This window comes from Rattus norvegicus, chromosome 16 (assembly GCF_036323735.1).
Source record: "Rattus norvegicus strain BN/NHsdMcwi chromosome 16, GRCr8, whole genome shotgun sequence".
In the NCBI taxonomy this organism is placed as follows: Eukaryota; Metazoa; Chordata; class Mammalia; order Rodentia; family Muridae; genus Rattus; species Rattus norvegicus.
Window position 1 is genome coordinate 12825090 of NC_086034.1, and position 61642 is coordinate 12886731.

The window sequence follows — 61642 nt, forward strand, 5'->3', positions numbered from 1 at the left end:
CTACTACAGAGACCCATACTCATCCATGTTCAGAGCTGTACTAGTCACAATCACTAGGAAGTGGAAAAGGTCTTGAAGTCTGTCCACAGATGAACGGATAATGAGAACGGATAGTAATAGACAATGGAATTTTATTTATCTGCGAAGCAAGATGAAATCATGAAATTTATAGGTCAGAGGGTAGAACTGGCAAGTACACTGAGTAAGATCCAGAGCCAGAAAGACAAGATCACATAGGCTCACTCATGCAAATCTTACCCTCAAATCTTTCTATTTGTGTGAAGAATTTGGAAGACCTATCGACTCTAGGGTACTCTGCTAAAAAATTTCTCTCTAAAAAGAAGTTATTGCGAGATGAAGGCAAGGACTCTAGAGTCTAAGAAAGGGACATTAGTGGGAAAACAGCGAGATTTAAGGAAGAGGGCTAGAACAGAATAGCAATGAGGTAAATGGAAAGGGGAGAAAACAGGGAGGGAGGCAAGCGGGGAGAGGTTTGTCGGTACAGTGGAGGAGGGGTTAGTAACAAAAAGATGTGTGAACAAACCAAATGGAAATCCACCATTTTTATAAACTTCACTCAGATAAGAGACTTTACCTGCAGTTAACCAACATTGGGGATTATGCTCCTCCCCAGATGCCGTAGGTTGAGAAATGAAAGGCCCAGTTCCAGGTGTGAATATCCCAGGGGTAAGCACTGCCCATGAGTATTTGGTCATAGGTGTCCTGGAGACTCTCCCAAACAACACAGGCCATTGCTATTGCTCTTGGTCGCTCACAAGAACTTGACAGAAAGACCCAATTTCTGAAGACACCACACATGTTCATCACAGCACGTAAGGATATGAAGTTAGTATTGACTAAGACACTGTCCCACGCTGGCAAACTCAAAAGTGCTATGTAGGCAGCTACGACAAATGTTATTAACAGTCTTACTTAGCTGCGAACCCTGTGATTACAATCATTTCAGGCATGGCAAGATATACCCAGGGGTGTGAGAGCAGCACAAAAGTTATAGGGGTAACCATTCGAGTTCTGATTGGATTTCAGGCCAAGTTGCATAGGAGGAAATACATGCCTGGTACTGTAACCCATGACTGTGGAACACCTAGGCCCCACAGGCTAACCCGCAAGTATTATTCTGCTAAACATACATAGTATCAAACTGCTCCCTAAATTTCTCTCTCTCTTCTCTCTCTCTCTCTCTCTCTCTCTCTCTCTCTCTCTCTCTTTCTCTCTCTCTCTGTGTGTGTGTGTGTGTGTGTGTGTGTGTGCGTGCGTGCTCTGCAATGCATGACAGTTAACACAGAAATTTGTAATTGGTTGAAGTGCAGAGAATACATGTTAATGGAGTATCCAGCCACAGATGGGACATTTATATCCTATATCACCCACAGACAGACAGACAGACAGACAGACAGACAGATACACACACACACACACACACACACACACAGAGAGAGAGAGAGAGAGAGAGAGAGAGAGAGAGCGCTCCAGAAACAGAAAGATGGAGCACAGACTGTCACAACCAGGGGTCAAAAAGTGTCATGTCTTCCCCACATGACACTGCTGCACTCAGGAGGTCACAGCAGCTGAGGCTGTCTGCACAAGATTAGGCCAGGCAGCACCTAGCATGTGAAGAGGTTCCTGAGCTCCACCCCTAACCGGGAAGCTTTACTTGGTTGATAGCTTGCACAGGTGCGGCCTCCCCTTTGCTAACCATGCCCCAGGGAATGGTCCCACGTGTATGACTATGTGGGCAGCGCACAGTAGGGCTGGTGGGTTAATTCTTTAAAAAAAAAAAGAGGGGGGTATGAAGCTGTGGATTAAGGAAGTGGGGGTGGACCTGAGAGGAGTTAAAGGGAGGAGAGGGGATTGCATAAAAATACACTGTATGAAATTCTCAAATAATTTTTAATAAAAATACTTTTAATGTGGAAATGAGCAATGAGGAAGAGAAGGGGGAGGTGATACTCCAGCCTCCAAGATAGGATCCAGGATTCTTGTACCTCCGCGCCCTCAGCCTCTTAGCTAGATCCACAGATGACATTAGTTTATAATGGTATCTTCTAATAACTTGAAGTGGCAGATTGTCTTAATAATGAGGATATTTTTATGCACTAAATTTGAGCACTTTGTTGAAGAGCCCTAAATCTGGGTTTGTATCGATCTCTGCTATTACTAAGTGTGTGGCATTTGGTGACTCTTTTAGCTCCTTTCCCTGTGTTGCAACCCGGTCCAAGATATGGGAGTCATAAAGCTTTTATATGTCAGAAAAGATTCACAAAGATTAAGTGAAAATACACACAACACCTATAATATCAATATTTGCTTTCACACACACACACACACACACACACACACACACAAAAACCCTTTTGTGGCTTGTTACGACTCATTTGTTAATTTTTTAGGTAGCAAAATTAAATGAAAACCTCTGGCAAGGGAATTTTAATATAGAAATTCTGAAATGGCCAGCAGGTCTTATTTTAAAGCATGATTTTTTTTCTTGAACAAATGTGCTTGCAGGTGTGGTTTTTCATTGTGGGTAATAGCCTGTGACTGTGATTAAATTAAACATCTTAAAGCAATTTAAAAAGCACCATTTGAAGAGTCCTGCAGTTTAGCCCTGAATCTAGGAAGAGTGGAATGGAACAGCGTGTATGACGTATGGGAAACGCCTGGATCTCGGGATTGCAGGGTTTGTGTAAATCTGTCCTCTTATGGCCTTGCTCCCTGAGCTTTGGGAATGCAAGCAACAGGAAAGTATTTTCTAGCCCTAAATGCAAGCTGATTTTTTTCTATGATTGTTACAAACACCGAAAACACCGACTTCTGCCACGTTATGCATGTTTCCAGAGTCTCGGAGAGGACCAAGAGGTTCCCTCTGCTGTAGGAGCTGACTTCTTACCTGGAGATGACCACTCCTGGAGAGTTTCTGCTCCATGAACCGGTATGAAGTGTGTGTGATGAACAGGGGTACAAGGAAGTTGAAAAAGGCCATGGTGAAGAGAAAACTGATGAAGTTTCTACAGGGACAGGATAGAAAAATGGAGGTCAGCTCTAGAGTGCCAACAACCCAGGCGCACCAGCATCTGTGCTAGACTGTTAGAGGTAGCATCCCGTCTGAGACAAGCACTCAAAATGTAGATGCTCCAGTACCCAAATGAACTCTCCCCAGCAGTCAGGGGCCATGGATCTTCCAAAGTTTGTGTTTGGGAGCCAGGAGCTGAGATGAGGAGGCATTTTGTCAAGCTCCAATGCTCAGCCTTGCTGTCTCGTTTTGTTAGCCAAGCATGGACGATGGGATTCTTCAATTTGGAAAATGTTGGGATAATCTTTCTATGCTCTGTGTAAAGGTTATCTTTGTATTATTCAAATATTGATTTCTGTACTGGCAGAGAGTGGAGCACAGGTAGACTTTGGTACTGTTGTTTTTATTGGATCATCACATGCCTGAGTATTTTGTAAACATTCTTCTCCATCACCTTCTGATTGGTTTAATAAAGAGCTGACAGCCTATAGCTGAGGCAGAAGAGAAAAGGTAAGACTTCCAGGCAGAGATAGGTACGACGGAAAAAAAATGAGAAGTGCAGGATTCACCAGCCAGACATGGAGGAAGTTGGACATATCGGGAGTGAGTAAGAGATAATGGGCCATGTGTCAATCATGAACTAGAATAAATAGGTTAAAAGTCACCATGCCGTCATTGGAAGCTGGTGCGTCTAAATAGTCAGAGAGAGAGAGACAGAGAGAGACAGAGAGAGAGAGAGACAGAGAGAGAGAGAGAGACAGAGAGAGAGAGAGACAGAGAGAGAGAGACAGACACGGAGACAGACACAGAGAGAGAGGGAGGGAGAGACAGAGACAGAGAGACAGAGAGAGCAAGTGAGAGAGAGACAGAGAGAGACAGAGACAGAGAGAGAGACAGAGAAAGAGAGAGACAGAGAAAGAGAGAAACACAGAGAGAGAGACAGAGAGAGAGAGACAGAAAGAGAGAGAGAGACAGAGACAGAGACAGAGAGACAGAGAGAGATTCGCCAAACCTGTAGGAAACAGTGGACCAAGAAAGAGAAAAGATTATCGAAGGGAATCTCTTCCTTGACATAAGGATTTGAAAACAATATTTGGATGACAAAGAGACTGAATACTGTGTCACTAAGAAATTGATGACTCACACCTGGGAGGCCAAAGCAGGAGGATTGCCACAGAACACTGCCAGGTGGGGCTTTATAGTGAATTCCAGGCCAGCCTGAGCTGCTGTGTGAGATCATGTCTCAAACTATCAACAATGGAAAACCCATTAAAAAGGCCACAAAAGAACCTGGGATCTCAGTTTAGGCCTCGAGGAGACAGAAGGATGACCAGAAATAAGTAGGAATCAGCAAAAAGCAAATCCTGATTTCATGAAGGGGAGCCTATTCACTAAGATTCTGTTCTTCATTGAGGAGGAATGGGAGAAAGGGCGGTCAGAGGAGCCTTGTTGGGTGGTGCTCTTCAGCTTTTACCTGAGAAGTCTATATCATGGGCAAATGCTCCATGAGTCATTATCGTCTGTAAAACATGAATGTGATGTGACTGTGAAGGAAACAAGAAGAGGGAGAGGTGGGAGGCATGGCACTAGAAGCCATGTGACCCATCCTCAAAAGATCCCTGATGAAGTCTCTAAGCTCTTTTCTCCCAGAGCTGTGGGAGATGATGCTGTGGTAATAGAAGAAAACTCCATGGATGTGGAGACTGCAGAATTCAGTTCTACCTTGTCATGGATGCTCAGAGATTGATCACCATGCTGAGAGGTCCCCACCAATGCAAAGCCCTTCCATGCTTTGGATCTGTTAATCTAAGGGCATGGATGCCTCTCAAAATCAATGAATTCCAAGCCAAGACAACTCTTTATGCTGAAGAAGGCCAAAGAGTAGTGGGGCTCCATGATAGTTTTGAGTGGTACAGGCAAATGACTCACTCCTTTGGATGCTTGAATTGGAGTTGTCGTTTATGTAACATTCACGGTGTTTGCCCAGTCTCAGTGACAGTCTGTGAGTGAATCTCATGACTACAGAGCTCAGATGTCCCCAAATGTTAACATTGTCCCAGTGGAGTTGTCAGCTTTGAGGAAGAAGCCTCAAGCTTCCATCTCACCTGTCACCCCTAGAGTAGTCCAGTGTACAGCATGTCCCCACGGGCTCGTAGTCATAATGGCCCCAGCCCATCAGGGGCAGGGATGCCCAGAAGGCAGATGATAGCCACACAAACAGCACCAGAGGGATGGCAGTGTCCCATGCCAACTGTCTACCTGCATAAGATAGAGGAAGGGTAGGTTGTAAAGAGTTAGGTTGACCACGTGGAAAAGGAAAGACTCTGTAGCTGCAGAGTGTCCCCAAATCCCTAGTCCAATAGTAACGACATGGTGCCTCAGGCAAGTCAGGGGTGTCTTTGAGCCTTAGTTTTCTCCATAATGAACATGGCACTCTATGCCTTTGAGGACTATGATGAGATTGCGGGTAGTGGTGGTCTCCTCATCTCTCCTAAATCATCCTCAGAAGACAGAGGTGAGGAGGGAGGGAGGAAAAACAAAAGACAGATGTGTCTCGCAAAGCCAAGGGCAAGGATGAGACACGTGCGGTAGTTCAGGTAGAGGTGAGGTGTTTGCTGAGAGGCAGGTGTCTGCTTTGAGGATACTCTATAAGAATTCAGGGACTTGGGTTCTATTCAGTGCTGATGGCAAAAGCTACTGTATTGACAGTCTTTCAGGGTGTGACTCGGCCTGACTGAGCTGTTATCCTCTTCCCTCTGTCCTCTACAGCCTCCTTGAGTGACCCAGCCTCAGCACATCCGTCTCAATCCCAGTGTCCTTATCCGTGAATTATGTGTTTATCTTCCTTGACCCTAAGGCAGAGGACAGGACTCAGACAGGTTTGAACCAGCAAAGAGCAGGTTTACAATTTCTCTCACACCATACTTAGCCTATCTTGACATCACCTCAGATGGGATTTTCTATAATGTGCTTCCCTACTAAAGCTAGGTCTGGGTCCTCAAATCCAAGTGGGGATGCTATAATTTCCAGTGTGATGGCATTTGAAAGGGATCATTAGTCATGAAGGGGGTCCCTGGGTGTGATTAGTGCTCCTGTAGTATGAATCTTTCTGGCCTTCAGCGTGGTCCTCAACTCTCATATTCTTAGAGGAAAAGACATGAGAACCACGAGTTTGCTCCCTTCCGTGTGAAGTTAGAGCTTGGTGAACATCTGCAAAGAGGAACTGCCCCAAGACCAGACCATTCTGGCACACTGATGTCAGGCTTGAGAGAAATAAATTTCTGTTGTTTAAACCATCACTCTTTAATGGTTTGCTAAAGTAGCCCAGGACCACTAAGGCACCCTCTACTCCAACAGAGAGATTTGTGGCTATTAGAGAAGATACTCTTCTCTCTCTCTCTCTCTCTCTCTCTCTCTCTCTCTCTCTCTCTCTCTCTGTGTGTGTGTATGTGAGTATGAGTGTGTGTGTGTATGTGAGTATGAGTGTGTGTGTATGTGAGTGTGTGTGTATGTATGAGTGTGTGTGTGAGTGTGTGTGTGTGTGAGTGTGTGTGTATGTGAGTGTGAGTGTGAGTGTGTGTGTATGTGAGTGTGAGTGTGAGTGTGTGTGTGTGTGTGTGTGTGTGTGTGTGTGCTGTGATGATCATGGGGATATTTGGAACAGGTGCCAGGATGAAAGTAGTGATAGAGGTGTCCCCAAGGCATATTGACAGGAGAAGCTAACATCATCGCTCAGAATAAGAACAAGGGAGTTTCTCAATGGAGAGAGGCTCCTGATGTCTGATGGTTAGACTATGGGTGTCACAGACCCAATGGGACCCTTCAAGCTGATCAAAATCCACTGTGGAAGACTTGGAAGTCAATTGGGAAGGGGAACAACAACCTCTGGAAACATCCTGGCCGTCCTCAGTGCCAGTCATAGCCTTACCTACTGTGTGACATGGGTCAAGTTGTTTGCCTTCTCGATGACTGTACCTTAGGCTGCACACTGGAGGTTTCCTGTGTAGGTCAGCTGAAACACAGCTCCTCACAGTATGTTTGTGTGCCTCTCTCCTTGAGCTCCTGATCCTTCTGCCTCTTCCCCTCAGTGCTGGCATTGGAGGTATGCACCACCAAGGCCGGATTACGTGGTGCTGAGGGGTAGATCTGAGACCTTGCAGATGCTAAATAAGGACCCTACCAATTGAGCTATATAACCAGATCTTGAATTAAGTTCTAAAGAGAAGTGAGCAGGGCACAGTGATACACACTTGTAATACCTAGTACTTTGAGAAATGGAGACAGAAGGACCAGGGCTTAAAGGTCACTCTACCTACATATAGAATGCAAAACCAGCCTGAGCTCTATGAGACTCTGTTATAAAACAAAACTAACAAAATAAAACAAAACCTATAGGATTGGAAGAAATGTTTTTAAAATGCTAAAGTAATTCTCAGTTGTTGGGGAAAAATAACAAGCAAAGGTTAGGGACATAGCTCACTTAGTCTACCACTTACCTCGCTAGCACAAACCACTAGGTTAATCCCTACTACTGCCTAAACCAGTCAGGAAAGTGCACACCAGTAGTTCCAGCACTCCTAGGGAGTCTGGAGCCAGCTTGGGATTCGTGAAATCCTTGCTTAAAACAAAGTGAAACAAACAAAAATATCAAGCAACCATAGAGCAGGTGGCAGACCGATAACAAACTCTTAAGTGAGACTTGGGAAATCTAGACCTGGATTCATCCTAGTGCAGCTTCGCAATGGGCACACACCCAGCCCCAACGCCACCACCACCAGACCTGTGCCTGTGTGCCTGTGCTCCTGCGCACACGCGCGTGTACACACACACACACACACACACAATTTGCTCTCCTTTTGTCCCCCACCTGTACCTGACTACTAGGAAATTTTCAATATCCATGATCTCATTTGATTTTAAAAATGAATCTCTGAGGTTATTTTTTTTAAAATAATCTTGCAGAGAAAAACAAAGTTCGAAATTTTGAGTCACCAAGGAAAAGCAGACCCCCCAGTCTTTCTAATAAGCTTCTCAAAGAAGGCATTCTGCAAATTTGTCCACCCTCTCTCTTTTCCCAAAATGAGTGTCTACATGTTGTATGCATGGGCCCTCCCTCTCACCCACACTCTCTTGTTTGAAAACATTGGGTAGAATTGAATACTGACCACCCTGCCCTATCTTATCCTCATATACTCCAGTGTCCCTACAGGTGGCAGGGGGCAGCAGGACATACGGGTGCAGTAGTGGTGATAGCGTCCCCAGGCAATGGCTGCACTGCCACAGATGCTGGCCAGTGCTGTTGCAAATCCCTGGAAACCATGAACCCGGCAGCCCTCTGAACCATGTGGCCAGCGCCTGTGGGAAACAATGGGCAAAATGACCCTTCCTTCCATCCTTCCCACCTCCCACGCCTGTCCAGGTGAACCTGAAAGCTTCCTCGATATTAGCCTGCTCATGCAGGGAGGACGGTATTATCAAAGTCTTCCCACTATGGGGACTGAGGTCTTGGAGCTGAGTTCAGTGGGCTAAAACGATCTATCTGCTAGATGCAGGCCCGGTGGTTTAAGTGACTTTTTGTGACCACCAGTGCACCAAAGGGTCTTTCTGAATGATCATATGCCTCCATTGCAGGTGGGGAAACTGAGGCCAGGGTACACAGGGTAGCATAACAGATGAAAGCAAAGTGAGAGGCTAAACCCCCAAGTCATCAGGACTGGTGCGAGCCTTGTGGGTGTCTCAGCAGGCAGTTCATAGAGAGGAAGAATGGTTACTGCTTCAGGCCCCGAAGGCAACTTTGCAGGTCACATGACAAACCCCTGGTGTACACATGAGGTATTAGGTGCTGAACTAAATCCTGTTTGCTTTAATAAGCATTTATTTAGGGCTTACCAGGCAGTATTAGTTCATGCTCTTTGTAAATAATTAAACCAACGCACCTAATAACATGTACGAATTAGTTTGCAATATGTAACTGACAGAAGTTCCCCAAGATTGGAATAATGGAGCAGGGACTCGAGGCTCGACCATCTGAATACAGGGCTTGGACTCTGAATCCCTCTAGCCCACTGTCTCTTCGGTCATGTCTGAGCAGTCTCTGCATTCCAGATATTGGCTATTTCTTCGGCAATAGTCAGACATTGCAGTTTAATTTAGTCTGCCTAACCTCTGACCTTGGGATGGTTTTCTATAGGTAGAGAGAAAGACTTACCCATGACCCCAAGCTGAAGCCCCAAGCAAGACCCCAGAGCCCGTGGAAGTGGAAAGGGAAGGGGAAGGAGGAGAAGGAGGGGGAGGGGGAGAGAGAGGGGCTGGTACCGGAGGAGACTGGATACAGCTGCAACAAGGGCATTCAGACTGATCCCAGTGTCTGCCAGTGCCAGGCTCAGTACCAGAAGGTTGCTGGGAGTCCGCAGATCTGGAGTCTTGCAGAAAGAGAAGATGGTCAGGCCATTGAGGCTGATGCCAGAGAGCGCTGAAAGGAAGGGTGAGGGCTGGCATCAAGACTGGTGAGAGCCATGTGGGTGTCAGAAGCAAGGTCTGGGTTAATGGAGTTCCCATAACCTTCCAGAGTCCCTATCAGTGACCTCTCAGTACAGCTTTTCAAATGCGGCTCTGGTGGGATGACCCTCAGGCATTAAACCTGTGATTCTCCCTGCTCACCACTCACTGGCCATCTACAGGAAGATGTAGAAGACTACACAGCCCAGTGTGACCCATGTTGTGACAATCAGTCACTGACTAGTGCTGAGCAAGCAGGTACCAGCACCCAAAGAGTACAGTGCATGGATCCTTTCGTTCAGTCTTCTCCCCATGCTAAATAGCATGCTTTACGTGCAGTTAGGAAGTACCAGAGCTAGGGACAATCTCCACTCTTTCACATTTTAAAATGCCTTCTTCAAGGACTGCTGGGCAATGTCAGGAATAGCCCTGGAAAAGAGCATCCAACTTAGAGCCCATAGGAACCCAGGACACTAGGCAATGTGAAACTCCAGCAGAGAACCTCTCTGCCCAACCTCGAGTTTCATCTTGGCCACTGCCTTGCTATTTCTTGAACTTTCTTAACCTTGGTTTCTTGTTTCAAAACTGAAGAGTTGAGCCTTGTGGGCAAGTTGATCAAGATGAAGAGGCAGGGGGATTACAAGTCTAAAGTCAGCCTACATCATAACCCACCTCAAAAGTAAAAAGTGAAAAGAGGACTAAGGATATAAGTTAGTGGTAGAGAACTTACCTAGCTTGCACAAGGCCTTGGGTTATAGCCTCAGCAACATCCTGCTCTCACTAGAAAGGGGAAAAATGATGGAGAAGGAAAGATCTCTCCTTTCAAACTGTGCAGGTCAGTGCATGCAAAAGGGTCCCAGAAAGAAAGAGAAGCATAGATAGTGACATAAATTAAAATTTCACAGCATATTAGAGGACCAGAAATCAGGGTAAGTTTCAGCAGTTCTCAGGAATTGGGGCCCACTCAATGGTGTCCAGTATCTTCAGAATAGTCCTAGTGGCTGTCACGTCCTCTGTATTGTCAGTTCTCACCGAGTGAAAGAATGCACAGATTATTCTCTGGGCCTGATCTGACACCCTGTCAACCTGGCTTCAGGAAGGACCATTTCTGTACTCACTGAGCATCTTAGAGAGTCTAACCTGAGGCAAGTATCTCTTGAGCCTAATTTGCTGCTTCTGGAAAAGTGCCTTTGGCGGTAGGAATAGTCCAGGTAGAATAGACATAGGCAGCAGTGGCAGGGGGATAATGAACTTAAATTCCTTGTATGTCTATTTAGAGAATGATTTTTATAGTAATGATTGTACTTAATCTCTGCAGATAACCACTTTTAATGACTAGGCTCTTAGAGTCAGAGAGAGATGAAATTACTTGATCAAGTCCCACAGGGAGCAGGTGGCTGAGTTGTCTGCCTCCAGAAGCTTCTGAGTTACTATATGAGATTCCTAGAAAATTTTCTTGGGAGTAGAATAAATTTGTCCCTTGGCTTGGGGGGTTTGAAATGCGTAGACCCAGTCACATCCTGAGCAGATGGCTCCTATCCAAGTGTCTCTCTTTGTCTTTGACCCCTGCCTGGCTTCTCTCTCCTGACTCCTCTGCAGAAAGTACATCCTACAGGGGCTCCTGGATCCAGACACAGAGGAGAGGCAGTCAAGGTGATATGATACCTGGTCTACTGCCCACCCCACAGTTGTGGCCTGTATTGTGGGAACCACTGGGTCCTTGCTTCACCCAAGGTCTTGCTTGGCTCACCTTCCATCAGCAGGACTATTCCTATAGCCAGCACCTCAAGTTCCCCAAAACCAGCAGGCAGGGCCCTGGTTGCTGTCATCCTTGGACTCCCGGTGTCAGCTACCCAGCTCTTTTCTGACTCTCTGAAGCCAGGTTCACGTTCCTCCTTTTAAACGGTCACTGGCACATGGAGATTATTGTGGTAGATTAAGAACTCCTTTATTTCTTACTCTCTCTAAGTCTTCCTCTTGGCGCACATAGAAGGAATCCATTCAGTAGATGGATAGTGCAGCCTTTGTGAAACTGGAATGAGCTCTGTCTTGTTCATTTCAGCCCACTAGGCAGGATTAAGGTCTCGGATCCAAATGATGTGTGAGTGAAAGCTGAATTGGAAAAGGGTTGCATAACTAAGGGAGGGAAGTGGAAGGAAGGATTTGAGCTGCAGCTGTCCCCAAGAATTGGATAGTAGCCAGGTTCTTGTATGTGCATAGCTGCTGACAGGCTGCCTGTGCATGTGCATGTACGTGCATGTGTGCATGCGTGCATGTGTGCGTGTGTGCGTGTGTGTGTGTTTGTGCATGCGCTCATGTACATTTGAATGTGTGTGTGTGTATGTGTGTGTGTGTGTGTGTGTGTGTGTGTGTTGTGTATGTTCATTCACAGGCTCATAGGCATATGCAGGCAAACATTTCAGGGGAGGATGAAGTTTGTGAACTCCTGCTGTCATAAAATAAACGTTGATTAGGACCCGACCCTCGGCTTCTGGTACCGAGTCTGCCATGGCTGGCTATCTGCTCTGCACTGCTGCCACTGGATGCTTGTCTATTCAACTTAGGCATTTGTGCTCCATGCCCTTTCCTAGTTAAATGCTGGTTGAAATCCATCACGGATTTAGACTTTAGGGCTTCACTTTCTCTCTCACATACAGCCTTTGAGCTATGCAATCATAAAATAGCTCCCAGGATAAAGAATGACTTGCGTTCTTTAAAGTACCCCATGACCCACTAAGAACTTCGGCTTCTACAACCAAGGTCTTGGTACAACTTTTGTATGGGTTGTGCTGAAATCCACAACAGAAAAGAATGCTCTATGGAACAACTAATTTTCAGATGGAGAAACCAAGTCCCAGAGGGTTATTAGCAAAAGAGCTCGTGTCTACTAAAGTTAGGGACTGCACCAATGGATGACCAACCAAAGACTCCTAAAAATAACCCCGTGGATGAGATGCCAGTACATCTCTATTTCAGATGAGGACATTGGAGAGAAGTTGGTTACAAATCAGTCCAAGGCCATGTAGTTAGTAGTGGGCAACAACTGCAACAAAGCCTGTGTGTACTTCATCATGTAGGCCCTGGCACCTCCCATTGCCGCCCTGTCTTAGAGTTTCCATTGCTGTGAACAGACACCATGACCAAGGCAACTCTTATAAAAGACAACATTTAATGGGGCTGGCTTACAGGTTTAGTGGGAGAGTCCAGGCAGGCATAGCACTGGAGTGGCTGAGAGGTTTCCGTCTTGTTCTGAACACAGACTTGTCCCTTGTGGCTAGGAGAAGGATCTCAAAGCCTACCCCCATAGTGACACACTTCCTCCAACAAGTCCATACCTCCTAATAGTGCCACTCTCTGGGTCAAGCATATTCAGACCACATTCCACTCCCTGGCTTGATCAAATGCATGAGTCTATGGGGCTATACCTGGCCATAGCTTCATGCAAAACATTTAGTACAACTTCCCCATAGTCTATGGCCTTCTCAAGGATGTGAAAAGTCTAAAGGTCAAAGTCTTTTCTGAGATTCACTCAATCACTTAATTGTAATCCCCTATAAAGTCAAAATCATAAAGCAGATCACATACCCCATATATCAGAGTATATACATTACCAATCTATAACTTCATTGTGAGGAAATACTGGAACAAACAAGACCAAACAAACAAACAAACAAAAAAACCAACCCAGCTAGGCAAACTCCAAACTCTGCATCTCCATTTCTGACATCAAAGTGCTCATCAGATCTCCAATTTCTTTCATCTTTGTTCACTGTAACCAACTTCTTTCTGCTGGTCTTGTTCCTCTCCCTCATAGCAGCTTTTCTTGTCAGGTATCCCATGGCTCTGGCATCTTTAACATCTTGAGGTCTTCACTAAAACATCCTCATTATAGCTTCTCGTTTCAATGTCTGGGACCCAAACATGATCTGGGCTCCTCCAACGAGCTGGGGTCACTTCTCTAGCTCTGCTCCATGTAACATTCCAGGGTCTGGTTGACTCTACTCCATTGGTGCTTCTGCTCTTGGTGGTCATGCCATGGTACTGGCATCTCTAACACACTGGGGGTTTTTATTGCAACGTGACTTCACCAATAGCCTCTCATAGGCTCCCTTTATGGTGCCAAGCCTCAACTCCTTTTCATGAACCCTTCAGTCCTGGGCCATCAAATGCAAGCTGCACCTTCACCAATGGCCTTTCTTGGCTGCTCACAATTCCAAACCTCAGCTGCTCTCCATGACCCCTTCAGCTTTCAAAATCAGTATCACCTGGGTCACTCTTCCACGTTACCAAGTCCAGATGCAGCACAAGATCCAACTTGGTTATCTCTGGAACACAGCTTCTCTGTGCTCTCAGAAAACACTTCCCAGAAGATTTCACTTCAGTGATGCTGGTATCTTCTTAATCACCAATAATTTCTTAGCTCCATCCAACCAGCATCGATTGTCCCAGTAACCGTTTTCACTCTTGACCTTAAAGCCAATGCTACATGGCCAAAGCTGCTCAGTTACTCTTCTTGTGGGGATATTACATCTTCACTAGCTTTCTGTTTTCCAATTGTTTCACTGTTTAAGCTTGACTGTCCTGGAATTTTCTCTGTAGACTGACCTTGAACTCAGAGAGCTGCATGCCTCTGAGTTCTAACATTAAAGGTACATACCACTATGCCTGGACCTAAGATCTTCATGACCACTATTCTTCAAGATCCAGATCAAAAACCTGTGTCTTCCAGCCACAGGATCTGGATCACAAATGTGCTTTTCAGATTAAAAGTACAAATTACTTCTTGTTCAACTGCAAACACAAACAATAAGTTTAGCTGGACGGCATCTTGGCCTGAGATCACTATTCCCTTATTCTGTTTATCTCATTGAACACAGAATTCAGCTCCATTTCACTTCCTGGTGCCCCCTTATTACTTGAACCATACATTTTGAAGTGTTGCTTCTTAAGCTTGCTACACTTGATTAAAATGCTTTTCATGGGCAAGCAACAGCGGAGAAAGTCTATGCAGGGCTTTTCTGAGACTTCCTTTGTCAATGCAATTAATCTGAGTCTCTTCTCCTTAGCCTCAGACAGACTCTTCAGACAAGGGCAAAAAGCAGCCATGTTCTTCCAAATTACCACAAAAACAGTGTCTAGGACACATTACTAACATTCTTCTCCTCCAAAACCTGTTGATCCAGGCCCCCACAGTTCAAATTACCCCCAGCACCAATGTCTTCTATATTCCTAATAGGATGGTGCATGAAACTTCACTTAAAGCATTCCATGACTTCCCAAATCCAAAGTTCCCAAACCCACATTTCTCCAAACAAAAGCATGGTCAGGCCTATCACAGCAATACCTTGGTACCAACTTCTGCCTTAGTTAGGGTTTCCATTGCTCTGAAGAGACACCATGACCAAGGCATCTCTTACAAAAATCAACATTGACATGGGGCTGGCTTACAGGTTCAGAGGTTCCATTTAATATCGTTAAGGTGGGAGCAAGGAAGAGTCCAAGCAGACATGGCACTGAAGGAGTTGAGAGTTCTCTATCTGGTTCTGAAGGCAGACAGAAAACTATCTCCCACTAGGAAGAGAGTCTCAAAGGTCACCCCCACAGTGACAAACTTCCTCCAACAAAGCCACACCCACTCCAACAAGGCCACACCTACTCCAAGGCCACACCTCCTAATAGTGCCACTCCCTGGGCCAAGCATATTCAAACCACCACCCACACATCCTCTCATTCCCTCTAGATGAGCAATTCCTTCTATTCTGATAATGTCCAGATCCCAAACCTCCCTTTCTCTCAACGCCTTCTTAAATTTGAACTTAATGATTCCTAGGATCCAAAGTTCCAGTTATATCTTCCAGGACTTTACCTACCCTTTTCTGATTTCTAACCTGTTAGTTAACACCTGCAGCTCTCTTTCCCATGCCCACAAGACCACAAAGGCATCAAGAAAAAAGAGAAGGGACAAGGTTAGGAATAACATATAAGGTCAGCTAGATAAGGTCAGAGTAGAGGTATTCCAAACAAGAGAAAAGAGCAGACTGGGTGCAGCAGCAGACACCCCGATTTAGAGAGGAAGGTAACAGGTACTGGCTGGCTGTGAAGAGAAGATAGGAGAAGCATCATCTTTCAGAAGCTGATCTTGTCCAACAGACTTGGTATCGAGCTAGGCACTGTATGTATATGCCCTGGGTTCATGTCTGAGTGTTACTAAGACTGCAACAAAACACCATGACCAAAGCAACTTTGGAGGAAAGGGTTTATTTGGTTTATACTTCAATACTACTATCCATCATCGTAGGAAGTCAGGACATAAACACAAACAGAGTAGGAACCTGGAGGCAGGAACTGATGCAGAGGCCATGGAAGGGTGCTGCTTACTGGCTTGCCCCACATAGCTTTCTCAGCCTGCTTTCTTATAGATTCCAGAACTGCCAGCCCAGAGATGGTACCTTCCACAATGGACTAGACGCTTTCACATCTATCACTAATTTTAACACCATACAGGCTTTTGTACAGTCCAATTTTATAGAGGTATTTTCTCAGTTGGGGTTTCCTCCTCTCAGATGACGTCAATACGTGTTCACTTGACATAAAACTATCCAGCACAGTCCCCAGGCATCTTCCTTGACTAAACCTGAAGAGTCTAGACCAGCCTCCTGAGCATGCCAGAATGTGGAGTCTATTGGAATTCAGAGGACCAAGTGTTCTGAGACAGAAGATGAAGCCAGCAAGTAGGTGACTTGAGCAAGTCTAGTATTCAGTCCTGCCTGGCATCTTGAGAAGAATTTTGAAGATTAAACAAAATCTCCAAAACCTCTGTAAGATCCAGCACTAGGAACTTCCCTGGTGTATGATGCTTGAGGAGGGGAGACCTCTTTTCTCTTGAAGTGATTCCCTTTCTTTTCAGCATGGGCGGCAATGCCTCAGAAGTGGTAATTCCACTGACATCCTGGGGTTCTGTGATTAGGCTCCCATGGGGCATTGAAGGAAGGCAGATGTTTGCCTATGTTCATGAGCATATGTAGGCACCTCTCATGTCTACCTGCAAGGTCAGAATCTTCCCAGTTCCTCTGTGAACAAGTGCCTGTAAGGACTAGAAATTGACAGTCTTCAGAAAGGTTCTGTCTCCCAAGACAGTCAAGGATGGGCAAGCCTGGGCTAATTTCCATCAGTACTCCAGGTGGAGAAGCTTTACTTCCTTTTGTGACTGATGAGTTGAGATCTGAATGCAGGTGTCAGGCCCTGAAGCATGGACTCTTTCTAATGCCTCCTCCACCAGCTACAGAAGGACTTGTCTCATGTCACTCTTCTCTTTTACAGACTATCACAGTGGGCAATTTTTAGAGGCCCTTGTTTGGAGGCCAGCATTCTGTATCCATTTTTCTCCTGAACCTAGCACCCCAAACACACAGATTTATTACCCCTGGCCTGGTCTAAGTGGGGTTCTTTTCAGCAGACGGTTCAGTTAGCCAGTCACTAGTCTCTTGCCTCTGGGTAGCTGCCCATCTGCCTTATCTTGCTGTGCCCCAGCTTCTTCTGGCCTGGGATTGTTGCTATAGAGGGATTCTCTCCCTCCCCTCAAGACTGGGTGATTCACCAGCAATAAGCTGCTGAGTGCTGGGGCTGGGGCTCCCTCCCTAATCCCCAGCCTGTGTTTATCCCCTGGCCTTTCGTGGGGGTTGTAGACTGATGAGTAAGTGGGTAGCCATTGGACGTACTGGACAAGCAGGGCAGAGCACTCCTGGGACAGGTCCCTGCCTAGGCCCAAGAGGAGCCAGAAGTCATGTGGGTGGCCCTGGGCATGCTCTGGCTCCTTGCACTTGGGGGACCTCACCAGGCCTGGAGCTTCTGTCCTTCTCAATGCAGCTGCAGCCTGCACATCCTGAGTGACGGCAGCAAGGCCAGGTATGACACCAACAGATGCGGGGGGTGGGTCACCAAGCCTTCTTAGGTACATCGGCTAGGCAGTGTTGGGAGTGGTCAGATGTCCAGCAACTGTCCACTTCCACGTCTCGGGCTCCCACCTGACATGCTGGATTTGGGACCCTTGAAATCTGAGATGGAGAGAAAGTGTTCTGTTCTGGGTCATGTTCAGTCCATGGGGAGTTTACTCTGCCCAGGAGGGCCTGGGACATGTACCAGCCGGGCTCCGGATGTTCATCCTGAGACTTCCTCTGTGTTCATGGTAGAGAGAGGCCCTCCTTAAGGTCCAGAAGTTTCTTCCTCTTCATTTGCTTTCTTCCATTTCTATTTTTATCTTTGTATCTCGCAGCTCCTTCTGTCTCAGGCATCTCCCATGCTCAGGCCTGACCTCCACAAGACACACAGTCCCATGTAGGTGATGTTTGCCTCCTAACTCATGGTGGGATACCTGCCCCCATAGTCCATGGACCTTCCTTACTTCAAGCCCCCTTCATCATCAGCCCAGTCCTTGATTTTCCCACTTGCTGTCTCCTCCTCCTCACAGACCTTTGAAGCCAAAGCCTCTGTGGTTGGTTGGCACTGCTTTCCTCATGTAATTCATTTTCTTCCTCCTGCTAGCGAACTTTAAGTCAGCCTTTCTTCTTTGGCTTAGTCAGTGGGAAATGTATTTTCTAACTTGCACAAGCATTTCAGTCCCTCACTCAGGGCTTTTCCTACCAACTTTCCAATCTTCTGGGATCCATCATCCTTTCTTCTTTGTCTTATGTGAATCCTCCAGAGCCGTGTATGTTTGCTGATCATGGAAATGGTATTATTGGAACCCCTTTCACATGATCCTGGCAGTGCTGGGTTGATCGGAGATGATGGTGTCTGAAAATTAAACAGAACCCCCGCCCTCCAAAGAAAGGAAGCATTCCATCTTTGACATGTTTGATGATTTAACTCATATGGAAACTAAATTTCCCATTAAGTAAAACAGACTGGCACTTAATCAGCCTGGAAAACGGCTGATGACTAAGGACATTATGGTGTGATTGCTTTCTATCACCCAGGACACAAAGATGACACTGTCCTCAGAGAGCAAATGCCTTGAAGCCACATTCCACTGGCCATGGAACCAGTGCCAGAATCCATGGATCTAATTTTTAGACTCTGGAAATTCTGCCAGGCATGGGAAACAGCAAAATCGATCATCTGCATAGAGTATCCTTCGAGGGCAGTGAGGCCACGAGAGGCTGTGGGCAAGCCCAAGGTCTCTATCTGCCACAGGCATTGGCTATACACTGAGATCAAGGCTCCTTTTGTATATAGGCTGCCTTCCTCAGCTCTAACCTTGCAGAGTGCCACCCTAACACCCTTCCTAGTTCACACTCAAATCCTAAACATAGTATGTACTCCTCCGGGAATTACAGAATTACAGTTGCAGATGTGAATGTGTTGGGAGGTAGCTGACAGGAGCAAAAGCTGCATCTAAATAGATGTTTCCTCCTTTCTCTTCAGTTTTTTTTTTAGTCTCTTACAACCCTTTAAATCCTCTTTTGACCATCCCCTGCCCCCGTTTAGAAACAATTTCCCTATCAGTTTCCGTCCTTCACATGTATCCAAACCTTCTTCCTTCCTAGCCTTTTACCCTGTATTAGGGTCTCTTTTCCTTGGCTAGATTATGGACAGCAGTGGACAGGCACTGTGACTTTGCTCTGGCATCCTCTTTCTTTCCAAGCTTCCGAGTTTGGAACCGTTTGCATGAGTATCATCTATGAAGACACCGCAGTTGGTGTCTGTGTTAACAGGCAGATCTGGGAACTCAGAAGGAAGGGGTCTTTGCTCAAATATTTTCCATTTCTGTGACCAGGACAGTGGTGTGCAGCGACCCTGACTTGACTCTGCCCCCAGCTTCGATTCCTCCGGACACCTGCAAGCTGCGCCTAGAGCGAACCGCCATTCGCAGGGTGCCCGGAGAGACCTTCAGGCCTCTCAGCCGCCTGGAGCAGCTGTGGCTACCCTACAATGCTCTCAGTGAGCTTAGTACCCTCATGCTCAGGGGTCTGCGACGTCTACGAGAGCTGCGGCTGCCTGGGAACCACCTGGTCACTTTCCCCTGGGCTGCACTCAAGGACACTCCACAGCTGCAACTACTGGACCTGCAGGCCAATCGCCTCTCGACCTTGCCACCCGAGGCTGTACACTTCCTGGAAAACCTTACTTTCCTGGACCTCTCCAATAACCAGCTGATGAGGCTTCCTGAGGAGCTACTGGATACGTGGGCTCACCTGAAGACCGGACCCTATCTTTCCAGCCGTCGTACCAGGCTAGTCTTAGGTAATCAAGGTAGCATCCTTCACCCGGAGCCATTCAGGTGCATCCTGGGGTCTTGGGCAACTATCCAAGCTCTTTGAGTCTGAATGACATCATGCTCACCTTCCCTACTTGAGGGAGGATGGAATCATGCTGGCATTAATCAGAGGTTTAATAGCTCAAGAAAAACCAAGCCAATTCCTATTCCAGAATTAGAAATAAGAAAACTGAGACTCAAGAGGTCCCCAGTCACAGTGTGTGACCCTGTTAAACTCAGTTTCCCAGTACAGGATGAAATGAGTCAGTAAAATATATCAGGCAGACACCTTTCCTCTTCTATCCCTCCTTGCTCTATAAACACCCAAAAATTTACCAAAAAAACCAGGCAAGCCTTTGCTGCCCAGGGCACCTGCTTGCTCCTGGGGCTGACAGACACAGTGTAGCTGGAAAAGCCTGGAAAGGCCATTAGAAACAAAATGAAGAGGCTAAAGATCCCTTTGTCCTTTTTCCTACCCCAATCTCTCCTTCTCTCAAGGGCAGCTACTGATTATCACATTCGCTTGCAAGTTCCTTATCTTTTATAACGGATTTACATGTGCATACAAACATATGCACACACACAGAAGCTGTGTGACATTAAGGCATTTTATGTGTTTGTGCCATACCATGTGTGTCTAGTGCCCTCACAAGCCAGAAGAGGGTGTTGTGTCCCCTGTACCTGGAGTTATAGGCGGCTGTGGGCCTCCATGTGGGTCCCAGATTCTCTGGGAGAGCAGCAAGTGCTCTTAACCAGAGAGCCATCTCCAGCCCTGGGCAATACATTTTTGAAAGCATATTGTATGTATTAATTGGCACTAACCTTCTCATCCAGACAACAGGTCTCAGAGATCTTTCCAAGTAACTGCAAATGCGACAAGTCCATGAATTAAATATTTCACAGTACAGCAGCCACCCACCCAAAGGCCTTTAAATTGTTTCCACTGACTCAGTAACACCTTTGGTGCCACAAAAACTATTCTCAGCCATGTTTTTTTTTAATTAATTAGTTAAGTTTTCACATCCTGATTACACTTCCTCCCCTCCTCTTAGTCCATCCCCCCACCCCCATCTCCCCTCCTTACCCCTCATCCACTCTGCTTCCACTTCTCTTCACAAAAGAAGAGGCCTCCCATATCAACCAGCCATGGCATATTAAACTGCAGCAGGACTAGACATGTCCTCTTCTATTAAGACTTGACAAGCTGACCCAGTAGGAAGAGGACTCCCAAGGACTGGCAACAGAGACAGAGACAGCCCCTGCTCCCACTGTTAGGAGTTCCATAAGAACACCAAGCTCACGCCTGTAACATATGTGCATATGTGTAGGTCAGTGCCATACACAGGCCCTGATTGGAGGTTCTGTCTCTGTGAGCCCCTACAGGGCCAGCTTTGTTTATTCTCTTGGATTTTTTTTTCTTTCAGTGTTCTTGAGCTCTCTGTTAGCCATGGATTCTGTTTTTTTTTAAGATTTATTTATTTATTATATATAAGTACACTGTAGCTGTCTTCAGACACACCAGAAGAGGGCATCAGATCTCTTTACAGATGGTTGTGAGCCACCATGTGGTTGCTGGGAATTGAACTCATGACCTCTGGAAGAGCAGTTGGGTGCTCTTAACCGCTGAGCCATCTCTCCAGCCCCTAGCCATGGATTCTTAATATATGTGTGCAAATGTCTCTGAAGGATGGGAGGTGAGAATTGAGTTTGCCAGATAAAACAGTCCATGTGTTAAAATTTTACGATCAATTTGATTGCTTCTAAAAAGGCTGGTATAATTTTCAGTCTTCACCACTGAAATGTGTGTGAGACATTCGTACTAAGCAAGGTTGTTTTGCTTACTTATGTGTATATGGTATGTGTGTTTGTATGCTTACACGTGTGTGGGCATATGTGTGTGTGCATGTGTGTAAAAACCCAAAGTTGATGTCAATTGTCTTCCATAATCTCCATTTTGATGATTGAGGCAGGTCTCTACCGAAAGCAGAGGTCACTGATTCAGCTAGTCTAACACCAACTTGCCCTAGGAATTTCCTGTCTTTGCCTTCATAGAGCTAGGAGTACAACCTCCCACCATGCCTGCCTGACTTTTATGTGTATTGGTCCTCATACTCATCCTGATGGCTTTAGTCACCAAGCCAGTGACTATCTTTGAGTGACTTCCCATCCTTGACCTTGTGAGTACGTTAAATAAGTGAAGAAAGAAACTGTGAAGGAAACCAACGCCATTACAGAGAATGAAAAACAAGTCTCAGGTCATTTATTTGGCAAGGCAAGACGCTGGCTGGGATTGGAGGCCAGCTCCGCTGACTCTGAGTAGAAAAACTGCCTCATCTTTCCAGAGGAGAAATGGAGCTGGTTTTGAAGATCTAAGGTTAACCTCTTGCTTATTCTCACTTCCACAGGGCTTCAGGACAACCCCTGGGTGTGTGACTGTCGGCTCTATGACTTAGTTCATCTCCTAGATGGCTGGGCTTCCAACTTGATCTTCATCGAGGCTAGACTGAGGTGTGGCAGCCCACGCAGCCTGGCTGGAGTGGCCTTCAGCCAGCTGGAGCTAAGAAAGTGTCAGAGCCCAGAGCTCCGTCCAGGGGTGACCAGCATCATATCTCCTTTGGGTAGCACAGTGTTGCTACGTTGTGGAGCAACTGGGATCCCAGGACCTGAGATGAGCTGGAGGAGAGCCAATGGACGACCACTCAATGGCACAGGTATGTGCGCAACAAGACTTCTGTGTTCAGTGCTGAACTGATACAGCTGGGTCCGCTTCCCAAGGGGAGAGTGGACAGTATTAGTAGGGACTGGTATAATCCAGTCTGGGCTCTCATCTGTATGAATGTAATTGGATCAAATGTGCTCATATGCTGTGCATTGACTAGAACAATGGTTCTCAATCCATCCTGTTATAGCTCATTATCCACTTCATTATTGGAAACTCAGAGCCCATGTTGGGAGCAATACAAAGTTGACTTTTAGGGAGAAAACAACTACTAGTTTATTTAAGATTTTGGCAAGTTTTTCTTTTCAAAATAGTAAACCAGAATCATCAGAAATAATTAGTGATGGGATTGACATATGATCTTCATATGGGGTCAACCTCATGTTAAGTAAATTATGTCCATTATGTCACTGAACTTTAAAAAGCAGGCACGGTTGGGTTTATAACCCTAGCATTTGGGAGGCAGGAAGATTAGAAGTTCAAGGGCAATCTTAGCTATGTTAGGGGTTAGTAGACTGAACTATGTGGGACTTTCTCTTGGAACCACCCCAACCCTCAGGCAAAATAAAACAGAATTGTAAAAGGCAACCAGATTCATTTTGTTCATGATGAAAGAAGTGTTGAGAGGTAAATGCTTTCCCCATATTGCACAACTTACATGTGAAGAAGCTGGGACTCCAGTCCGTCTGGCTCTGGCTTCAGAGTGTATGTGAAATGTCTATTCTGGCTGAACTGTGTGGGCAGAGAGGGATCGTCTCTGTTACGGTGGCAGCAGGGACAAGAATTGCAGCCATATACATGCAGAAGATAAGTTGAGGAGAAATAATTTCTTGCACTTAACTGGCAAATTTCCCATCATGCCCAGTTTTCTCCTGGCTCCCCCTACATGACTGACAACTGTTACCCTAGAATAGGGGGATTGGACTAGTTTGCAAAGCAGGGCAAAAGGCTCTACTGCGTAAGTGCACTAAGGCAAAGGTGCTGATTGGATATGCCCACTGGGGTATGCAGGGGTGGGTACAACTCTTCCAGATTATCCTCTGCCTCCTGCTCACCCCCGAACCTACCTACCCACAATGCACTTGCCTGCTTCCCTGAAGGGACACCTTTGCAACTCTCTAGGACCTGAAGGATAAACTCTTGACACCTCAGACTGAGAAGGCATTTTATTCTTAGGCAGTTTATTCTTGAGTGAGGTGGACTTGAAATTTGAGTGCGTGCCAAAATTTTCTTGGGGTGACTGGTATTCACTACAGTGTAGACCACACACTGCGACCTTGGTCTCGGAAGAGAGACTGTGAAGACAACACATTCATTCCTCCCTATGCCTTTTCTCTCCCTAGTTCACCAGGAAGTCTCCAGTGATGGCTCAAGTTGGACTTTGCTGGATCTGCCTGTTGTGTCTCTCTTTGACTCTGGGGACTACATCTGCCAAGCCAAGAACTTTCTGGGAGCTTCTGAAACTCTTATCTCCTTGATTGTCACTGAGCCACAGACTTCTACAGAATATACTGGGATTCCAGGGGCCCTATGGGCAAGGACAGGGGAAGGGGCAGAAGCTGCTGCTTACAACAACAAGCTAGTGGCCAGGCATGTTCCTCATGTTCCTGAGCCTGTAGCCCTGGCTACCAAGCCCTCAGTGCCCAGCATAAAGGAGGAGCTGCCTCTCCAGAACTTTCAGATGGATGTCCCAGGGGAGTTCTCCAGAGAGCCATCAGAACACCAGGAGACACAGATGGTCAGGTCTCTCAAGGTGGTAGGAGATACTTACCACAGTGTGTCTTTGGTGTGGAAGGCCCCTCAAGCTGGGAACACAACTGCCTTTAGTGTCCTTTATGCAGTCTTTGGGCAGCGAGACATGCGAAGGATGACTGTGGAGGCCGGGAAGACGAGTGTTACTATTGAGGGGCTTGCCCCAAAGACCAAGTACGTGGCATGTGTCTGTGTGCGGGGCCTGGTGCCTACGAAGGAACAGTGTGTCATCTTCTCTACTGATGAGGTGGTAGATGCAGAGGGCACCCAGCGACTCATCAACATGGTGGTCATCAGTGTGGCGGCCATCATCGCGCTGCCTCCCACTCTGCTGGTTTGCTGCGGGGCTCTCCGAAGACGCTGCCACAAGTGCCGCGCTGGGGGCTCTGCAGAGGCATCCGGGGCCTATGTTAATTTGGAAAGACTAGGCCACAGTGAAGATGGCTCAGAGGAGCTGTCCAGGAGCAGCCTCAGTGAAGCAGATAGGCTTCTCTCAGCACGTTCCAGCCTGGACTCCCAGGTCTTGGGTGTCAGGGGCGGCAGACGCATCAATGAGTACTTCTGCTGAGTCTGAGTCGCCACTAACACCTCCCTCTTCAGTCTCATACACTTACTTTTACACCTGACTGAGTGCTCGGCCACCCTGACTGTTTTGTGTACTTGGTTACTTGTACATTTACATCAACAACAGTTAACACCGTGTTTTAAGCACTCGTTGTGTGCCAGCCAACATCCAAAGGACTTCATAGGTATTCACTCACTTAACTTTTATAATAGCAGGCATCATTTTTCTCTCTATTTTCCTGGAGAAGAAACAGGTGTTAAGTATTTGGCCTGTATCAGTCAGCTTCTGCTGTCTAACAAATAAAAGCAAAAACTCTCTGGTATGCAGCATTTAGATATGTATTTCCACACTATGTGTCTATAGGTTGACTGACATGACTCTGCTATGTGTGTTCTATTGGGGCTCAGAGGTGGAGAGCAACAGAGGCTACATGAGGCAGACTTCTCTTAGATGACATAAGAGGGAAGGGCAAAATCATGCGATGCCTCTGAATGTCTTCGTGTGAGACTAGCACGTTGCCGCTTCTCATACCCATATTGTATCTGCCAAAGACAGTCTCATGGCCAAAGACAACATTAACAAGGCAAGCAGAGACACTAATCCTCTGAAGATGATGATGGGAGACAAAACATTTCTAAATAAATTTACTAATGGACCGCTATAGTATTGCCATTGGGAAGTGGCAGCCTTAGCTTTGGACCAGGCAGTTGGACAGTTGGTTCTACTGAAAAGTCCTTAACATTTATCCTTTGGAGCTCTTGGAGATAATCTTGGAGAAATTCTTGAAGAATTTATTTGCAATAAATTCTAAAGACTACTGCTCTTTTGTTCTCAGTACGCCAGACTGGAAAGAGCCAAGAGACTTCTACAACAGAGGGCACCATCCCAGTCAGTCTTGTCTCACAGCCAGCCCATCCTTACAGAGGAGACTTTGCAGTGTTTTCTGAAATTTGCTTGGTTTTAGAAAGCATGTAGGAGCTTTTCTGGTCATCCAGCAGGCTATTAGAATTCTTGCTGAATTCTTGCAGAGACAGCTGAGATGTTTGTGTACCGGAGTGAGTTCCTACTGAAAACTCCGTTTATTACTTGTCTACAGAGAAAATGAGTGTCAAGTCCTTTGGTAACAATTGTGGACTTTCACACTCAGAAGTGAACCAAGGAAATTATTTAACTAGTACCACACAAGATAATTGATATTATGTGAATGTTGACTAGATACAAATCCCCTTCCTATTTCCAAAAGATCTCACAACATGCCCTTAACAGCCCATTCTCGAGGTTGGGATATTTGATTTTACAGATGAGGAAACTAAGAACTGGTATATGTATAGAAGGAAGAAATAGACTTTCTTTTGGAATCCATGTTTTGACAACTTTTTGGATCTTTACTCATTATTGGTCTTTGAAGTATATCCTCAGAATGCTCACTGTGAAAAAATGAATTTTTGGCAGCTACCAAAACCTGGGATCAGAACCACAAGAACAAATGTGTATATGAATATTAGAATCACCAAATTTGATATTTTTCTGTCACCTCCATAAAGATTATGTTTGATTATAACTTTTGGGTCATTATGATTAGCAAGAAAAGCTATTTGAGTGGACAGTAATGACCTTATCTGCATTTTTTTGGTAAACAAAACTAGATAATGGATATTACAAGCTCTGTCATTGCTAATGGATATAGACTACAGGTGAGTTAATGGGCAGGAATGTGATACAATAAGATGTTCACAAAAAAACAGATAACAAATTGGAAGCAACATCCAATTAGCTTTATTGAACTTTGTGAAAGAGAAACCAGGAACTTGAAAGCAAAAAATAAAAAAAAATAAAACTAGTATAGCCAATATTGACTGAGAGACAGAGGAGGAGAAAGGAGAGGAGAAAGAGGAAAAAATAGGGATGTGATCAAATTTTCCAGCAGTCTGGAGGGCTGCCTTCAGGATGTGGGTGATCATTGCCTCTTAATGGCCATGTATCAACTTTCCTTCATGTGTTCTGTCTGCCCTGAGTTTTTTCGTGTAGGGAAGAGTCATTCTGGAGTGTTCTCGTGGGTATTTATGTGACCAAAACAAACTTGTCTGACAAATGAATAAATAAACAGTATCTGGTTTACATACTAATCTTTTAGTGTAACATCCCCTGAAAACTAAATGTTCTTTGAATAGCCTAGAAAAAGAATTCCTGGTCTTTCTCTACTAAAGACCAGCTGCTATCTGGGTCACAGTGATCCTGTGGTACACTGCCCTGGGTGGTTAGTTTAGGAGTTGCAAATCGATGTAAATCATGGTGTCATGGCGTGTATATCATATATTTTCTGGACTGCAGCATGATTGTATTTCTCCTGCCCACACAGATGGTATGTCAAACTGATTGAGTTTCAATTGCCTTTCCAGGTTGCAGGATATAAACAGACAAAACCAAGTTATGTGCTGGAAAGGAGATGTTAGCTATTATTCTAGGCTCTGAATCAAGAGACTGAAGAGCTTGTTCAGAGTGATAAAGTCGAGTCTACTGAATCTAGTCATCAGTTGCAGGCACTACACTTTGCTTGCTTGCAATGGCATTGTAGGAAGGGCATAGCCAGTTTATGCTATGGCAGCAGCTTTCACATTTCAGTGGCCTAGCACAGCATGACTCATTCTTGCTCAAGCAGTCTGCTCACTGACTGAGAGTGGATTGATGGAGGGAGGGTTCTGTTTCAGGTCCTCAAAGACCTAGGCTATGAGGAAAGTTCACCATCTGGAATATCGAAGGTTACCTCAGTAAGGAAAAACACAACACGACTAGAGAATCACGAAGCGGTTTTTTCAAATATCATGACTCTAATATCTCAGTTAAAAATTGGGTCATATAGCTTGAATATTTCAAGGGGCTTTGAAATGTGGTCTGCATTTCTCTCACTGGCATACTATACAGCATGAGTAGTCAAGGGACCATCTCAGAGATTTTGGCAAAAGACAGAAGGGGAAAGGGTTCTATCCAGAGAAAAGGGAGGATATCTGTGTTCTACCTAGTAACGTACCCAGTTCTCTGTCTGCTCTAAGCTGTCCATATTGACTTATTTGGGGGATTAAGTGGCACTTTTCAATTCTTTTATTGTGAGTGTATTCAGATAAAACAGGACGTCTCTCCCAGCAGTAACTTATATTTATGCCATAACCACAAATTAATTCTTCTCCAACAATTATGTCTTGAGAGAATGCTACAGTTCAAATTACTGAAAGCCTCCTTCAGGAGGGGAGATAAAGATGAAATATTCTCAAATCCTTTCTCTCTTTTGATTTTGGAGTCTTATGACTTTTATAATTATATTTGGTAACAGGTCACTTAAGCTAAGTAACAACACTAACCAAGTAAGTATATTATTAGGGTTCTCTAGAGGAACCAAACTGATCAAGTGAATCTATACTTATATCCATAGTATGTATATCTATGTATATCTATCTACATAGGATATATACCTATATATATATCCATCTAAATATGGATTAATATATCTACTTATATATATGGAGGGAGAGAGAGAGAGAGAGAGAGAGAGAGAGAGAGAGAGAGAGAGAGAGATCTGTCCATATCTATCTAGATACAGACAAGCTCTAAGACAACATCTAGAAAAGTGAGTAGGTCTGAATTTATACTAAGCAGGACATGGAGTAAACAGAGAAGAAATTGTAGGAAAGGGAGATGAGTTTTAATTTTGGGCTGTCATATTTAGGTGTGAGAGGAAAGGAAGGAATGTACTTGTACTTTCAGATAGCCATTCATTGAATTGCAGGGTCCCAGGAAGTAAGTCCAAAGTTGTGGGAAAACTTGGCAAAGGGTTTTGGAACAAACTTCTCTCAGTGCTGATTCTTTGTAGACCAACTGGCAAGAACCGATGTCTCCCCCAGCCCATCGCGCTCTCTCTCTCTCTCTCTCTCTCTCTCTCTCTCTCTCTCTCTGTGTGTGTGTGTGTGTGTGTGTGAGTGAGTGAGTGCTGCTTTGGGAAGGACCTTGCTTTGTGCCAGCTCTCCTTGCAGCTGAGTCTCACCCTCCCATCAAGCGAAAGACAATCAGAGCTGTGCATCTCCCCATCTCACACAGACTTTGTGCACTCCACAGTGAATTCCTTGTTTCAATTTTTTTTTTTAACTTGAAAGTAACTGCAGAGATCTCTCCACATGTCGAGGTAGATTGCCTAGGAATGCCAGAAAATGCGTCTGGTATGAGTGGGAAGCCTGGAATGTAAGCAGCTTAGCTGGTGACCCATTTCCGCCTTGCTGGTTAGCTACTAAGCGGATTTTTTTTTCACTGAAGCCTTTTGTGGGGGTATAATGTATATCATGAATCTTACAAGAACTCATAGAATTTTGGCATTTTATTGATATGCCCTCATTTAATAAGAAAGCTGATGCTTCCAGTCATTTAGACTCTGTCCCAAGAGGGAATGAGTTATGGGGCACCTATTGTCCTGGGTAATTTACTTTAATTAATCTAAACATTTCTTATATAAACTGTGAGATGTTTGTTGATAATTATTGTTCTGCAGAAGAGACACAGAGGCTCACAAGTTAGAAGATATTCCCTGAACTGCCAGCCTCAGGCAGAAGCACTAAGAAGAATGAATGAGGAAATATCTATAGCATTCCTTTTCTCACCACTGTTGTGCCTAGCAAACATGACTTACACTGAACAAACAATGAATGTGTGAAGAGCGATAGAGAAGTATCTTGTCATTTTCAAGTCTGACGCTTGCTCTTAGTGGCGTGATACACTGTTTTAGAAAAGTCAAGGAAAAGACATACCATCAAGCTTCTTGCCCTGGACCCCAAAGCTTTGTCCTTACGTCTTTAAGCGTCTGTGTTGGGAGGATACCTCGATGCTTCTCCAATTCCAGTGATATGAATTGCAGAAGCAACACATCTCCCATGGTGCTGACAGACAGCAAGCAAGAAAAACAATCACGAGATTGCTTTGCTGCTCATCATCTGTTTTCACTTCAAGAAAAGAATTGGAAATCGGGTGTTCAGGATTCCTTTGTGAACTGTGAAGCATTAGACGCATTTTGACCAAATCCTGAGCTATGGCACTCAGGATTGTGACACCTGATTGTTTCCCTGGCTTCTTTGTAAGAAGCTGAGAGAAGGTAGAAGCAAAATAGAGCTTGACATTTGATGCATATTTCTCTTTTCTAACCTCAAGCACCACAGCTTTCTCAGTTGAGTTAAGAGACACAACATCTGGACACGGGCTTTTCCTGAGTCTGGGAGCTGGGCTCTAACAGACCTTGGGGCATTCAGGGCTTTAGTGCTGCTGTGCTGACCTACATCTTTATGGATTACCAATAATAGGATTTACTACTCAGAAGCTGAGACCATACCTACCCAAACCACACAAGGTATTGCCTACAGACAAATATGGCTTTTGTTTTTTACTGTTTCTTGCAAGTTCTGGTCTCTTGGGTTACACATGCAGCGCGACCATTGTGTCTGTCAGAGTGTACCTGTTCAGAGGAGAGCTTTGGCAGGTGTGCTGTGCTGACAGGATTCCAGAGGGTAATGTGGGGGTGGAGGAGATTTTCTTTAAAAACAATATGGAGTAACAGAGGCTTAGAGTTTGTGGGAAACCAGCTAAGTCTCCACAGAATTCATTTTAGTTGGTTCTGGAGTTTATTGAGCAGAACATTTTTTTTTTAACCAAAAGCAATCTCTTTTATTATGAGTTTATTATTTTTATCTAATCCCCATTTCTAATGACAGGATCCATTAAATACCACTTATAGGTTCCTTAATGCTTATTAAAGTTTTTCTGCTTTCTTATACAGGAGCCTTCAGTGCATGTCTATGTCTTTGGGAAAGATTCCAGACAACTTTCCCGAAGGACTCAAGCAAGTGAGAATCGAAAAGTCACCCTTATTTGAACTTCCCCAGGGGGTTTTCACCAACTTGAACACTTTGGAATACCTTTGGCTCAACTTCAACAACGTCACTGTGATCCACCTAGGTGCCCTAGAGGACCTGCCACAGCTGAGAGAGCTGAGACTAGAGGGGAACAGACTCCGTTCAGTACCGTGGACAGCGTTCCGCGCCACCCCTTTCCTGAGGGTTTTGGATCTCAAACACAACAGGATTGATGCGCTCCCTGAACTGGCTCTTCAGTTCCTAGCCAACCTGACATACCTTGACATATCCTCCAATAGGCTGACAGTTGTATCCAAGGGTGTCTTCTTGAACTGGCCAGCCTATCAGAAACGGCAGCAGCTTGGTTGCGGAGCTGAGATTCTCTCCCACATGGTATTGTCGCTGCACAATAATCCCTGGCTATGTGACTGCCGTTTAACGGGGCTTGCTCAGTTTGTCAAGTCCGTTGGTCCCCCTTTCATCCTGGTGAATTCTTACCTGATATGCCAGGGTCCTGTCTCGAAGGCAGGGCAGCTTTTACACGAGACTGAGCTCGGAGATTGTATGAAACCAATTATCTCAACTCCTAGTGCCAATGTCAGTATCCAGGTAGGAAAGAACGTGACCCTGCAATGTTTGGCACAAGCCAGTCCCTCACCAACTATTGAGTGGAAGTATCCCCTGAGTACGTGGAGAAAATTTGATGGTAAAGCCATATGATATATATATATGTATGTATATGTATGTATGTATATGTATATATATTCAGGGTAGAGGTCTGTTAGGACTCTGTCTTAATTCTGTGCCTGTCATAAAAGATGGGTGCAGGTAAGATTGGCATATATGTACATTAATTCCCTAGAACAGAAAAGAGTCCAAGGTAGTATTTCTCTAACAGCACTGTTTAAAGTGGGTACATGCAGATCTCATATATAAATAGATACATTGGACCTAATGATCTCCTAGAGTGTAGAAATGTTAAAGCACTGGAAATAAATTAAAAATAAGCAAATATACTGTTTGAGAACTTTCTGGATGAAAAGCACCAAACATTTTAGAATACTAAAATTTCTGGATAGGACTTATTCTAACAGGTGTTATTATCTCCTAGACTTGCCTCACCAGAATTACATGGGGTGCTTATTGCATTATGATTTATAAGGCCCTGCTCCAGAGACCTGAACTTGGTGAATGCAAGGCCAACAATATGTGTTGTTACATATGTGTTTCTGCTGTGTTGCCATTGAGTGATGCCCATAAGATAAGGATAGCAAGTCCTACATATCAACCGAATACTTACTTCCTATTATCATGTTAGCAAGACAATATTAGCTCAAAATTATAGGGCCCAGAGAGATTGAATGACTTCCAGGGACCAAAAACTGGGACTTGATTTTCCTGGCACCAAGAAAAGCACCTTGTTTCTTGGAGTAGGTTTTTAGCTTTTCCCAAAGCTGTGTAAGGGTTCCCAGGAGCATGTTGGAGCTGGGAGAACAGTATCTTAACTCTTCCTCTGTCTAAAAACAGCTAAAATGGAGTAATATCTGAGGGATTCAAGCAAGTCAGTTTCCATATATGATGATGAGCCTCTGGGAGATTTTAACAAATATCCAATTGACTGAAATTTTTAATTTTTCCATTTTTTATCTTACTGTATTGGCAAGGTGGTAAATGCTAACAGCAGAGAAAGACGGGATTCATCATTCTAGTTTTCTTTTAAAAATCAATAAATTAGGTGGGGAGTGAGGGCAAACACCTTTAAACCCAGCACTTGGGAGGCAGAGGCAGGCAGATCTCTGAGTGTGAGACCTGACTGGTGAGATACAGGACAGCCAGGGCTGTCTCCAAAAAACAACCAAATCAAAACAAAACAACAACCAAAAACCCATAAAACAAGAAGGGAAGAAGAAAAAAAAACAAAGAGAAGGGGGAAAAGGGAGAAAAGGAAGGAGTGATGGAGGGGGTGAGGGATGGAGGGAAGGACAGTGTCTAGTGATGCTCTGTCATCACTATTTTCAAAACTGTGTTATTTATGTATTTTATACTACTCAGTAATCCTATTGCTGTGACAAACACCGTGATCCAACAGCCTGGGAAGGAAAGGGTTTATTTAGCTTATACTTCATCATCACTCTACTGTTTATCATTAAAGTCATGGCAGGAACCTCAAAGCAGAAGCGGATGGATGGAGGAGTGCTGCTTACTGGCTTGGTCCACAGCTTGCTGAGTCTGCTTCCTTAAAGAAACCAGGACAGCCACCCTAGCGGTGGCCCCACCCCTCATCAATCACTTACTTAGATAACATGCTATAGGCTTGCCTACAGCCTGATCTTATGAAAATATATTCATAAGGCTCCTTCCTCTCCAATGACTCTAGCTGTGTCATGTTGACATAAAACTAGCCTGCCAATGAGTGTTTTACCTTCTTCATATTTGTGTACCACACATATGCCCAATACCTGCAGTGGCCAGAAAAGTGTATTGAATTCCCTGAAACTGGAGTGCTACCCTGTGGGTGCTAGGAGTCAAATCAGGGTCATCCAAAAGAGCAGCCAGTCTCCTTAACTACAGAGGTATCTTGCCAGCCCCACTATAATTACTCTTGATACTGTGTTATGTCTAAAAATAATGATAGGTAAGGCTTACTGACACTGTTCTATAAAACTTGTAGAATGCATGTTACCTAGTTTTCTTGATAAGGAAATTGAGGCTAGGAGAACTTAGGTATGTTTCCCAGTATGGCGTATTTGAAAGAAGTGGGAGCCCAGGTATTTGATTTCGAGGTTCTGAGGAACTGTACATCTATGAGGTAAGAGTTCCTTCGGAGCTCACAATACCTCTTAATCACACCATTTTGAAAAATCTCCTTAAGCTGTGGTATCAGGCTTAGTAAGGCCACAGTGGGCACAACCAAGGCTGAAGGAATGTGGTCTCCTTAGATAGAAGAATGGGCTCCACATAATTGCTGCCTCTGAACAAGCATGGATAAGTTAATCAGCTGCTCCAACCCTCAGGATCTTTATAGCAAATTAAATGTTTACTCTATCGCGTTTCAAGAAAGGTAACCGCTGACACAAGGAACACACTTAATAAATGATAACCATCCTCTAAACATAAGACCTAGCTTTATTAGAACTTTCCAGCTGTCTGTCACAGACGAGCACACCTGTTTTGTTCTTCTTTTCACACAGTGTTGGCCTTGCCAGTTGCAGAAGGTTTCATCCTGTCCCAGCTGGTCATCCCAGCAGCTCAACTGGTAGACGGCACTAATTATACTTGCATGGCCTCCAACTCCATCGGACGAAGCTCTCTTGTCATCACACTCTATGTCCAGCCTGCACAGGCCACGCCTGGATTGCATTCCCTCTCCACCTCTTCAGAGGGCAGTTCCTATGTTGACCTACGGGTGGTCAAGCAGACGGTGCATGGTATTTTGCTGGAGTGGCTCACAGTGACCAACCTTGCTGGAGAACAATGGTTCACCCTCTACATTGCATCTGATGAAGCTCTGGAGAAGAAGGTGGTCCACATAGGCCCTGGAATCAACACCTATGCTGTGGATGACCTCCTCCCTGCTACAAAGTATAAAGCATGCCTCGGCCTAAGGAATCAGCCTCCAGGCCAGGGCCAGTGTGTGGTCTTTGTGACAGGCAAAGGCAGTGGTGAGCTGGAGGGCCGCGAGCACCTCTTGCATGTCACTGTGGTCTTGTGCGCTGTGCTCCTGGCACTGCCTGTGGGTGCTTATGTCTGGGCAACCCAGGGTCCGTGCAATTGCAGTGAGTGGTGTTTTCGCTGTTTTCCTCTTCACAGGAAAACCCTAAGATGCCCACAAGCAGTGCCACAGTGTAAGGATAACTCTTTCACAGATCCTTCAGCTGTCTGTGAGGATTGTGAGAGTCACAGAGTTGTGGAGGAGGATGAGGAGAGAGAAAAGGAGGGCACCAGCTAACAGCCCACCATAACATAGCAATGAATAGACCTTCAATCCCTGAATCCAACTTTTCATGACAGCACGACTTGGTTCTGACCATTTACCAAACAAGTATTTCTTTTCTTTTTTTTTTTTTCTTTTTTTCTTTATTAACTTGAGTATTTCTTATTTACATTTCGATTGTTATTCCCTTTCCCGGTTTCCGAGCCAGTATCCCCCCTAACCCCCCCTCTGTGTTGCTAAGGTTGTTTGGTTGCTCTGTGTTGGTAAATATTCTAAAACTTCTAAGCTAAAGTTGTTTTTAATACTCTTTACTTAACCAAGCACAGCAACCAAACATGGACCATGTATCTTAGTTACTACTCTAGTTCTATTGCTGCCAAGAGACGCCATGACCACACCAACTTACAGAAGAAGACGTTTAACCCAGGGCTTGCTCACAGCCTCAGAGGGTTAATCCATTATCATCATGGTGGGAAGCAGACAGTCATGGTACTAGAACTTTAGTTTTAAGCTTTGCATCCTGATCTGCAGGCATCAGACAGAGAGAATGAGCGAGAACGTGAGAGGTGGGGGGTTGGGGGGACAGGAAAGAGACTGGGCCTGGAATGAACTTTTTTTTTTGTTCTTTTTTTCGGAGCTGGGGACCGAACCCAGGGCCTTGCGCTTCCTAGGTAAGTGCTCTACCACTGAGCTAAATCCCCAGCCCCTGGAATGAACTTTTGAAAACCTCAAGCCCCTGCACTTCATGCCCAGTGCTATATTTCCTTCACTAAGACTACGCTTTACACTATACATGGACTGACCCTGGACTCTGACCTCATAGGTAGCAATGAATATCCTAGTAAGAGCACCAGTGGAAGGGGAAGCCCTCGGTCCTGCTAAGACTGAACCCCCAGTGAACTAGATTGTTGGGGGGAGGGCGGCAATGGGGGGAGGATGGGGAGGGGAACACCCATAAAGAAGGGGAGGGGGAGGGATTAGGGGGATGTTTACCTGGAAACCGGGAAAGGGAATAACACTCGAAATGTATATAAGAAATACTCAAGTTAATAATAATAAAAAAAAAAAAGACTACGCTTTACACTTTATAACCCTTCCTAAACAGTTCACCAATTGTGGGCTCAGCATGCCAATACATGAGGGTATGGGGGGGCCATTCTTATTCAAGCAACCACACCATGTAAGTGTGTACAAGTGTGTGTTGGGGATAAAATCTGAGGCCTTATCCCACCCATGCTTGACAAGAACAATAACACTGAAATGTAGCTCAAGTTCCAGACCATGTAATTTTTAAGTAATTTTTAGGATTAAGCCATCATTTAGTTCCAGAAACTTGAAGGAAATTGTTTCCTTTCTTCTTCTGTCTTGTTGGAGCCTGTCTATCTCAGAGATAGAGAACAGTCTGGCATCGATGATAGACTCTAAATATGTATGAGTACAAGCGTTATTGGATGCACTATTGCGTAATGACAAGTGACTGTCATTCAGCCAAGGCGGTGTATGGTTTCATAATGGTATGTGAGCATCTCCAACATCCCCTCCTTTAGTTATTTCTGACTCTCTAAAAGGGAACTCCGTGTGTCCGTGTGTGTGGTGGATAGCACTGGCCCTCATGTAGAACCTCCTCTCTTACCTCAGTCCATTTGCCCGTGACTGGAGTCTTGATAACCATGAGAGAGGAGTAATTGCTTGCCAACTGATTCCTGCATCCGTAACAGGTTAGCTGGACTCTCTCAAAGCTCCCATTGTGACAAGCACAGAATCGATAATCTCAACTGCTTGGGAAGCTGAGACAGGATTATTAGAGTCCGTGAGTTCAAGACCACTTGGATTAACACAGCAAGATCCTGTCTCAACCTCACAATAACAAAGCACCCTTGTTTACGTAGACAGAACCCTTAGAGGTCACGAGAAGCAAGGACAGTAATGTCATCCACACCTTTTGACACATTTGCCAACTTGGCTCTGAGGGAGAGCAACTGCAGAACAATGTCGCACCTATTCTCTTGGTGACATCTTGTCACTTTTTGCTTAGAGTGACGAGTATGCCAAAGCACAGGCCACGTGTTTCAGATGGATGATATGGTGTCTACCTGTTTTCCTCAAAGTCTTTTCACTTGCCCTTAACCCTTCTTTGAGGACCATCCATGTTGCATACAAAGATCCTCTCCTCTAGGACATGTGCTTTTGTAAATGGGCCACAGCAAGCCATCTTCAGACGTTTCCTATCTGACTAAGAATAGCAGCTGAACTTCTATTGGTAGCTACAAAGCAGACACTAGGTGTTAGCATATATTAGCTCTTACGTTCTCAGAGCAATAAGTCTTTGCACCCTATACTGATGAGAAAAGTGAGACCCAGACAGCCTTGGTCTTTTGCACAAAGTCACACATAAGTAGTAAAATCTGAGTTCAAGTTACAACACTGTCAAACTGTGAAAACACCTTTTCAGTTCATAACACTAGAGAGCCTGAGCTCAGAGGGCTGGGAGGATAGCTCAGTCAGTGAAGTGTTTGCTATGCAAGCAAGAAGACCTGATTTTGATCTCCAGAGCCACATTTGAAAAATCAGGCTGGCATTATGGAGCACGTTTGTAAACCCAGAAAGTCACAGATAGGCTGATCATAGAGCTTGCTGGCCAGCTAGTCTAGTGGAATGGGAAAACTTCAGGGAAAAGCAAGAGACCCTATTTCAATAAGCAAGTGGACAGTAATTGAAAGAGACAGCTGAAGTTGGCCACTAAACTCCTCATGTGCGTGGGTACCACCCCTCCCCTGTTGTACCTGCATACACACACAAGAACCCACACATGCATACAAGTCTAGGCTCACAGAGAAGGAAAAACGGCTTTCGATCATTTAGAATCACTCTTACTGATTGGGCATAGGGTTAATGCTCCAGTCATAGTCGTTAGAAAGGGGGGGGGGTCATTCCCATCTGCTGTTGCTGCCTTCTTCCTACCCTTTTGGAAACCTAACATCAAGCTAGACTATAGATCTGGGCCTACCTCAGTTGTCTGTCCTTCAACTTGCCACATCCTAACACTGTGAGATTTGGCAAGTGTCACCCCACTGATGGGGTCTCCTCCAGTACTGACCACATTTACTGATCTTACTGTTTGGTCTATCCTCCTTTCTCCCAGTAGGCTCATGTTGGCTACTAGGCCCTTTCTGCTTCCACGGTCCCTTCTAAGAGTGGCTCTCCTTGGGTCAAGTTCCTGAGTTTGTCCATAAAGTACCCCACCCTGCTGCTAAGGACCACAGTGCTGAGCTGAACTTCTAGTCCAGAGGTTTTCATTCCCCATTCCCCAGGACAAACTGCTTTTCTGGCTGCCCTACACACAAGGCCTTATAAAACCCGTCCCTGCTGGGCTCCCCTAAGAGTCATTAGTCCATGTTCCAGACCTATTTCTTCCTTCAAGCAATCCTGATTGGATTCTTCTTGATTGGGGCGGGGAGCAGGGGGGGAAGTAGAATTTAAGTACAGAACAAACAAGGTCTGTGAAAGTGTGGTAATTAAGATGTAGGCAGACATTACCCAAAGACTATACATGGACTGACCCTGGGCTCCAACCGCATAGGTAGCCTAGTAAGAGCACCAGTGGAAGGGGAAGCCCTTGGTCCTGCCAAGACTGAACCCCCAGTGAACGTGATTGTTAGTGGGAGGGTGGTAATGGGGGGAGGATGGGGAGGGGAACACCTATATAGAAGGGAAGGGGAGGGATTAGGGGGATGTTGGCCTGGAAACCGGGAAAGGGAATAACAATTGAAATGTAAATAAATAACCAATTTAATAAAGATGGAGAAAAAAAATGTAGGCAGACAATTTAGACAAAACGATGCAAAAATCCCTCAGTGTCAGGATGGAGGTTAGGCGCAACATCACCCACAGAATGAGCTGTGAGTCAAGGATATGGGTCTCCACAAAACAATAAACATAAACACAAAAGGATGAGGTGGTCAGCTTCTCCTTTGAATAATAGATTTTATTTACCATTTACAGAAGAGGTTAGCAACATATTATCAGATGCTGAACTCCCTGTGGTAGCAAACGATCCAGCGCAGCAATTTCCAGGCTGGTCTTTAGCAGGTTAGTGCCTGTCCCTCAATACTGTGCGGGCCAGTGACTACAGACCTACAGATCAGGACTCTGAACATCCACACGTCTGTGTAACACCTCCAAACACAGACTGGGGATAGGGGGTGGGGGAGATCAAGAAAAACACATGTTCATACACTCTGACCACATCCATAACTGTGGAATTCTAGAGAGCTTCATAGAGTGAGTATATATATATTTCCTTAATGTTTTCTCAAAAGAACACCAGAATCTTCCAGTTTGCAGGATTTCCCTCTTCGGGAGTATCGCATATAAATAAGATATATTCCAATGAGAGAAAGAGTGTGGAATAGAAGCTCTCAGACCAATCCCTGCCACCGATTTACTGTGTGCACGGAGCCAATAACCCTAGGAGATTCATTTCCCTGTCTGAGTCAAAATAACTTGGACTGGAGCTTACTGCCTGATTCTGGTTCTTTGTGACAGTGACGTGGAGGAAAGTGGGGACGGAAGGGAAGCTGTGTGAGTTAGGGGAAAGCCATTATCAGGCTGTGACTCAACATAGTCCCTCCTGGGTGTTAATACTTTCTTCATGAGATGTAGCCAGAGAACTGGCTTCCAACAAATACTTTGTAATCCTGCTGCTTCGCACTTGCTTAAAGCTGCTTTCTTAGGGTTTGCTTTCTTCATCTCACGGACAAGGAAGAAGACAATAGGAGTTTAAACTTTATCCGCAAGGTCACGTGATACGAGAAGGGCTGGATCAAAATGGATGCATTCTCTGAGCTCAAATCTGATGTACACCTACCACCTTGCCTGGTCTCTTCAGGGGAGGCTGGAGATTTCTGCTCTCAGTCTAGGAAGAGCTCACTTTACACCTCTTATCTGGATGCTAATTCTATTGTTCACTGGCTTCGGACACAGTCAGCACCAGCTTTCAGAGCGTTTCAGTCCTTTTCTTTGCCTGTATTTGTGTCTCTGCATCCCACAAAGCTCACTGACTTTCAACTTTAGTTGAGAACCAGCCTCCTTCGACCTGCTTGTTGGCTGAAGCTTGGAGATCTAGACTCTTGCCAGTCTTGTTATTCATGCTCAGGGGCCCTTCTTCTCAACTAAGGATGACAAGGCCCCAGAAGGACTCCAGTGATTGTGGGATGTAGGGTTGGTGGGTAGAAATGCACAGACTTGACTCCTTATGCGCTTCTATTCTCTGACGAATAGAGAGCATTATAGCTATGCCAAGGAATTGAACAGTGGGTATGTATTTGCCAAATCAGTCTGAGGCATCCCTCACCCAAAGCCCTTTGCAGAGCCCTGTATACAGTGTTACAACGTTATACAAAATAGGGGTGACCTTCAGGGTCAGTATTGGGGGAAGGAAGAGAAAAATTATGGGGCACACTCTAGACATAAGCCTTGTTACCTAAACTCTTCTTCTCAAACTTTTGCTTGAGCTCTGACACCAAAGAAGACTGAGCAGGGCCTCCCAGGGGTTTGGGTGTGGGTAACTGTTGGGATGGCTGTGGGGTAAGGGATCCAGAGACAGTAGGCACTGTCTGTTGGGCCACTGTACTGGATGCCATTTTGGGGGGCGGTGGGAGAGCTGGAGCTCTTGGGGGCACCGTGACTCCCACTCTGCTGTTATTGCAGTTCTCATTGGGAGGATCCTCTTTGAGTATAAACTTGGAAGCAGCCTTGGCCCTCCGGAATTTGAGCCATTCTATTCGTACTGTGTGGGGTGCAGGGCTGGGCCTTCTACGGAGCACACGCCGCACAGGCAGGACCTTGTTAGACTTCTTGTTACGCCAGAAGGTGGCTGTGGAGATGAGGACGGTTATGGCCACAACAATGGCCATGACACCAGCCAGTACACCCACGGCCTTCATGGGATTGTCCTTGGTCTGAATCAGGAAGGCAGCCATGGAGCTTCTGGACAGCCTCTGGAAGAGAAAGCCAGCCCCTGTGTTCAGCCACTTCATCCTATCCCCTGAAGAACAGTGGTTGTGTGAGCTTCCCTAAGTCTGACAGGTTAAGCATCCTGCCCCAAGGCACCCCTTTGAGACCCTCAGGCAAACTAAACCACAACAGACCACAGTAACCTCCTTCAGATTCCAAACTCCTACTTTCATGGAGTGTTCTCTTTAAGTAGCAGAATATTGCTTGTCTTTGATTACAGGGAGACCCATAAACCCAAATGAACCAGGGACTTCATATGTGATGAATTCCTGCCACTGAGCTGAGAACTACTCATAATGAATGGTTTTATTTCTCCCTTTCAACACGGGAAAGGTAATGGAGGCTTAGAAAACCCAGAGCCACACCACTAGTTAATATTGTAATCAGAATTTCAACTTGATTCCCAATCCTATGGGTTTGATTTCACAGCAACTCCTTGGTAGAATTCAGTATCCTTTGACAGAAGTTGCTCTCCACCCCCTTTTCCTGACCACAGCATCATACTCACCTCTGTGTCTGTGATGTCGATCTTGAGTAAGGCTGTTGTGCTGAAAGATGGAGATCCTCGGTCCTTGGCCTGCACCTGTAGGGACCATGAGTATTCCCCGCTGGGTGTAATGTTGTGTAGGGCCTCCAAGGAGCGGATGGAATTCTTGAGCCTGATCTCCCCTGTGTGTGCATCTATGTCAAACACGTTGACTGGCTCTGCACGGGTAATGGAGTAGTCGACCAAGTTGTTTGGTTCCTCTGCATCCTGGTCTGTGGCCTGAGAGAGAAAAAGAGGGGGAAAGCACTTGGGAAGATATTTGTGCACATTAGCTAAATCAGTATACATAGTGGGGCTTTCTGGGTTGATGGAAAAGGATTCAGATATGATTTGCAGTAGATAGAGTTGGGGAAGGAGAAAGTATGTGCTACTGTGAGCCATGGTCCATGTTTGATTCTATACTGTATTATGTGGCTTTGCTCTCAGAACAAGTCTATGGAGTGGGCGTTGGTGGCTTGTTATATGTGCATTGATGAAAGCTTGAATGCCAAGTGGCTGGTCCAGGACGAGGTGGAAGGAGGATATCTATCATTCAAAACAAGTCTGCTAGGATTCAGAATGCATGCCTATTCTCCACTGAGAAGACAGTGTACTGTGGGACTAGCATGCTTTGAAGTCAGGCAGATCAGTCATGAATTCAGGCAAGGCCAACATTCAAGCCCTCTGAACCTCAAATTCAAATAATGTCTTCATTCTTAGCGTTTTCTAGTTGAGGTGGCAAAGAAGCCATATAAAATGTCATGTAGTCTATTGCCCTTAGCAGGATAAGTTTAAGATCAATTCTTGTGGCCAGTCAGGGGTGCTCAGCTGCCTCTAATACCTACCTCAATTTTCAGTGGGGTCCCCAGCACCATCGTCTTCTCCTGGACACTCTGTACAAACTGGGGGTAGTGGTCATTGACATCCAACAGAGTGACAAACACCTCAGCCAGGCTGTACCTCCCATCCATGTCTTCTGCCTTCACATAAAAGTTGTACCTCGAAGTGCCCTCAGCATCCAGGCTGGCCCAGGGCTGAGTGTAGATAAGCCCAGTGGATGGGTGAATCAAGAAGCTGCAGGACATAGGAAGGAGAAAACACAGGAACTCATGCACACTTGTGCATTCATGCTCATGCCTCTTCATACACACACACACACACACACACACACACACACACACACACACACACACACGTGCACTCATATGAATGCCTGCTAAGGTATATGCAAAAGTCCAAAAGACATTGGGCAACTTCTCCAAGGATCCCGGAACCTGCTCCTCCCAATCCTTATGATCTGCCTCTTTGAGGCAGATCTAGCTGTTGACTATTGAGGTCAACAACCCGAAACTCAGCCTGTGCTCCTTACCCCTGGCCTGCTACCCTTCCCCAAGCTCCAGGCTATCCCTGATCACCTTATGCTCCAGGCTATGACCACAACCTTCTTTTCCAGTCCCCTCAGAAGTGTTTCCCTTATCTTTATCTCAGGCTCTCCATGGTTCCTTCCATTCCTGACCCCTCTACCCTGTACTTTGGGATGCTTACCTCCCTAATTTAGCTCTTATCCTTCTCCAGGTCCTTCCCGCCACAAACAAGAATCCCTTCACCCAGAGTCTCATAAACTCTTTGCCTACATCTTTGTCTGGGCCTCCAGATCTACTTACAGGTCTGATCCGGTCCCATAAATGGAATACTGGACTTTGCCCCATGGTCCTGTATCTGGATCCACAGCCTGGAAGACAAAAAGCTCCTACTGGCTTCGGCACAGTGGTGAGGCAAGTGGTAGTTCCTGTAGCTGAAGGCAGCTTGCAAAAGAAAGCTGTCAGAGTCTGGGGTACACCCAGCAGGGGAGCGAGTAGCCTGAAGGCCTCTCTGTACCCTAGTTTTCTTCTGGGAGGTATAAAACGTGAGAGAACCCAAAGGGTTCATATCCAGGAGACGGTTATTCTTTCACAGATGAGAGGGAGAAGGGGATGGGCTTTGGGCCCTGTGCTTGGGGTTTGCACGTACATCCCCATTATCACCAGCAGTTCTAGAAGCCTAGCCACTTCTATAACTCATGGCAAAGGTGAGGAGATACTCCATGAATAGATTAAGAGACTGCACCTTCTGCCAGGATACAAGATGCTTCCCTCATCTGGACCCTGATGTGTGTGGGAAGACACAGACTATCATTAGATGGAGAATGAGAGACTAAGAGGAAGGGAGGAGCCTGTTCAAGATGACACCTATTGACTGTAGACCTTATGAGTCAGCCCCCAAACCTACTGTGACAGCCACCACATTGGAGCCCCCTGGAACATTCTCTGGGATCCTGGCGATGTAGTAGTGAGAGGTGAACTTGGGAACATTATCATTGGTGTCCAGAAGCTGGATCACAATGTCTGCTGTGGAGCTGAACTTCTCCGGGGTGTTCACTTCAATGGCCAGGAGCTGGAGAAAGATCCAGAAACACACTTGTCGGGGTGGGCAGATAACCCATCACGAGCCCCATACATACCACCTGTCATCTTTCAGCCATGGGCTCATCTGCTCATCTCTCCACCTCTGTTGCTTTAGTGTTGTTTTATTTGAGTCTGGGTCTGACTGCAATGTTTCCTTTTTCTGGCTCCTGCTGGGCTAGCCCTGACACCGTCTCCACAGTCTTGCTTGCATCATGCCTCCTTTGATCGTCTCAATGCTAGTGTCCTTATCACTCCCATTAGTACTCTGGCCGGGTGTTGCCATTGTTTTCTTTATCTACAGATCTACGTACCGCATTGTAATCCAAATTCTACTTGTTCTTACAAATTTCTCCAGATACAAACCAGTATGATTTTCTCACCAAAGGAAATTCTAGATAAGCCACAGTAGCACATGCTTATTATCCCATGACTCAAGATACAGAGGCAGGAGGATTATGAGTTTGAGGTCAGGCTGGGTTACACAGTGAGCTCCAGGTCAGCCTTGGCTATACGACAACGCTCTGTCAGAAAAAACAAACAAACAAACAAACAGACACAAACCCACAAGCAAAACCAGCAAGGGATGGCTGGGTGGCATTAAAGCCTTCAGTAACTTGGGGACAATTTGCATTTTTAAAGCCAGGAGCAGCTGTCTATCCTTGGCTTCCTTAGATCCCGCTGGGAAAGCTTGCATGTTTCATCAAGTTCTGCATAGTTCTCCTTAGGGTTATTCCTCAGAATGCTGTACTAGTTCCTTTTGCATTAGTGTCTTTTATCCCACCATGTTCACATTCCCCGCCCCCTCCTCTCATTCCAGCCATAAGAAACTTTCTGGGTTTAGAGCGCTGACTCTGGGTTGTGATTTTGCTTTATTTCTGAGTCTTTCGATCGTTTCTCTTAGATTTGTCTAAGAAAACAATCATGTGATGTCTAAAAAGACAATAATACTCCTTTTCACCTCCTTTCTAACAATTGCAGCTCTTGTTTCCTCTGTCTGAAAATGATGTCATTCTGAACGTTGAGGTAAATCGTCTTCGTGACAGCGCTCATTCCTGTTTATTCCCAACTTCAGACAAAGCTTTTAGTGTCTCACTTTTTAGCATGATGCTGGCTATATACCCTGTGAGTATATAGAATTTTAAGTAAAGATGAGTTAAATAATATTATTGAAGTACATATTTTTTCTTTTCATTAATATATTCCTTCCATGTCAATATATGGTAAGCATTTTATATATATATATGAAATATATATACATATATATACATATATATTTCATAGTTTTACATAATTATAAATGACATCAAAGGAATATACTTCTCTACTTCTGTTCAGATTGTCATTGGAACAGACGATAAATGCAAAGGCACATGAGAAACTGCGTTTGATAATTTCTCTCTCTCCATCCATTTTCACAGCATACTATATTGGTAGTGCACCCTTGACTCCCCAGCCTTACATTCCTGAGTCAGTGGTGATTTAGAAACTGGTACCTCAATGAGGGTGAGGCCATGAGCACGTTGCTGGGTGTGGGGAAATCTCCACCCTCACCCTCAGCCTACCTCCTACTGTTCACATGCCCATAGGATGCTCAGAGACTCTGGGGCCAGACTAAGTAGAGCCATTCATGTATGGAGATGATGATGATACCCCACCTTGAATTCAGACAGTGGTGTGAGCTAGCCCAGCCCAACTAACCATGCAGGGCAAAGCATAACCTACCTTGAAGGTTAACGACTTAGACTTTTCAAAGTCAATGGCAGCTGAGTTTTCCACTATGATGGTCACTTGGGCTTCATTCAGGACTGTCTGTGGCACCACTCGAAAGATGCCTCCAGGTCCCACCAGCCGTAAGTTGAATTTGGCATTGGCTCCCTGAGCGATATAGTTTGAAGAGAGGAAATAGACGATAAAGGAGAATAAAGAGGCATCATATATTTGAGCTAGGTGTAGAGCCCTTACATGATCTTTACCCTCAGCAGTGTGTAATTTTTCTCTGTAAAAGTGAGTTAATTAAGGATCAGACTTATCAGGACATGAAAATTAAGCAAGGTAAGAAATTAGTAAGGCCCAGTTCTGTTCACCACATAGGAGGAGGCAGAGACATTTACAGATGTGCAACTGAAAGGTCAGATGGAGAGGGCCTTTCTCGGACTGGCTTTTACTTTGTAACTGATGATGGGCAAGCGAATAGTATGGGTTTGGTTACCATCCCTCTGCTAGCTACACCACAGTGTTTTATTCATTCTGTGACTTGCCTAGGCCCTCTCACTGAAACCTAGCATTGGACATAGACCTAGTCAATTTCAAGGGCATGAACACACACCTGGTCAGAGTCATTGACAGTGATCTTGAGTCCACGGAGGATTTCCCCCTGGGGCGGGTGCTCAAACATAGATAGTTCAAACTTGTTCTGGGGCCCGCTCTCTCCATAGAAGGTTGGAGGGTGGTTGTTGAGGTCCACGATCCTGATGATCACTGGGACTGTGGACTGAGCAGCTGGGCTTCCTGAAGAGTTGACCTCTGTCACCTATGATGGGGACAGATGGCTATGGCTGTGTGGCAGGCAGACTGTTACTGGTCCTAAGAATTTCTCGTCCTGGTGTTCATACCCTTGTAATTGGTCTCTCTAAGTGTGACTCAGCCTGACAACTTGCTTTTGACAGACAGCATGATTAGATTATAAGAGATTATAATTCCATTTTGCTGGCAGAGTTTCTCTTTCCCAAGGCTTTCGTGAAACAGGCAGCTATGCTAGAGAGGCAATGGATGGGATAAGGAGCTACCTGTACTCCACAGGCAACAGCCATCAAGTAACTGGGTCATACCAAAACCAAGTGAGCAGAAAACCAGTCCTTCTCCACCCAAGCCTTCAATGAGATCCCAACCCTGAGTATCTGATGGCAGCTATGTCAATGACCTTGGAATCCAAGTTCCAGTCAAGCTGGACTTCCTCCCCACCACACACACACTGTTATATATGACTTTATACTGTCTTAAACGACTAAATTAAATATGATTTCTCATGAGGCATTATCTAGATGATATAGGCTATAAAGTCAAGACTAAATGTTCATAGGCAACCCATGAAACTTGTGTCAAATATCCCTTTTTGTGGGCCTTGAGTATTCATAGGTACCCCACAAAACTTGTGACGAACATCCCTTTGCTAGGGCCTCTTTCCTGTGTTGTATAAGGATATGCTACTTCTACAAAGATAATCTGAAGCGCTGTTCCTCAACCCTCCTAATGCTGCAACCTTTTAATATAGTTCCTCATGTTGTGGTGATCTCCCAACCATAACATTATTTTCACTGCTACTTCGTAACTGTAATTTTGCTAATGTTATGAATCACAGTGTGAATATCTGTGGTTCCTGATGGTCTTTTGGTAGCTGTGACCCACAGGTTGAGAACTGCTGCTCTAAGGTGACCCTTGAAGTCCCCTTGCCACACCTGTCTATAGCTTACTCCTCCTCAGAAGCCTCTGCATGCTGTCCTTCCATCCTACCCCGTTCAGTCCTCACCCTTCCACATTTAGAGTTTTCACACCGGTTAGCGTCAGAGGGCTCAACAGCCTAGGTTACATGACTCAGCTCTTGGCAAGTTCTTATTGACTTCTTCAGGCCCTGCTGTTTCTTCCAACTCCTCCCACATCCTCCTCTCCCTTAACCTCTGATGCTCTGCAGATGTGAATTTTGCCAGCAGCTCCTCTCTTGACACAACCATCCTGGGGTGGGGGATATCTTGGTCCCTCCATAGCTATCCTGAATATCTCGGTCCCTCCACACCTGTTGCTGTCACATAACACCCTGGCTAAATGAAACTTGGGGAAGAAAGGGGTTTGTCCCTGCTCACTGTTTCAGGAACCGTTAATCATGGCTGAGAAAGTTACAGAAGTGGGAGCTTAGTGGTAACTGGTCATATCCCATTCACAGTCAAGAGCATGAGGAATGTACATGTTTGTGTTGATGGCCTGCTCCTGCTTAGAATGCATCTAGCTTTCTCTTCTTGTACTGAATCCAGGGCCAACCCCATGACACAATGCTCCTTCTGCATTCTCATTACTCCTGCTTGTTCGCATGTTCCTCTCTGCAAGTGCTTTCTGCAGCCTGATGCAGGTTCCTTAGAGGAATGTTTCCATCCCTCCCCAGATTGAGCCCTTGGCTCCCATCACATTTGCTGCTCTCTAGGACTAACAAGTGGGTGGGGCAAGCCAGACTAGTGGAGCATCACCTGTACATGAAGCTCATACACCTCTCTTCGGAGCTGGGCAGGGCTCTGAAGGACGGAGATGGCTCCAGATGTCTCATTAATTTCAAAGAGTCCATCACTCTCTGTCACAGAAAAACATCCTGCAGTTTAGCATTAGGTCATAAGCAAGGGAGTCATATCACATATTCCTCTGGTATCTCACAGTGGACGGGGCTTCTCATAGACTATAATACTGTAACCCTCTGCGTCTTGCCAGTGAGGAAACTGAGTCTTAGAGGGACTTGTTTAAGGTCCCCCAGCCAGTGAAGAAGTACAGATCTAGATTCAAACTTGTTTTTACTGCTCTCAGAATCTATCTCATGTCCCTTTTCTTGTGTGTGTGTGTGTGTGTGTGTGTGTGTGTGTGTGTGTGTGTGTGTGTGTGTGTGTGTGTGATATAAGAAAAGGAAGATGGTGGAGAGGGTGTGTGTGTGTGTGTGTGTGTGTGTGTGATATAAGAAAAGGAAGATGGTGGAGAGGAGTGGAAGGAGGGAAGAGGAAAAGATAGGAAGCAGCTTGAAGGTGGAGGGTGTAGCCGAGAGGTAAGGACAGGGCATGGGGTGAGTGGCCTATAGCTGGAAGATGGTTTCAGAGGTGGGGTGAGGGAAGATGCCTGGAAAAAGAGCCCATGCATGGGTGATTTCTGGATGGTCATGGGCATGTTTTGATTTGAACTCTTGTGTTCCAGTGTGTCTCGGGGAAATTACAGCTGTGAATGCATCTAGGATCTGACATGGTTTCCTAAGGGTTGTGGAGCTCACCCCAGGGACACTGCTGTTGCTTGGCAATAGTCCAGTTATATTAAGAGAACATTCCAGAGTTATCTGACTTTGTAAAATCACGAAGTAGACAGTGTCTATTAGCTCCTCTGAACCTCAGTTTTCAACACCCAGGCCTGGTGCTATGGAAATGCCACAATGTCATTGTATCTAATGCATTTGATTTTCTGCCCCAGTCAAAGAGAGTGAGAACAAACATATCAGTTCTTAAAGTGTGAGAAATGTGGCTACACATGCCATTGGTGACCATGTCCAGGGCAAAGAGAGTGCACATGGCTCTCAGGAGCCTGCGGTTCTCTCTCTCTCTCTCTCTCTCTCTCCCTCTCCCTCTCCCTCTCCCTCTCCCTCACCCTCTCCCTCTCCCTCTCCCTCTCCCTCTCCCTCACCCTCTCCCTCTCCCTCTCCCTCTCTCTCTTTCTTCTCTGGATATAATGACAAGCAGGGATAGAGCAAAGTTGTCATCTGAGGGGACTAGACCCACCCCCCACCCCCTGCACCAGCTTCCTGTCGTTTCCCTCCCATAGGTGAGGAAACAAGGCAGAGAGCTACCCTCACTTACCATTCAAGAGCCTATAGAGGATGTGGTTGGGTTTGCCTCGGTCTCCATCTATGGCAACCACCGTCAGCACCTCTGAGCCCTTGGAGAACAGGAACCACTCTCTGAGGTTGTTAGTAATGAGGGTTTCTCCCCTAACCCAACACTGCCCCATCCTGGACAAGAGGTATCATCCCACTCAGGAAAAGAGTTAGGTTTTGGGCCCCATAAGGTGACCCTGCTATGTCCTCCCAGGGCTGAAGGAACCATCTGAGTGAACTTCACCACTCCCTGCCCCCAGGATCAAAGTGTGAGTTTGCAGAAACTCTTTGCCTCCTAACTAACTCTTATCCATTTGCTTTGAGGGGAGACTGGTGGTGAGTTCAGTCATCCTCAAGGTAGTCCCAGGGAGTCACACAGGAAACACTGGCTGAGAGATTCAACCACTCACCGGAAGGGTGTCTTCGTACACATAACCATAGTAGGGTGTACCCACGAATATAGGGGCTGTGTCCTGAACATCTTCCACATTGATGGTGACAGTCGTGGTGGCTGAGAACACCACATCAGCTCCTCGAAGCCTGCCCCCACCATCCTGGGGAGGAATCGGTCCAGAGAAGGATGAAGACAAGCTGTCCTCAGGGTAACAAGCTCCACTTGAATGGGACTCCGGCCTCCCCCTGGGTGTGAAGCCAGCTGGGCACTTTTAGTGCCTATTTGTTCTTGGGTCTCTGGGGCCCATTCTCCTTTCTCAGTGCTGTTGCCCATGCCAAAGCAATGATGCATGGAATTTTTAAGGCAAGTGTCTGGCAGGTTTCTTGGATACAGGATTAATTAACTCTCCAGGTACATTATGTATGATGAGTGATTAGGAGGAGGAACCAGACCTAAATTCCTACTCCTAGCTGAAAACCAAGTCTCACGTAATTTCTAAGAACTTTCCATATGTCCAGTCTATGCTAAGGACCATAGCATCCCAGGAATATGACTTGGGCCTTTCTCTGCTTAAGAGTAAGGGAAGTAGCAGCTAGCAGGTAGAATGGTACCCAGTCTCCTGGTACAGACTATAGGAGGGTGGCCCATAGGAAAGCAGTGATCTGAAAGGGGACTGATGCAGAAGAATCCAACAGGCCTAATAGGACAACTGGGTTTTCCTTCTCCCTTGTGCAAGAGGCTTGACTGAGGACCTGCTAACTCCCAACCTCCCATGGTGTGCTTCATAAACTGAAATGAGAGTCTTCATTAATTTTCAGTAATGGGGACATGAGGAAACTGAGTTCAGAGAAGGTAGCTGGTCACACAAGAAAGAAGAGTCTCTCGAGCCAGTCAGGCCAGCAAGAGAGATAGAGAGTCAGTGGGGCTTCTGAGAGGGACACAAATATCTGTGTCATGGCTGTCTCCTCTATGAAAGGACCTAACATTTAAGTTTCTAAGGAGTTGTATGATAACTCTCAGAGGGAAATGTGGTCTCTCTAGGCTAACAACACCAGCCTTCCTAGAAAATGTGTTCAAGCAGAAGAGATTCAAAGCAGTTGCCTTCTGGTCCCTCTTTACCCATATTATGTGTTTCGCTCTTGAAAATCCCTGCTCCTTCATAGAACCTCACTGAGCTCCAACCTAGCAAAGGCTGAAGTACCATTGTATCTTCCTTTGTTACCTTGGCAACCACAGTGATGAAATGAGCCCTCGACTTCTCATAGTCCAGTGTGGCCCCAGCCTGGAGTCGCAGCACCCCGCTGTGACGGTCTACGGTGAACTTGGAGGAGTGTAGGCTCTGTAAAGTTGGGGAGCAGCTGAACTCAGGGAGAAAACAGACTACACCAAGAGCGCTTGCTCTGACTACTGAATGAGTCGTTGGTCTTCCTTGCATTGGCTTTCAGGCTTAGATTCCACGTTCAAGAACTGAACCTGTCTGAACTTGAGGTTTTCCTTCACTAGTTTTGCTTGGGGCTTTCTACCCTCAGTCAAAAGCATCTCATTCCCCCCAAGAAAATCCTGCTGGCTCGTGGCAGGAAGAAACATTCAAAGAGTGCTCTAACTTTGTTGAAGCTGGAGATTAAGTGTGGTAGCAAGAGAGAGAGAGAGGTGGGACCTTCAAACCACACCAGGTCTGTGGTAATCATATGTGTGACAGGAGATGGTGAGTAACCAGGATGTAAAAGCACTCGCCTCTGGCTCAGGGTCTCTTCCAGTTGGGGAGAATCAGTACATAGGCTCCAGAGACCGTAATTGGAGAGTTACATGTTAGTTGACTAAGCAAACCAATGTTTCTCATTCCCGGCTTAAACCTGAGAAAGCTGAGGTAGAAGAGTGAAGGAACGTGTTGGGGGACTATGAGTGGTCTGTGTGTGTTTATGGGGCTCCTCCCTAACTCCTATGAGTTCAGAGGGTTTCTCTAGGACTTGTAGGTTTCGCCATGAGGCTGTATTACTTTGAGAATTCTGAGAGCAGTTGACCGAATGTGGAAAGAAAGGGAGGAGGCACCGCACAAAAACAGCAGCCGTGAGAGGGTGGACAGCAGCTCTTAGGAGACCAGGAGAAGGCAGAGGTTCAGGAGAAAAGCCTCCATCTTTGCCAACACAGAGAGAATGGATGGGAGTGAGCACTGGGGCATCCTGGCCCTCTTTTCAGCGTGGTTTATTCTCCTCCTTTTCCTATTGACTATTTCAGTTCTAAATGGACTTCTTGCATCCTGTGTGGGCGCTAAATGTCCAGGATTTCTTTAAGGAAAGGAATGGGGAAAGTAGAGAGCTGAGGGGCCCAGAATCCTAGAGGTAGGGGTAGGCCAACTCTGAGGTAGCCAAGATGGGCCTATGAGAGGAAGAGTTCCTCTTTCTTGTGCTTTTTGCACCTGTGGAGTACCCTGGAGAAGAGGCACTAGTGGGTGTATGGGAGTTAGCTGGTGAGGGAGTAGAAGACACTCAGGTACCCTCCCCATCTCAAAGCTCTGGATGCATCCTGTGTGTCCCATCTTACCTGAAGGAAGTAGGTGACACTGCCTCCAGAGCCTGTGTCCTTGTCCTCTGCCTGTACCTTAAAGATGCTGCTCCCAGCAGGTGTGTTCTGAGGGGTCATACACAGAGATGTGTCAGTGTGAGTGACAAGATGGTGGAGGAGGCAGAGGCATGGGGGCCATGGAACTGAGGGGTCATGGCTGATCAAAGATTAGTGAGGGGCAGTGACAAACAAAGCATCCAACAAGAATGGAGGGGGACAGGGACAGCGGGTCTGAGGGAGTGGATACAAGGCAAAGGAAGGGACAGGAGACAAGCCAAGAGGGCCGAGGATGTCCTCAAGGGGAGAGAAGAAAATACTAGGCCACTAAGTGCTAAAGGATTTAAAAGAAAATATTAATTTATAAACAAAGGCAAAGCTCATATTCAGGATCATAAACATGGACATATTCAGGATCATCAGAGAACACATACATGGTTAACAGCAAGAATGGAGTATCTTCCACCACTGACTTGACTTAGAAAACATGTTTCTGAAGCATGCGTGTATTTGTGCGTGTGCATGTGTGTGTATGTGTTGTGTGTGTGTGTGTGTGTGTGTGTGTGTGTGTGCGCGCGCGCACTTGTGCCCAATCCATAGCACTTTTATGCAGGTCAGAGGACAACTTGCAGGAGCACATTCTCTCTTTCAGTCTTGTAGGTCTTAGGGATCAAACTCAGATCATCGAGATTGCTAGCTTCTAGCCAGTAATCTATGTGAGTGCCCCCTTTGTAAACGTTAGAGAGGAGACAATTTTTCTCTTGTACCATAGAGCAGAGAATAAATAAACAAGGTGACCTTTTGGTCTTTTTCTTTTGGAAACATAAGAAATGAGTGACTTCTTCCTGAGGACCTGGGTTCGATTTGGGACCCATATGGTGCTCACAACCATCTGTAACACTGGCCTTTTAGGACACTGTGCACATGTGGTGCACAGATACGCATTCACGTGAAACGCTATGCTCATAAAAATAAATAATAAAAAAATTTAAAAGAGTTTATGTGTGTGACTCAGTAGAGTAACTTCAAATTTTTTACTCCATCTTAAGAATTCTTTTTGTACTAGAGGACATACAGAGTCCCAATCAATATTGGCTAGTTTTATGGCACTGGACTTCACCCCCAGTCAGAAGACAAAATGATCTGAAGTGGAGACAGGAGGACCAGAATTCAAGGTCATTCTTGCTACATAGCGAAGCTGTCCCAAAAACAAAAAGCCCAAAACCTTTTGGTTTTGGTGACACCTTTTGGCAATACTCTTGATTCCCAGGAAATAAGACTACAGATATGTATCATCATGTCCAGATTAAAAGCAATCAAAATTAAAGGGGGAAAAGATGTCTGTATTTGGCTAGAAAAATAGCTAAGTGGATTAGAGCACTGAGTCTTGCAAAGGACATGGGTTTAGTTCCCAACACCCACGTGACAGCCAAGAGTCATCTCTAAGTCCAGTTTCAGGAGACTTGACCCTACTTCTGGCCTGTAAAGGTCCCGTATCTATGTGATACACACATGGACACACGCATGTACAATAATAAGTAAATATTTCTAAAAGCTGTAATTAAAGGTTGATATTTTATGGAAGTAGAAATTTAATGCTTGAGTATAGAAATCTAAGGGAATTCTTGGTTCTATCTGTGTCTGATGGGCCGTTCACTTGACAGAAGCTATGAAAATGATGCTAATGACCTAAGCTTGATACTGAAGGAATGGAATTCTGTTATAGAGAAACGAAAAACTGGATTCAGAAGCATCTTTTAAGTCAGGCAAAAGGAGCTAAAAACCCTATAACCACACATGGAAAAATATTAAAAAAGAAATACCCCAAATTTAGAGAGATCTCAAAGTGGAGGGCTTTAAAAACACATATAAAATGTCTACAATGACTGTGCACTTACAATCAGAGTGAAAATAGCAATTGGGAGCAATGAGTAATGGACAGGTGTGCTATACTCAGGGCCCTGTCCCCTGCACAGGTCATAGGGCAGTCTGAGGTCAAGCCGTGGGCCCATGTGGGAGCTTCATCCCTTTCCAGAGATCTCTTACTCACCTCTGGAACCAGGATGTTGTAAGGCTCCTGGAGGAACCTGGGTGCTTCATCATTGGCATCTGTCACCACTATCACAACTTTCTCTGCCACCTGTGGAGTAGAAGGGTCAGCAGTTGAGGCAGGAAGACCTTCTTGGGAGTAAAAATAACAGCTTCTAATGTGCCCAGGTGTATCTTCCCTCTCCCTCCCTTTCTCCCTCTCTCCGTCCCTCCTTTTGTTTATTCATGCAAACAATATTGTTAGGCAATCCCTCAATGACAAGTAAGCACTGTAGGAACTGAACCCTTTGATGGGATATTTCAGGGACCACAGTGGCTTAGATATGAGCAGAAATCAGTGCTTAGAGATAGCATTTAGAATGACAATGTAATACATGAGTCCTGAGAGCAATCCCCTAAAGAGAACCACTGAGGTAGTTTGTGACTATAACCAGTGCCAACATGCCCTTCATGCTGAATGCTGCGCCCACACGCCTTGCAAGGAGCCTTAATTGGGTGGTGGACAGCTGGGAGCCCCTGGGATAGGAGGTGTCAATCCTCAAGTGACTTTGCCAGAGTGAAGAGTCACAAGTGAGCCAGGAAGTCAGTGTCAATGTGCAAAGCCAAGAGGAGAGGGGCACACAGGGAGTTCAGAGTACAGTAAACACTGGATGGATGGATGGATGGATGGATGGATGGATGGATGGATGGGGAGAAGGGTTGGGAGAAGCAGATGGCACCTACAGGGAGGCCTTGCAGGGTGACTTGGATTTCATCCTGGGGGAGGTGAGGGCCAGCTGTCAGTGCTTTCACAATTGGAGGGCCGCCAGGCTTAGGTTTCACAGTGAAAGCTGTGACAGCACTTTAAATGCAGATTGGGTGGTCAGGGAGCCCTCTGAGGACTGTTGTAATCCTGTCAACATTGAAGCGGCTGGCAGAAAGTGGTGGTTGTGGGGGTGGGGGGTGAGGTGGGGTGAGGAAGAACACCTGGCACCCAGGAGCCAAGAGCCAGCAGCAGACAGTGGCAGACAGCGGCAGACAGTGGCAGACAGAGAATGAGGGAACGGGTGTGAGAAGACGCATGGTAACGTGAAGCTCAGAAGTCTTGGTCTCTACTTGTCTCTTGCCTTCCTTCACCTATGGTCTCACTATGTCCCTCAGATGTGGGTGCTTCGAGTAGGTCTTCACTGTCCTGGCTTTGCTTTGATCAGGGAGTCACACAGCTGGAAGGGGAACCATACCCACTTCAGGCCAGAGCACTGTCTGAGGAAGACCGACTCACCAGGTTCAGGCCGTCGGAGATGCTGATGATGGCTTCTATCTCATCCTCTCTCTGTGAAGCAAAGGTATTGAGTGAGTGTGTAGATTCTGAAAAGCCAAGAGCTGCTTAAGGCTGTGCCAAACTGCACCCCTGTCAGAGAAGTCTGTTTTAGGGAGCCCAGGAGCTGAACAAGGTAAGAGTATGCAAGGCCTATGAAGCTCCTTCTTGCCACACTTAAGACCTTATCTGGGGATGCTCTGGGTGTCCAGAGTTCTCAGATTGCCAGAGGGTTCCTTGTGTCCCCAGCGGATGTTGTCTTGCTTGAGAAACAAGAGGGGCAACCCTGCTGGACTCAAGAGAGGAGTCCTCTTCACGTCTCCTCTACCCTCCCACGTCTCTCCACACTCCAGGATTTGGCAACGGTCCATGTTTATGTCACAAGTGTTTCCTAGGACTTGGTGGGATCTCGGGAAGTTACTAGATCCACACATACGCAGGGCAGTGTGCTGGCAGTGATCTGTCAGGAAGCCCGCACCGCAGTGCTGAGCGCTCTTCCCCACAGCCTCTCTGTTCCCTCTGCTGACCTGTGGTCAGTAGGTTTTACTGTAGAATCGGAAACAGCAGTAGCTCCACAGCTCGGGTGGGGTTATGTTCGAAAGGGAAGGGAAAGGAAACCCAAGTTCCATTATTCCAGGGTTCAGAAGTGTCCAGAATCAGTGTTGTTTTCTAAAGTCAGATGCACTCTTTCACTTTCTCTCTAGCCCAGTCTGTGGTGCTCCCTGTGGTTTGTGGGAGCTCCTCCAAGGTTAGGCTTAAAATCCCGCTCTAAGGGAGGTTATTTCAGAAACTTTTTAAACACAATTTTTTTAGTTAAGCATGTCTAAAGATAAGCAAAGCTAACAGGTCCCATTAAAGGGATTGCCACTATTCACACCAGAAGAATAAGGAAGTCTTTGCTCATGAGAAACAGTCTAGGGGCACAGCTGCAGTATGGGGATCACCCCCTCCCTTACACCCTCTTCCACAGGAAGCAGCACAGAGGTGTCTGAACATTAACAAGCAGTGGCCCAATTTCCCCCTCTACTTGTTTATACCTCTCTGTCCAGCTCTTCCACCAGGGTGATGTTTCCAAAATTGGGGTCAACAGAAAAGACACTTCTAGTGCTGGGGTCAAAGCTGATATGGTAGGAGATAGGGTCTCCCTCAGGGTCAGTCCCATTTAGCGTGTACACATGAGAACCTGGAAGGAGACAAAGGGAACATCTGGACCCGGGGACCCAACTTTTCCTGAAAACAGCGACGGTCAGAGATTAGAGAGTCAACTACTAATATTCAGTGCCGAGGTCCTCAGCCATGCTGCCTGCTTCCTACTAATCTTTCTTCCTCAAAGTCCTCAGATGTTCTCATTAGCCACTTCACAGATTGGGATCTGTAATACAGCCTATGAAGGAGGTATCTAATGGTACCAACTTCCCCTCTGCCTGGAATGAGTTCTCTCCCAGACACTGAGACTAGAGGGGTTCTTGGGATCAGAAACTAGGTGGAGTAAGGCACAGACACTCCCAGGAGGGGGTTGACTGCTTCCCAGTGAAGGGCCTGGCTCTTCAGGGATTTCCAAATGCAAGCTCCTCTGTTCTGCTCTCTTCCGAGGATGAATCATGACAAGGTAAAGTAGGAGTATGAACCCTTCCTCTCAATTCCCCACCACTCTCAGCTGGTTAAAAGTTCTTGTCTGGGTTTGAATCCTAAATACAGTAGGCTTGTACATGCAAATATGTTTGCTTGTTCAAGGTCACCCCCTAAGGAGCACCAAGTTTCTGAGAGAGCCAGCCAACCCCATCATCGAAAGACCCCATCCCAGTCTCCACCAGGGGTCCGGTTTAGGTCACCATGGCAGCAGTGACCTTCTTTGCCATTACCCTGGGGCCTTCAGAGCACAAACAGGGTACCCACGGGAGACAACAGGGAGACAACACCGTGTGGCATGCGCATGCCAGAGGGAGTCACGAGTGAGTGGTGTCACTGAGTTCTGGGGAGGTGAGTTTGCCCTCTGGGGGAAACTCCCTCCGGGAGACCTGGAATGGCTGATATGGCCAAAGCTATTTCTTACCTACAGGAGTGTCTTCTGGGAGGCTGAACAGGGCCATGTTTCCGTTGGTGCTGCCCACTCCATTGTCAAAGAAGTGAGGGGCAAAGTTGGCCTGGGCTAGGAAAAGAATGAAGAGAGAAGGACAAACAGACACCCAGACAACCTGAGGGAGCTTGACACCAACAAAGTCGCCTGTCTGGTCCCAGCTAATGAAAAGGAGAGGTTTGACTCCCTTCAAGGAGCTTCTCCCTAGGGCGCCTGGGGAAGGTATGCTTGGGCTGAGCTCAAGCTCTTCAGGGACACATTTTATGGCAGGCACTTAGAAACAAGCTAACGGACAATCCTATCCTATCTAAGAGCCTAGAGAGAGGCAGTGTATCCGGCCAAGGTCATACTTCTTGCCTTCCCTCAGACCCCTTGCTTCAAGCAGCCCCCCTGCTTCAAACTCGCTGTGAGTTTGAAGGAGACAAAACATCTAGTGGCAGAGCTGGGAGCCTGCCGGGATGCTGCCTCTAAGTCTCTGAAGAAGTGCCCAGGGACTAATCCCATCATCCTGCCTCGCGGCGGGAAACCTGCCTCCTTCCTGAGGTCTGCAATTGGACAATGCAGCCTCCGTCCTCGCATTCCCCTGGGGGGTACCGACGCCCACCCTCCAGGGCCCTCGCCGCTCACCTAGGTAAATGCACAGCAGCCCCAGGACCAGGGCAACCTGTGGGCCACGCCTCATGTCTCCGCGGAAGGGTCGAAAGCCTGGCCACTGCCGAGGCCGGGAGCTGGACCTCGGAGCATGCCCTGAGCTCGGTAGGAGAGCAGAGGCGACGTTGTGGGTGACGGTGGCGGTGGCAGTGGAGGGAGGGAGGGAGCGCGGGTGGTGCGAAGGCGCTAAGCGGATGACAGTGCTCTCGAATCCGCACAGCTGGATGGCTCCGGTCAGGTTACTAATGAGACCAATTACTGGGACCAGCTTAGAGCGGCGGGCGGGAGGCGTGACAAGACTACCTCCCTCCTACCACGCCCTCTCTGCCCTAGCAACCCAGGAGCACTGAGTGCAGAGGTGGAGCTCTGCACAGAAGAAACTGCCTGCCCCTAGACTACTTTGAACAAGCCACAAGAAATTCGGGTTTTTCTGTGGTTTGGTGTGGCTCCCTCCGGCTGCGCAGGGATCTTCCTGATTTATTTACCTTGTTTTGTGGGGATCAAGACCTCTCTGATCAAAGCACTCGTGGAAATTAAATAGCGAGCAGAGAAACAGCTCTTTCAGGATGGAGGGGTAGGCATTGAGAGACAAGAAAGGATGTTAGGAAGCGGCATCGCCTTGGCAATCAAACACGTTCTTTAGTTTTGGCCAAAAGAACAAGGGTAGAGAGGGTGTGTCCGGAATGGTGTAGGGACGCAGGAAAGTCCAGGACTCTTCCTAGATTAAACCCTCCTTCTTCTCTAACACGGTAGCGTGAGCAGAGATATCCCTTATACCCTCCTCCTCTTTTTGGCCCATTCATCAGTTGGGGGTGAAGTATTTTCCCCAACTTGAGTGATAACTTGAAACCAGGTTGCGTTCATAGCTTCTCCTGGGATGCTGTGCCCTTAGTCAAAGGAGACCCTCTACAAGTTCCGCGGAGGTCCCAGATCCTCCCTCTCGGGGTACTTCAAGGAAGCGGATCACGCACACCCCTTGGGCGTGATCTCTTAGCCAAGAATCAGGGATTCAGAGGATAGGAGGAGCTGAATCAGCACACCAAGAAAGTGGGGCAAGTTTTGGGTATTCTGACCACAAGCCTTTGTATGGATTCTGCTGGGACTTTGACTGAGAATGTGTACAGAAAATCACACAAGTATTTCTGCATCTTTGTTTTTCGAGATGTTGGGACAAAGCTAGGTCCTATATAGAGCGTGGGAAAAGGTTTGCTGGAGATTACTCGGACTTAAGGGTTCCCGAGGCAGGTGTCTTGCTGACATTCTGAGAAGACCTGGTTCTCTCTGCAGCTTTTCCACCAACTCCTCCCTAGGAGGCTCCTACAGGCGTCTGATTTCTCTGCTCTCAGTTCATTCTAACAATGGACTTGCACTGGAGAAAGACAGAGATGTGTTGGTCATATGCTTTGTGCATGAGCGTGCATGCGTGCGTGCGTACGTGCGTGCGTGCGTGTGTGCGCCCATGCTTTACAAAGGAAAACTTTAAAGCCAAGAGAAGGCAAGTCACTATCCTAGGCTCACCCAACCAATGAAGGGCAGAGGTTGGAGTCTCATCAGACTTGGGCTGGCTTTCAAATTGAAACTCTGTGTGGGTTAGGTACATAGTCACATAGCTACTGCAGCTTTAGACTGCCCACTCCTCAGTCCATAGCTGCAATTTCATACTTAGACTCTTTTTTGTTTTTCTTAGAGAGACTGGCATGCCCACAAATGTACAAGCTCTGGAGGAGGGGCAGCCATTCATCTGCGTATGCCTATGACTCAGGGGTTTCCAGGAAAGCAAGACTTTCAATACTGACATCAGGCAAGTCTCAGGTAACTGGCATGGGCAGATGGCTGCCCTAGACACGGCCCTGTCCTCAGAACACATGAAAACAGCAGCTCTTCCTGGTGGCTCTGATTATGCACCATAGTCTTCTTTTTGTTGTTATTGTTTTGTTTCTTTGTTTGTTTTGTTTTTTTTTTTGTGGTTTTACTGGGTAGCCTTAGCTGTCCTGGAACTCACTCTGTAGACAAGGCTGGCCTTGAACTCACAGAAATTTGCCAGTCTCTGCCTCCCAAGTGCTGGGATTCCAGGCATGCACCACCACCACCTAGTTTATGCACCATAATCTTGACCTTGCAGTCTAGCGAGTCTGGGCTACCTGGAGGGCTTGGTTTAATGTCTCTGGAAAGAGAACTCAAGGCTTGGTCCCTACCCTGTGGTTCTGGGCAGCTTCATGCACATCACTTTCACTGACCCTCACCTTTTAGGGTGACTCATTAGCTTTTTTATCTTCCTGGGCCTCCCTACATGGCCTCCTGTATGCCTTTCCTAATTAGTTCATCTTTAATTCAGGTTCTGACAGCTCTGCCTCTATTGGATTTATAGCAGCTGGTCCACTTGTCAATAAACAAGACTCCGAATGTCATCTGTCTGTGTGGCATGGGTGTGTACTCCAGGTGTCCTCAACCTTCCTAATGCTATGACACTTAGTGCAGTTCCTCATGTTGTGGTGACCTCCAACCATAAAATTATTTCGTTGCTACTTCATAACTCTAATTTTGCTACTGTTATGAGTTATTTGTTTGTTTTTTTTTAATTCTTTTTTTCTGGAGCTGGGGACCGAACCCAGGGCCTTGCGCTTGCTAGGCAAGTGCTCTACCACTGAGCTAAATCCCTAACCCCTCTGTTATGAGCTATAATATAATTTTTTTGGAGGTAGAGGTTTGTTAAAGGAGTCACAACCCACAGATAAAGAACCACTGTGTAAGAGTTTGCTAAGCCAGTCCCTTTCCCTCATACATTTTTACAGTTATCTATAACACAAACATGAGTTCGACTACTATTTGTATACACACATACATACATACACACACAAACACATTAATGAACACATACACCATCTGCATGTGAATTTGCTCATCTACATGTGATGTTTTTGTTTTTTGTTTGCTTGTTTGAGACAGGGTATAGTTTCTCTAATGACCCTACTCCATCTTCTTTTCTTTCTTTCTTTTTTTTTCAGAGCTGGGGACCGAACCCAGGGCCTTGCGCTTGCTAGGCAAGCGCTCTACCACTGAGCTAAATCCCCAACACCCCTCCTCCATCTTCTAAGCACGCCTAGGTTCTTCAAAGAGCTAACAAAGGCAGCATAAGACATGTGGTCTCATTTCTGCACAGTCACTTCTATATGCTTGAGTTTCTCCCGAACCATGAACAACAACATTCATTAATTCCCATTTACCTTCATGAGCAACGTTCTTCACCGCTGGGAACATTAAAAGCTCGTGGTGCTGATGCTGGAAGTCAGTGAAAGAGGAAGGAGATGCTTGGTGTTTCTGGGGATCAGCATCTACCTCCTGGGATGATGGGCTATGGTGAGGCCTGACACTGAGCTAAATTG

The 61642-nt window shown here is 46.0% G+C and overlaps 4 protein-coding genes across 6 annotated transcripts in view; 2 read left to right on the forward strand and 2 right to left on the reverse strand.

Moving 5' to 3' along the window:
• The window catches only part of Rgr (retinal G protein coupled receptor), a 14808-nt gene extending 3232 nt beyond the window's left edge, over positions 1 to 11576 (reverse strand). Inside the window, exons 1-5 of one of the 3 annotated variants that reach the window (NM_001107299.1) lie at positions 11280 to 11397; positions 9347 to 9503; positions 8265 to 8386; positions 5137 to 5290; positions 2909 to 3026 (exon numbers count right to left, since the gene is read on the reverse strand). In NM_001107299.1, coding sequence (NP_001100769.1) covers positions 2909 to 3026; positions 5137 to 5290; positions 8265 to 8386; positions 9347 to 9503; positions 11280 to 11358 — 630 coding nt within the window. In that variant the 5' untranslated portion in view covers positions 11359 to 11397. Of the gene's footprint in view, positions 1 to 2908; positions 3027 to 5136; positions 5291 to 8264; positions 8414 to 9346; positions 9504 to 11279 lie in introns of all 3 variants that reach the window. The other 2 variants (XM_063275369.1, XM_039094476.2) reach the window with 2 other exon arrangements.
• A 5673-nt stretch (positions 11577 to 17249) lies between these two features.
• Lrit1 (leucine-rich repeat, Ig-like and transmembrane domains 1) lies at positions 17250 to 25177 on the forward strand. Its single transcript, NM_139331.2, has 4 exons — positions 17250 to 17434; positions 19305 to 19771; positions 22190 to 22495; positions 23847 to 25177. The coding sequence occupies exons 1-4, from the start codon at positions 17313 to 17315 to the stop codon at positions 24821 to 24823; spliced, it is 1872 nt and encodes a 623-aa protein (NP_647547.2). The 5' UTR covers positions 17250 to 17312; the 3' UTR covers positions 24824 to 25177.
• A 4990-nt stretch (positions 25178 to 30167) lies between these two features.
• Positions 30168 to 35200, forward strand: Lrit2 (leucine-rich repeat, Ig-like and transmembrane domains 2). The gene is made up of 3 exons (NM_001191938.2): positions 30168 to 30332; positions 30630 to 31411; positions 33897 to 35200. Exons 1-3 carry the CDS (start codon positions 30223 to 30225, stop codon positions 34652 to 34654), a joined length of 1650 nt encoding a protein of 549 aa, NP_001178867.1. The 5' UTR covers positions 30168 to 30222; the 3' UTR covers positions 34655 to 35200.
• Positions 35201 to 38606: 3406 nt separating this feature from the next.
• Cdhr1 (cadherin-related family member 1) lies at positions 38607 to 58490 on the reverse strand. The gene is made up of 17 exons (NM_053572.2): positions 58236 to 58490; positions 57585 to 57680; positions 56569 to 56714; positions 55496 to 55546; positions 54236 to 54325; positions 52168 to 52254; positions 50849 to 50965; positions 49643 to 49786; positions 49216 to 49294; positions 47860 to 47960; positions 45951 to 46154; positions 45347 to 45499; positions 43449 to 43613; positions 42845 to 42912; positions 42026 to 42254; positions 41163 to 41420; positions 38607 to 40638 (listed from the first exon to the last, which is right to left on the reverse strand). The coding sequence occupies exons 1-17, from the start codon at positions 58288 to 58290 to the stop codon at positions 40102 to 40104; spliced, it is 2580 nt and encodes an 859-aa protein (NP_446024.1). The 5' UTR covers positions 58291 to 58490; the 3' UTR covers positions 38607 to 40101.
• Positions 58491 to 61642: the final 3152 nt, after the last annotated feature.

Coding starts and splice junctions, on each gene's coding strand:
- Lrit2 (NM_001191938.2), top strand. CDS start 30,223: ATGGCTTTTGTTTTTTACTGTTTCTTGCAAGTTCTGGTCTCTTGGGTT. Junction 30,333..30,629: donor TCAGAGGAGAGCTTTGGCAG/GTGTGCTGTGCT, acceptor TTTCTTATACAG/GAGCCTTCAGTGCATGTCTA. Junction 31,412..33,896: donor TACGTGGAGAAAATTTGATG/GTAAAGCCATAT, acceptor CTTTTCACACAG/TGTTGGCCTTGCCAGTTGCA.
- Lrit1 (NM_139331.2), top strand. CDS start 17,313: ATGTGGGTGGCCCTGGGCATGCTCTGGCTCCTTGCACTTGGGGGACCT. Junction 19,772..22,189: donor TCGTACCAGGCTAGTCTTAG/GTAATCAAGGTA, acceptor TCACTTCCACAG/GGCTTCAGGACAACCCCTGG. Junction 22,496..23,846: donor ACGACCACTCAATGGCACAG/GTATGTGCGCAA, acceptor TTCTCTCCCTAG/TTCACCAGGAAGTCTCCAGT.
- Cdhr1 (NM_053572.2), bottom strand. CDS start 58,290: ATGAGGCGTGGCCCACAGGTTGCCCTGGTCCTGGGGCTGCTGTGCATT. Junction 49,787..50,848: donor TCATCACTGTGGTTGCCAAG/GTAACAAAGGAA, acceptor ATTCCTCCCCAG/GATGGTGGGGGCAGGCTTCG. Junction 41,421..42,025: donor GGACCCCACTGAAAATTGAG/GTAGGTATTAGA, acceptor TTTCTCTCTCAG/GCCACAGACCAGGATGCAGA.